This window comes from Perca flavescens, chromosome 12 (genome assembly GCF_004354835.1).
Source record: "Perca flavescens isolate YP-PL-M2 chromosome 12, PFLA_1.0, whole genome shotgun sequence".
Classification (NCBI taxonomy): domain Eukaryota; kingdom Metazoa; phylum Chordata; class Actinopteri; order Perciformes; family Percidae; genus Perca; species Perca flavescens.
The window spans coordinates 18,061,505-18,122,825 of NC_041342.1; the positions used below are offsets into that span (position 1 = coordinate 18,061,505).

General features: G+C 38.4%; 4 protein-coding genes across 6 annotated transcripts in view; 2 read left to right on the forward strand and 2 right to left on the reverse strand.

Annotated features, from left to right (window-relative positions):
• LOC114565957 (oxygen-regulated protein 1) overlaps window positions 1-3,009 on the reverse strand; it is a 9,997-nt gene extending 6,988 nt beyond the window's left edge. The window contains exon 1 of the mRNA XM_028594298.1: window positions 2,335-3,009. Coding sequence (XP_028450099.1) covers window positions 2,335-3,009 — 675 coding nt within the window. The remainder of the gene's footprint in view (window positions 1-2,334) is intronic.
• A 4,182-nt stretch (window positions 3,010-7,191) lies between these two features.
• Window positions 7,192-15,631, forward strand: tcea1 (transcription elongation factor A (SII), 1). 2 transcript variants are annotated; one of them, XM_028593148.1, is made up of 10 exons: window positions 7,192-7,409; window positions 8,519-8,581; window positions 8,658-8,763; window positions 9,802-9,901; window positions 10,031-10,179; window positions 10,299-10,355; window positions 10,841-10,995; window positions 11,173-11,319; window positions 12,550-12,621; window positions 15,226-15,631. In XM_028593148.1, exons 1-10 carry the CDS (start codon window positions 7,335-7,337, stop codon window positions 15,232-15,234), a joined length of 933 nt encoding a protein of 310 aa, XP_028448949.1. In that variant the 5' UTR covers window positions 7,192-7,334; the 3' UTR covers window positions 15,235-15,631. The 2 variants fall into 2 exon arrangements, with proteins under 2 accessions (XP_028448949.1, XP_028448950.1); XM_028593149.1 differs by having other exon boundaries at window positions 10,034-10,179.
• Window positions 15,632-17,662: 2,031 nt separating this feature from the next.
• On the reverse strand, window positions 17,663-31,107 carry rgs20 (regulator of G protein signaling 20). Of its 2 annotated transcripts, none has more exons than XM_028593922.1 (5): window positions 31,051-31,107; window positions 21,604-21,770; window positions 20,505-20,579; window positions 20,174-20,408; window positions 17,663-19,165 (listed from the first exon to the last, which is right to left on the reverse strand). In XM_028593922.1, exons 1-5 carry the CDS (start codon window positions 31,099-31,101, stop codon window positions 18,977-18,979), a joined length of 717 nt encoding a protein of 238 aa, XP_028449723.1. In that variant the 5' UTR covers window positions 31,102-31,107; the 3' UTR covers window positions 17,663-18,976. The 2 variants fall into 2 exon arrangements, with proteins under 2 accessions (XP_028449723.1, XP_028449724.1); XM_028593923.1 differs by lacking the exon at window positions 31,051-31,107 and adding an exon at window positions 23,375-23,510.
• A 2,390-nt stretch (window positions 31,108-33,497) lies between these two features.
• On the forward strand, window positions 33,498-58,369 carry atp6v1h (ATPase H+ transporting V1 subunit H). Its single transcript, XM_028593655.1, has 14 exons — window positions 33,498-33,598; window positions 34,755-34,911; window positions 35,890-35,989; window positions 36,413-36,502; window positions 37,516-37,629; window positions 38,858-38,962; window positions 40,288-40,347; window positions 41,298-41,395; window positions 42,455-42,647; window positions 45,081-45,259; window positions 46,807-46,932; window positions 48,051-48,152; window positions 48,920-49,033; window positions 57,966-58,369. The coding sequence occupies exons 2-14, from the start codon at window positions 34,808-34,810 to the stop codon at window positions 58,033-58,035; spliced, it is 1,455 nt and encodes a 484-aa protein (XP_028449456.1). The 5' UTR covers window positions 33,498-33,598; window positions 34,755-34,807; the 3' UTR covers window positions 58,036-58,369.
• Window positions 58,370-61,321: the final 2,952 nt, after the last annotated feature.

Sequence of the window (61,321 nt, forward strand, 5' to 3'; positions counted from 1 at the left end):
AAATCTTGATGCTTCCTTAGACTTTGAAAACAAAAGTGAAAACTCTGGGACAAGCGAGTTATTGGACCTTGAATTGAGACTGTTTTGTTAAGAACTGATAAACTCAATGACATGTTTTTGTGTGCGTTTGTTTGTGTCTGTCTGCCCACAGCTTTCTTAAAGGAACACACCGACTTATTGGGACTTTAGCTTATTCACAGTAACCCCCAGAGTAAGACAAGTCGATACATACCCTTCTCATCTCCGTGCGTGCTGTAACGCTGTCTGACGGCTCCAGTATTAGCTTAGCCTAGCACAGATCCTGCAGGTGAATGGTTCCAGTAATCCTACTGCTCCAAATTGTGACCAAAGTGACAAAATAATGCCAACATGTTCCTATTTACATGTTGTGATTTGTAGAGTCACAGCGTGTACAAAAAACAACGTAACATGAGACACAGCCATCTTCTAACCGTAAACAAGCCGGGAACTATATTCTCAGACAGGCTTGCTGCGAGCATATCACTCCGCCAAAGTACTATATTCTTCCGCCTAAGAATATAGTTCCTGGTTTGTTTAGGGATAGAAGGTGGCTGTGTCTCATGTTACGTTGTTTTTTGTACACGCTGTCACTCTACAAATCACAACATGTAAATAGGAACATGTTGGCGTTATTTTGTCACTTATTCGGAGCAATAGGATTGTTGGAACCATTCACCTGCATGTTCTGTGCTGGCCTGATGCTGCTGGAGCCGTCAGACAGCATTATAGCATGCACGGAGATGAGAAGGATATGTATCGACTTATCTAACTCTGGGGGTTACGGTGAATAAGCTAAATTCCCAATAAGTCGGCGTGTTCCTTTAAGCCTTATGGACTATATATATAAGACTATCCTATTTGTGTAATACAGACATACATTTGCTTAAAATAGCCTTAAGATCCTTACATAGAAAGTATATTCAAGGACAACTGTTACAGCAGAGGTACCATGGATTCACATGGCATGGTGCTAATTGGAAAGTTATTTTTGAGTATTTCTTTGTATCAAAATTCACTTTGTTTCTCTTCTTGTAAATTGTAGGAATATTGTTAAGGGGGGCAGTAACATAAATATATCCACTCAAAAAAAATCACTATAAGCACTGTAACTGTAGCTAGTGGGCAGCTAGCAGAGCAAAATCATAGTAGAACAGTTGTATTTGGATTTCAGCTGGCAAAAACTTTGTTCACATTTTCAAAAGTAGGGGTTAAGGTCTAATATATGTAGGATATATTTTGTGGAAAATATATGTAGAGATCATGAATGGCTTTGTTCTCTGATCTTCCTGACTATCTGTGAGAGAACCATCTGACCTGATAAATATGAAAGGGGGCACCGGACCAGGAAAATAATTAAGCTGATTAAAAAGACTCTCAGATCCGGAGGTTCAGACAACAAGGCAACTGTGTAAGATGTATTTTGCAATAACTGAAAGGTAAGATACAGGTTGTGGAATGGCCTCGACTCTCATCACTCCTAAGTCTGCAGAAAAGATAAGACACACAGATGTTTCAGTAATATAAACATCATAAAACATTTTGTATATCCAATTTGTAGATCCAAGACAGTAACAAACTGTTTGGCCTTGGAGTGGGGAGAGTCTGTGTATTTTATGCATGGTGGAAGGGGCCAAAAGAAGAGGACTGGACAGCAGAGCCAAGATGACTTGGACTACATCCAACTGATAACAACACCTCCAAGGATGGGCAAGGAGGATGGGCAAAATGTATAAAAGTGTGAGGGTTTGAGATAGCGGGCATCAGATGCTTGGCGGGACTATGTCTGTTTGCTAGGAGAGAGGAATAGACTTGCCTTGAAGATATCTGATTCATCCACACGCTTTCTAATTGCAAAATCATTTTCACTAAAGCTTGTTATATTTTAACTGAGCGAATCTTGAGTTTTATTTTTGATCTACCAGTTAACGAGCACTTATAAATTAAAGGAGCAGGGTGTAGTGACTTTAGAATTGGAGTCAGATTACGTCTGTCCTTTTTGGGCCAGACCAGTCATCGGTCAAAACACCATTTAAACTCTACATATGCTATTATTCCTTTCTCACTCATCCTCCTCCCTATTTAACAAAGTGGGTGAGGGAGGTAAACACTCATTGCTGAACAGTGTTTTGTCAAGCATTGATTTATTTAATTTTTTTACTATTTAAAATGGTGAAAATCATATTAATTGCAGAGCTGTGTACAGCACATTGATTCCCTCCGCCCCTCAAGCTGCTTAAAATATTTTCAGGAGTTGCCATAAATCAGCATTGATCCACAATCATTCTCCAGTTTCTTTATTTGCTAATTACTTACTCTTCTGCCATCTGTAGAGAAGATTTTCAGCACTGGGAACTGCAGAATTTGGGAAAGGTAATCCATTAAAGCATCAAATGTTGGTGCTGTTCTTCTTTGCAACACAATTGTGCGTTTAACCTTGGGATCCCTATTCTTGATGACCACAAGCCTCTTTGGTGTCCGTACTGCCACCTTATCAGTGACCTTTGCTGGTCTGTTGGTGGCGACTTCATTCCTTCTGCCAAACTTGGGTCCTTGACGTTTTCGTCGCCCTGCGCTGAAGGGTCTGGTAGTATTCCACGGTACCTGCCGCCGGTTCACTTCATCCAGGTTAAATGGCTTCACCCGTTTCTGATCAGAACACACATACGATCCCCCATCATGCAAGCCATCTAAAGCCTTAACCAGGTGGGTCCCGCGAGGTGTGGTGATGGTCCTCACTCCAAATGGCAGTGGCACTTTTTTGGACAGAGCATCTAGCAGAGCATCAAATGTCTTGAAAGTGCGGGCATTGATGACCATGTGATGCCCACTGAATTTATAGTCACCACTTTTGTAGAAACATACTCTTTTAGAAGATGAGGGCTCAGAGGTTGGCTGTAAGGGTCGGGAGGGTAAAGTCTGCCCACTGCCGGAGGACAATTCCTGAGCAGGCAGCTCCTGGGCCTCCTCCTGGACGGGTGTGTTGCTCATTTTGTGCAGAGGGGGCTGAAAAGAAAGCAGAAAGAGAGACAGAAAGCTGATCATTTGTTACTGTTGAAATTCTGTAAGTTGTGCATTGAATGTGATGCTCCACTTTGTCTTTTGAGTGTCAAACAAATGAATAGGTAAGATTGTAGTTCTGATAACAATGTAGAAATGTTGTCTACCTTTCCCCCTGAGCCCTGTACAAAGACCATACAACCATGTTGGACTCAAAGTCAGTCCAGTTTCTCTCTGATTTGATGAAGCCAACATGTGTAAAGGGGTGCACTTTCTGCTTTTCCTTAAAATGCAGCACTCTAAACACTTATTAAACTAAATTAAATCTAAAAATTAACATTGCTAATAAACAGTGCAACAAAGGCACTCCTACAACCTCTTTGCTTTTCTTAAAGAAGTAAAATAATTTAATTTGAGGAGCCTTGAGGCAAAAGGGATCGCCTATTCTTCAGTTTCCCTATAGATTAGTGGTTCTATTATGAGTGTCAAAATATCAATTTACAAATGGATCCATCCTCACCCTCCCATAATCCTGAATGACAAACATTAAACAAATAATACGATCCCATTTAGAATCACATTGCTTCTTTTCAAAATAAAATGCACACCAGCTTCTGATAACAAATAGTTGTCTACTGGTGTGGGATGTGATGTTGTATCAAACAAAGGGGCCCTACCCAAATACAGCACTAAACTCTTAACAATAGTTCTTTTTTTTCAGAGGGAGTCATATCTCCTAATTGTCTTGTTGTGATTTAGATTTTTTACAATCACCACGAAAGATCCAGTTAAACAGTGATGAGACATATGTGTTAGATTTGTCCATCTTCATCTCAAAATGAAGAACACATGAGCACTCAAAACAACACTGTAAGCAGAATACTGTGTCATTTAAGAAATAAAGTGAACTAGAAACATGCATGCACAACATTAAATTTTTACTAAAGTAACGCCGACATACTGTGTATGGTCAGTGTAAATTACTTGATTAAAATGATTAAATGTACAGTAATATTCTTAAGCTTTTTCCTTAAGCATACCCATATCCCTATGTTTTTACATATTAATATCTTGCAGATTTATATTAATGCAATAAAAGATAATATGGGTGTTGTTGACGTTATAGTTACATAATAACCAAGTAGGTAGGTATAGGTATAAATACAGCACAGTAGAAGAAAGCATCATTTGTAGACTACATTAAGAGCACAGAGCCTCTGTTGTTTAACCTGTTCTAGCTGTTGCATAACGTATGTAATAATCTACCATAAGGGGAAAATAGTCTGTCTGAAGAACAATGTTTTATAATATAAAGATATATAATATAATGTTAAAACAATAACCCACATTGTTACTGTGAACAACACGTCTAACTAAACGTAGACAGACTTAGAAAGCGTTACAATACACAACCTGAAACAACAAGTAATCAGACAAATTACACCCTGTAGATACTTACAAAAAATAACTGACTTGTAAAACAAACGTGTCAAGAGAAATGCAATGAACAAGACTTACCGTATATCTCACATTTGACCTTAATTATAGCGGCTAAACAACAGAAAGTGTGCATCCGTTATTCCCCCGAGCGCTGGTCAAAGCCTCTCAGTAGCATTGGAGGGCTATTTTGGGACATGCAACATCAGGGCCAATTTGCTTAATCTTTGCTCACACCTAATTAGCATATCAAGATAACAAATGAAGGAAACAGAAGAACTGTATCGCTGCAGACGAAACTTTTAGTAGTATAAGATTCAATCACAAATGGATGGCAATAATGTAGGATTTAAATCTTATTTGGCCAACTGACAGTTTTACATTATGGCTAATGATATCCTGTAATTCTCTATAAAAAAAAATAATAATAATAATAATAATAATAATAATAAAATGTTACAAAAGCCTTCTCTGCCTCATCGGCCTTGAATTTCTCATTTTTAATTTGCACAAAAAGACGAAGTGAAAAAGTAACAGAGTGAATGAGTAAACAGTAAAAGGATTAGTGAGCACCAGAATAATCAAAGTAAAGAGGAAATGGTGAAAGTTCATGAAGGAAAATTAACTCTCCAGGTCAAACAATATTAGTACATTTTTACTGCTTCCAACAGATACCACAGGTGGCTAGGACTGTTTCTCATTTGCAAGCAGCCTGCATAATCAGATTTTAGAAGTCTTGGCCTAATAGGGATTAGGTTAAAGATTTTGCGCACTTGCTGACAGCATGAGGCAGAATAGGGTCTTAAGAGAGCACTTTTACCTCACAGCAGGTATTGGAAATCCACCACGAGAACACGCAATGCATCAGTTTTTGCACGTGTTGAATATCCTGGTGAATGTAATTAATAAGAAATGTGACCATAATTTGGGAAATACTGCATCTTTGTATCCAAACTTGGAAGGCCAACCCAGTATATTCAAACATGTGTACCATGTTGTACATTTTTGTTGAGTGGCTAATGATTTAATTGTATCCGGGGTTAGAGCTGTGTCACTATACTGCAGTTACAAGACACTGGGCCAATTACCAAGTGCCTCTGACAAAGTAAAAGCTGCTAATACCTCCCACGCACACATGCAGTGTCCTGGATAATGGAGGAAGGGCCTGCGTAGGTCAAATATATCCAATATATGGAACAGTTATATTACACCATGTATTCAAAGTGTGGATAAGCATAAAATAAAAGCTTCATTAATACTTTTGCTCTTGTATTACCATTAGTTCTTGCAAACTGATGAAACAATGTGAATTTTGGCACAGTATTGTGCTTTTTTGTACTGTATATTGTATATGTTCATGTACTGTAATTAGCAGCACATTGCATGTTTTGCTCAGTTTAATAATTCCAATACTACTGCAGTAATTGCCTAACATTCAATCACTAGGTGGTAATGTCACATGCTGATCTGTTTGGATTAGTAAGATCCAAATTAGCGAGTCAATCAGTGCTACATACATGCAGTAGATCAACATTGTGCCATCATCGTGGCATAGCTCCTGCTACTCAAAGGTCACAGGTTTAATCTGCACAACTTACTGTACATGCCTTCATCAAGAGCCATAAGTCCTACCAAAGGTCCAATAGCAAGACTAAAACTCTTTCACCGACTAGTGATTACAATTAATAAAACAGTGATAACTGTCAACTGCTGCCTGGAGAAAAATTACTATTTGTACACCCTATGTACCTGCAACTGTTTTTATCCAGGAGTGAACATGTCAACAGTGCCAAACAAGTACTGACACAATGTTTCAACAAAAACCTATATCAGTGTTTTTCAACTTTTTTGCCTTTGACCCTTAATGATATGACCTGGTCTAAGTTATTTGCATAACTTTTAGAGATCAAAGGAGTTAAATTAATATGGTAATTAACAAGAAATAACGATTAAATCCTGTTAATTGTTGTTGAATGTTAATTGTGATCCCTGTTTGTGACAATACTAGGGCTGCAACGAATTACTATTTTCATTATCGATCAATCTGGCAATTATTTTCTTGATAAAGTGGTTGGTGTATATAAAACTGTGTATATATCATTCAATAATCAGAAATAAAATGAAAACATCCCACCACACAGTCCCAAACCCAGTTGAATTATAATTTAATACCATAAAATATATAAAAAAATAAAAATAAAAATACACAAGAAAAAAAAGCACATTAACATATTTGCCATTTCTTTTGCCTACAAAATAGGTTAAATGTTTACTAAATTTGTTGCCATTTAATTTCCGGTCAATCGAAATCGTTTCAGCTCTAGACACTAACCATTTAAACGTTCCATCTGATTAACTATTAATGTGAAAAAAGGGAAGGCCCAGACATTCATTTGAGAAATTGAAAGGTTTCCAACTCCATTGTTGATCTGAGCAGAGATAAGTGGCACTTTGGCGCCATCTAACGACAGGTAGCGATATTGTCATAATACGGGTTTTGTTTTGGTAGCAGGAGGACGTGTAATAAAAATAATAATAGTAACAATATGTGTGTGCAGAACTCTAGAGGGACTATAGAGGTATATATTTGTATTCATAAGGAAGTGTCCCGTTGTCTGATAAATGCACTGAGTGGTAAATACTACTTAATGCTCTGACAGCTCCCATGCCCCCAGAGTATGGTGAGGAATCTTAAATTCCGTCTCGATTAACTTCCCCTGAACTCATCATGCATCAACTACTCAGGTCTGCTACACGGCGGTGTGCGGTTCCCGGTCCCTCAAGTAGACGCCGCCGCTTTCCCTTCAGTGTCGTGTTCTTTGTCGCGATTTTTCTTTTCCATTTGCTCCTGATTTTTGGATTTCATCAGATCAGTCAATATGGGTAAAAAGGAGGAAGAGGAGATCATCAGAATTGCAAAGAAGATGGATAAAATGGCGCAGAAGAAAAACGGGGTGAGATGTCTGTGGAGAATGGATGCTTACCTGCCTGCTGCTTAGCCGATCAGGCTGATGTTGATGTGCAGCTAACGTTTGGCGCTAATGGGCTGTTATGTGGTTAGCTGCCGACTTTCCAGCTAATTGATCATCCAGGCAGTTCAGTCGTTGTCAACACAATTCTGCACCAGTGTGTCATTTCACTAGAGTATTTTCCCCAACCCTGAACTACACCGTTAACCTGGAAAAGAAGTTCCACGGCTAGGGCTAGGTGTGACTTACTGGCTAGCTGCAAATAGCTAGCTTGCAAGTCTGTTTATCTGAACTGCTGTTCTATGGGTTGCTAGCAGCTAGCAACATAGCAGCTCACTAGCCCTTGTGCCTTGCAGCGCAATAACATGCTGGATTTGGTCATTTTAAGATTAAGTAGCTAGTTAAAAAACAAACTCTGAAATAAAATTATACAACTATCGTTAAGATTTCTGGTGTGTTTGGGGATTTTCCAAGCGACAAAGTAGATGTGCGTTGACTGTTATTGACGAGTTTAGCGTTAACAACTCTTAGCCGCATAGCTAAGTTACTGTTATTGTACAACATGTGACCTAACGTTAATGGGTCTACAACGATTATCGATTACTGTGCTATAACGTGACTATAATGCCATCACAATTTCACAGGACCCAAAGTGATATATTTGAATATCTTCTTACGTCCAGCCAAGAGTCCAGGACCAAAAGATGACGTTATTCAATTTACTATAATTTAAAACCAGAAAAACAGCAAAATACTCACATTTGAGAAACTAGTAATGTTGCAAGCTGATGTTTGTAATTATATCCTGAAAAGTCACTCAAACGATGAATCCCTTATCAAAACATTTGCAGTTTCATTTTTCTGTCAGTCGACTAACGTTTGTCACTTGTTTCACTTTCAAACGTTAATGTTCAATTTCCATCCGAAATATATAACTTTTTATACCAAGAAAATCAACTCGTTGACAATTTTCTTTACTTACTTACATCTGACATATTAGTGTTAATAAATAGCACTTAACGTTCGTGGAATAAGCCATCACTTGTGTGAAAATCTGACCAGGCTCACTCCATCCCCTCTTCTCTCTTCTGCAGGCCGGGGCTTTGGACTTATTGAAGGAGCTGCGAAGTATCCCCATGACTCTTGAGCTGCTTCAGGTACCTGGCTCATTTCTTCTTAACCCTCACTGTCAGTGCTCAAAACCTGAAGCACTGACACAATGTCTTTCCACAGTCTACCAGAATTGGGATGTCCGTTAACGCCATCCGCAAACAGAGCACAGACGACGAGGTGACATCCCTAGCCAAGTCCTTGATCAAATCATGGAAGAAGCTTTTAGGTAATTTTTGCTTTTCAATTCTACTCAAACGTGCAAACTTGTTTTATTTGTCATTTTTCTAAGGAGCTCTTTTGATGTCCCGAGCGGTTGTGCATGATTGTATTGGAGCCAATCATAGCTTTTGTTTTTATAACTGATTGGCTTTATGAAACCCAAGCCAATTTTGATCCTTTGCTTACTGTAACACATCACACTCTGGGTACACCAGCTGACAAACATGTCCTGTTTGAGTTTCTTAAATCACTTCCGTCTATTCTCAACCCACAGTGTTGTGAGTAAGTGAGGTGTTCAGCAGCACAAACAAATGGACAGCAGTTTCAGTGAAGACATCCACACTGACGGCAAGCGTCAGCCAGAGAAGATTTAAGATTTTTTTTTTTTTTAAAGGTTGTGAGGCATACTATCATAAATGATATTGTTCATATTTGATTTTTCCTGCTTAAATTAAATTTAAAACACATCTCAATGGGATGTGTTTTATTTCTGTAATGTCATGCCCAAGGGTTTACTCTAATATTGTCTATTAACATCATTACCACTAATGTTATTACTACGTCATTGTGTGATTTTACAAATGTGTGACTAAACAGACACATATTAGAGAAGATGATGTTTTAGAAAGGTAACAATCTCGCAAACCTACTACCTCACATGGTGATATATTCCCCAAGCCATTAAGGTCGCTTTGCTTCTACTTCAGTGACACAACGTACCTGGTTCCATTCCTACCAAGGACCATTGTTGCATGTCTCTTTCTATGTTTACAGTCTGCCTCAACTACTAACTGATTTTAAAATGCCAAAGAGTCGGGCACTCTTCTCCACACACGTTATGAAGAAACACCATACAACACTGCAAAACATGATAGGGAACCATTAAAGGAAACCTGTGAGGCTGGATTTTTGTTCTTAATGCAGAGCTATTCAGCTGTCAAGCACATGGAAGTATTGACTTTAGTCATTTTAATGTTGGCCTTCTCTTGTGTCACTTTCTTATGGTGTTTTCTTACTTGCTTGATTTCTGCCACTTGTGCTCCAGATGAGCCTAGTGGTGGAGAGAAACCTTCCGATGAAAAGAGGAAAGAGCCAACGACGCCGGTTTCTCCCTCGCAGGGAAGCCCAGAGGCAAAAGAAGAAAGGTAACAAGAAACACAATAGTATTTCTTTCGACGTTTACCATTAACGTTTAACATTACTGAGCATCAACACACATTTATTTTCGAAATGTTTGCTTCAGCTGAAGTTCTCTTCTCTCATTGCTCCCATAGCAGCTCCAGCAGTAACTCCAGCAGCAAGAGTGAGCCCGCTGAAGTTTCAACCAACACATTGATCAACACCTTTCCTCGCGCCCCCAGCACCTCCGACTCTATCAGGATCAAGTGCCGAGAGTTGCTGGCCAATGCTCTGCAGGCTGGAGGTAACATTTTCAACATAGTACATATGTTATTGTGGTTGGTTACTATTGGCTTTATTTACATTATTTCTACATTATATTTATGCCCACCCTCTGACATTTTGTCTTTTTTATTTATTCAGATGATTATATTGCTATTGGTGCTGATTGTGATGAACTTGGAGCACAGATCGAGGAAGATATCCTTTTACATTGAATTGAAATTGTGTTTAAGTTTGTGTCTTTTGTGTCTTGGTTTTGAGATGCCACTGATATAAATAAGCACATTAGAGCTGTGACTCATTTATTAATCTTCTAATCGTAATTTAGTTTTCTTCAATAATTCATTTGATAGTCTATATTATTTCCAAAACTGGTGAAATAGCCATTAACAACAATTTCCTGTGCCCAAGGTAATGTCTTTGGACTTTAAATAGTTTGTTTTGTCTGACCAACTAAAGTAGTAGAAAACCAAAAAGAAATCTTCACTTTTGAGAACTTAAAAACGGACAATAGTATGCATTTTAATCAGCAAAATTTTGCTCCTTTTTATTTTTAGCTAACCAGTTAATCCACTAAATGTTTCAACACAAATACACCTAAAGGTGTGTAGTTTTAGGCTCTACATTTTATAATGTAGGATGAAATATACATTGCCCAGTTGTATTCCTTTACCTGCTGTCACTTATCTTTCAAGAGTTTAAGAACACAGACATGAAATACAAGAATCGTGTGCGGAGCCGAATCTCGAACTTGAAGGATATGAAGAACCCTAATTTAAGGAGGACTGTGCTATGCGGGAGTGTAACCCCCGAGCGGATGGCTAGGATGACCGCAGAGGTGTGTTGGCTGTTGGTGGCTTAATCTTAAAGATCCTGGAATTGGCACACAGTCAGTAGTATAGTTATTCCAACACTGTTGTTGCAATTTCTTGATGTATATATCTTGTTACAGCAGTAAAAGATATACAGTAATGTACTTAAAGGTATCATAACTGACATTCTTGTGTTTCTGTAGGAAATGGCCAGTGATGAGCTGAAGGAAATGAGAAAGAATTTGACCAAAGAAGCTGTCAGGGACCACCAGATGGCCACCACTGGAGGCACTCAGACTGATCTATTCACCTGTGGCAAGTGCAAGGGGAAGTGCTGCACCTACACACAGGTACAGATTGTCATTTGTGCTTTTTTGTTTTACAAGCAATTTGCTGTGACGGGCTACATCCCCTATTCCAGGCGTATGAGGTGCTGCCATCAGGCAGAAGATATAGGGTGCTGTCCTTACAAACCAACTGGGCTCGCAAATCATTTATTCCTACCAGCATTACACTACTGAATAAGTTAGGGAAAATAACTTGATCCTTTCTGTGTGATAATACTGCACTTTGGTATAATATTAAAATGTCACTGATGATGTTGCACCTTACTATTGATAGCCCACTGGTGCTAATGATACTACTACTTTCTATACTATATTATAATGTAGAGATACTTGGTGTTGTGTATTGTATTGTAGTGGTCCTGTTGTTGTCTGTGGTCTGTTGTCTATTTGATGAGCTGTATGGTGCAAGATGAATTTCCGAAAGGATCAATAAATGTCTATCTATATATACTTTATTTGCACTGTGGCAGTAAGAGAAGGATGTTATGGTTGATGGTAAAATTGGTTTAACAAGAGATTACATCTCCTTTGGAAAGTATGTGCAAAGTTATTGGTGTGGATTAGAGATGCACTGATAGACCGGCCGGGGACCGGAATTGGCCGGTTTTCACGTGCTCGGCCACGATCGGCAGGTCATTCTGACATTTGCCTATTGCATGCCGGTCAATGCTACAATTAATTGACAACATAAGTTATATGAGTTACAGTTCTCAAGGACGCAAGCACACACCGACGCGACAGCACAGTCTCTTTTTCCTTTCTCTCAACTTTTCCGCTGTGTGTCGCGCATACACGCTTGCGGTGTGACGTGCGTGTCCGTCTGTCACATGTAGGGAACCTCGTGAATTAACCTGCAACATGTCAGCTGTTTGGAAACGCTTCAGAAAAATGAAATCGGAATAGGCTAAAATTGGTATCGGCTGGTCTAACTCAATGAAAATTGGAAATCGGAATCGGCCTAGAAAGTTGTAATCGGTGCATCTCTAGTGTGGATATAATTCATTTCAGCACTGTTGTAGACATCACGATTTAGCTCCTCTGTTGAAAAAGTTGATATAAATGAATTGCGTGGTCCATTGTAACATTGATGTGACCGCATGCTCATCAGGTAACCTAAGTGCAAATTGGTGACTTGTGACTTTTCCATGATTTAGAGTCAGTTTTTGACAGCAGCCCTGCTTGTTCAATACGATATTGTAATGAATGGTTTGTGCATGTTTTTGTCATTCCCAGGTTCAAACTCGCAGTGCTGATGAGCCAATGACCACGTTTGTCTTCTGCAATGAATGTGGAAATAGATGGAAGGTATGTTGGTTAAAGTGGGCTTTGTTGACTCAGTCTTGGAACGAGTCAGTTAACTTTGCATCAAGTCTTTGTATTTTGTCGTTAAAGTTGTATATCAGACATGAAAATCACTCACCTTTCGGCCGATGAGAAAATGTTTAAGGGGGTGTGTGTGTGTGTGTGTGTGTGTGTGTGTGTGTGTGTGTGTGTGTGTGTGTGTGTGTTAGGGTTGTTCTCGATTGAAGAAATTCTTAGTCGACTAACACTCATTCAATTGGATCGACTAATCGATTAGTTGATTTAATCGACAGATCTGTAAATCTGAGTTTCTCTGCAAAGAGTCGTGCAAAAGCACCACTTTAATTCTTGTGTTTACCAGAGATGTGCTTGTACGTTTCTTGGAAATAAGTCATTCAGGATGAAAAAAAAGCTTCAAACATGACTAATCGACTAAAGAAATCTAAGTTGACTAAGACCAAAACGACCAATTAGTTGACTAATCGATTAAGAGGGAGCAGCCCTGGTGTGTGTAAGTACTCAGTCCTGGTGCCCGATTTCTGGCGTATGACTATTTTAGAAAAATAAAAAAATTAAAAAGTCCACATAGGATTTGTTTTGATGCGCTGGATTTAACCATACTGTCTATGGATTTAACCAATCATCGAACTTCCACTAACCAATGAAACGAGTTCTAGCCAATTAGATGCAAACTTTGCTGAAATGTCAGAGTGCGGTGCCGGTGTGGTAATGCGGCTAAAAAAAAAAATGGAGGCAAAGTTTATCAAATTTGGAGCATGTAGATACGAGTACGTTACTGGCAACGACCGCTACCACTAAGACTGTGACTGCGCCTTTACTGACCGACCGTGATACAAACAATACGTGTGTGCACGTTCATAGCGGAACATGATTTGTAAAAGCTATCTGAAGCCCAAACTGCCTTGACAAAGCTGTCTGTTTGGAATCGGCATGGCAGGTATTTAAACATAACGGCCTTGTCCCAGAGTTTAGACGTCTACCTATATGAAAAGATAAACAATGCAACGTTTTTAATAAATGTAAATAAAGCAGCTAATATCAACATGGACAAAATCTTGAATGTACTAATTTGCTTTTTTGATGATGACCTGGCCAAAGTAGTACATTTTAGTTTTCACAATGATTCATTGTAGAATTATGATATTATTGCAATATGTAAAAACACATTGACTCTTTCTTTAACATATGGTTGGAAGAAGTAAAAATGTATCCAAAACTTTTTAGTCTTTAAAAATTATGACTTTTATTATTGTGTAATGTCAGAAGGACTTTAACTGTTTTGCCAGTCAAATTAACTTTAAGGAGTGCATATTGAAATATTACACTGTTGGTTGGCAAAAAATTCATCTCAAAATGCATCAGATTGATGCTTTAAAATATGGAATATTTAAAATGTTCTGCCCCCGAACCCCTTAGAGGGGTAATATCCTTCTTACCTTTTTCACCCCTGACCCATTTTCATGCCTGGTATATGCAAGCATCAATATTTTTTGCAGATGTGTTGGTTCCAAAAGACTTTAGGCCAATTTGGTCCTTGTCCACTCTCCATACCTCCACACCTTATAAATTAAAGCTGAAACAATTAGTTAAGATAATTAGTTAATTCATTAGTTAGATTCATCAATTAGTCAATCAGCAGAATATCTGCAACAACACTGATAATTGATTTACCTTTTTTTATTTCATTTATCAAGCAAACATCAAAACATTCACTTTTTCCGCTCAGTGTGCCAACTCCAGTGCCAACTCTTTTTCCATTGAAAGTAGCTAGCACTAGATCCAAAGGTCGCTAAAAGTCGCCAGAAGACATCAAACGCTCATTTGCATATTCGTGGCGTCATTGCTTGTCATTTGCGTAAAGCTTAGTGGCTGTGTCAGCTGACTGCCTGCTGCTTACTGTGCGAGGGGAGAGAAAGAGAGAGAGCCCATGGGGTTTTCAGAAGAGCCATGGCCTGTGATTACTCTGAGCAGCTTGTATGGGAATGAACTACAATATAATATATCTCACATTACCCATGATGATCTGAAGTCGCTAAATTTGTCACTAGTCGCTTTTTAGAAATAAAGTCGCTTAGAGGGTCTGACAAGTCGCTAAATTTGGCGAGAAAGTTGCCAAGTTGGCAACACTGATTCTGGGGTTTAAAATCGGAAGATTTGCTGCCTTTGATTGTTTTATATTATTGTGAATTGAATATCTTTGGGACTGTTGGTCACTCCTTTGTTTTTGTTTTTTTACATTTAATAGACCAAACAATTTTTTTATTTAATAATTTATTTTTTAAATGTTGATATTAATAGAGGTTGACATAACGCATCGATCAAGGGTAAATACTGTGCTTTTTGCATTAATTTACACCATAAATGTAACCAATGCAATATCATTAGGAACCCCTAGTAATGTTTGAGAAGGCAAACAAATAAAGAAAAGAAGTTAAAGCCTACATAGGACTGGGTCAGATAAATGTCAGTGTTTGTTGACAGAATTTGATTCCCAGCTATTTTTTATTCATTATATTATTTATAATCATCAGTGTTCATCGTTAATATTCCAGTATCTGGGTATTAATTTGTGTTTTTGTGTCCTAGTTCTGCTGAATCTACACGGAACTTCGAAAAGTAGCAACATTTCTGGACCAGGTTGTGTCTCTCTGCAACAGACTGGAGCTTTGTATTTTGTTGTACATAGTACACAACATGCCATACAAAGATGCCACAGGTTACCGTTTGAATAAATATCCTGTTCATAGATTGAGCTTATTCAGTCCCCCAATGCCCTTCCCCCCAAATCTTTTACTATTGTTATTAGTTGTTTTGTCACTGTCAGATATATGCGATCAATCTTGTCTCATTCTCTTTTATCTGCATTTTTTATATGTAGTTTTAACACTTTGGACAATGTTGATTTGCTTTTCCCTTACAACATTGCATTGTTTTATTTAATTTCCCAAATAAAAGTGTAATCCATTTGATTAAAAAGAAGTGTTTTTCATTAGTCTTCGGTCTCCTCTGGTTATTGTGTGTGAATCTTGAGCATTATACTAATGCAATTGGATCTGAGGTGTGTGTGTGTGTGTGTGTGTGTGTGTGTGTGTGTGTGTGTGTGTGTGTGTGTGTGTGTGTGTGTGTGTGTGTGTGTGTGTGTGTGTGTGTGTGTGTGTGTGTGTGTGTGTGTGTGTGTGTGTGTGTGTGTGTGTGTGTGTGTGTGTGTGTGTGTGTGTGTGTGTGTGTGTGTGTGTGTGTGTGTGTGTGTGTGTGTGTGTGTGTGTGTGTGTGTGTGTGTGTGTGTGTGTGTGTGTGTGTGATTGGTGGAATATTCATCACATCAAAGCGAATGCTGATGTATGCATATTAATCTATCTACAGACAGGATAATGTCGTTGGCAGAACCAGACACAATTGTTTCCCTTTCCTCTAGATTTTCTCTTTTTTTAATTGCCAGGTGCAACCACTCATGTTGACAAGCAGTTGTGCTGCCTTAGCCTCCACAAACTGAACCCAGACCAGTCAGTCACACAAGAGTAAGTCAGTTTGATCTTATAACTTGAGGAATGCTTTTCTGGCAAGAATGTATTCTACTAGTACAATATTAAGCTGTGTGCGACATGTTTTTTATTCACCGCTATAGGCAATTCTCAAAAAATAAAAAGTCATGAATTCTCAATGTGATAAAATGTGTATTTTTGTCATTTAATGAGTGTCTTTTGTCTCCAGAACCCCAAACTGAACAGAGTTAGGAGAGTTAGGTAGATATCATTTAATAACTACTATAATAAGAATACATATATATGCTCAAGTGTCCAAAGTATGTTTCACTGTACTTCTTGTGTATCATTTAATAATGGCACTTAGCTTCTGAAGTGACTTGACTCAGAACAGTATTTTAGATGTATTGTTTTTTTTCCCCCAGGAAAGTATTAGTACTAGATGGTTGCGGCATGTGGTTTTGTGATCAAATCATTCCAAAGTCAGTAAAATGATTGTGCTTTATTTTATCTCAATCAAAATGCCCACAAGTCATTATTTTCTTGGAGAGTAGCAGAAAAAAAACTAAACCATATACTGTAAACATTCACATTATTTGTTTTTTTTAAAAAATCTATTCTTCAGTAAACTCAGCGCAAAATAACACATTTCATATAGTAAACCGAAGAAGAAAGAACAAGTATAGGCATCAATCCAAACCATTGGCTTAGATTGTGTTTTGAGGTTGATCTGCGTGGTGTATCCATCAGCTCAAATTGCACATAGTAAGTTAAAGTTAACTCTAAGACAAGTAGAAGTGCCACCATGAAGCACACAGGTTGGCAAAAAGTTCAGACCAAACAGCCCTATCCAATGATCTTGTCTTGAGCAAATAAAAATGTGTTGCCATCACGCTCCGCCATACTGTTTGGTAGCGCTACCAAAATGGACCGATGTAGTCATGACTAAGAAATCAAGACAAAATATATGCGATAATTTGGCCAAGGAGAGGGACAATTTCCAGTAAACTGGCCTCGTGCTCCAGTAACCACCCTTATGGCAAGACATCTGTTGCCCATGAGAAAGATGTCATAAAATTGAATGTGAAGGCACTTCCCCATGTGAGGATCTTGTCTTTGAGTGACATGTTTGTGAGGCAACAAAGTAATTCAACTAAAACTATCAGAATATATAAAAGTTTTTAATACTTGGCAACTCCAATTTTAGTCAATGGAAACACTCTCGTCAAACGTATAAACACAGTTTACATGGTAGCTTTGGTGCTGCTGTTGACCTGGCCGGACCCCAGCTTCAATTTCAATCAGAAGTCAATTTCATATTGCAGGTAAGATTTAAGTCAAAATCTCGCAAAGTTCAATGAGACATTATTTTATGAATAATAATATCCTTATGCGCTTTTGTTAGATAAGAAAATCAATTCCACTTTCATTACTGTACGATAAATATAAAGCTACAGCCAGCAGCCAGTTAGCTTAGCTTAGCATAAAGACTAGAAATGGGGAAACAGCTAGCTAGGATAAAACAAATGAGATATTGTGTTAATTATCAAGCTTTAGAGCTGCTGATAGGTAGATGTTGTTACCTTTATACAGAGCCAGACTAGCTCTTTCCCCGTTTTAAGTCTTTGTGCTAAGCTAACCAGCCTCTGGCTGTAGCTTTACATTTAGTGAACAGATATCAGAAAGGTATAAATCCTCCCATCTAACTCTAGCAAGCGAATAAGCATATTTCCCAAAATGTCGTTTCTTTCAAGGAAATTCTTATTTCCACCCAAAATCAGTAGCAAATTACTTTCGAAACTCCAGAAATTATTAGGAAATTACAGACCCATAAAATAAACCCATATTTCTACATTTTCTAACAGTGACTTAACAGTATAGTTTATTCCACCATAGGAATATCATTTGTACTTGATGTATTTTCTGTATTGGCAATAGATATTACAAAAATACTTTATGTGGTAAATTTAATAACTTAGGTTCTTATGTCCCACTGGTAAACTATATTAAACCTATGAGGTGTGCATTGAGTAACACTTGAATAAAATAATGCTGTCTTGAATAGGTAATCTTCTGTGGTTAAGATTTAATAAAGAAAGTTCAAATACCCTTCCATCATTGACTTCAGTTGCTTACGGAAACAAACTGCACACTGTGACAAGAGCTACCGTCACTTCCTGTTACTTCACTGATAACCACGCTTACAGCAGTTTCACTCACGCACAGTTTCTACACTAACTGGAGTTGCCAAGTCATGGTCAAAGGTACCAAAGTGTGAGGCTAGGTAACAAAACAGGGTGAAACCAAGGTAAAATCATACAATACCCCACAAAGCTGCCTGCAAGTAGAGCTAACACGTAGCCTTTGACTTGAGCTTTGATTTTCATACGCAGTAAATCGAACCAGGCGTTTTTTCTACATAAAATACCCACAATTCAATTTTTACTATTTACAAACTCATAAATATATATGTCTACAGTAGGAATCATTTCCCCCCCCCAAACAATCATACAAAAAACAACAGACCATAAAAAACTGAACACAAATAAAATAGATTATTTCTATCAAAAGAAAAAAAAAAGCAGAAACAAAATGTAGTCATAATCCTTTGGACTGTTTTGCTATGTTGATCTGTAGCAGTACTTGTGATGTCGAGCCCTCGGGAGATTTTGAGACCTGAGTGTCTTCAGTCAGGTGCAGATCACAATAGCGCTGAGATCCCTGGGAGGGGCTGGGCCAGAGGCCCGGTTTATGTAATCCTACACTGAACATATAAAGAAAAGTGAAAAAAGGGAATTAGGATGGGGAGGAAGGGGGGGATAAAGAGAGTTAAAATATGACAGGTCATCACCACCCTATGATTCAGGGGACTGCTCTGACAGAGTGTTGAGCAGGTTTTTGTAGGCTGCGGAGTTCATGTAGCGGGGATACGAGTCTCTTTGCATTAACGTGTAGATCTGCAGCTGGGCATCTTCAAATGTGTGCAAGTTGGGTTCCTGCATGTTCCTGTTGATCGTCTCACGCACACGGGAGTCAAGGCTCACCTGAGAGTCAAGAACAGGGTTAAAATTAAGAACAGGATGGGCATATTCTCAATAACAAACTGTCTTTTAAAGGAAAAGTTTGACATTTTGAGAAATAAGCTTATTTGTTTTCTTACAGAGAGTTAGATTACAAAAATGTATACCACTCTCATGTGCGTACCTTAAAGATGATGCTACAGTCGGTTAGCTTAGCTTAGCACAGAGACTGTAAATGGAGGAAGTGGCTAGCCTAGCTCTGTCTGAAAGTAACACAATCCACCTACCAGCACGTCCAAAGCTCATTCATTAACAATTTATATTTCATTTGGTTAATCCATTTAAAAACCAATGTGTAAAAACAACAATTTGCTGCTTTACGCTATGTGCTGAATTTCTTGGCAAGAACATGTGACTTCCAGTAGTTTCCGCTGGTTGCCTGACAACTGCTCAGAGCCCAGAAATAGTCCAACATACAGTATACCTAGCATAGCATAGCATACACTTAAGTTTTTGTACGAATTAGGATATAATGTGTTAAACCGACATTACACTGTGCGTGAGGGTCTGTATAACAGAAATGTCATCATCAGAGGGTATAAGCGTAGGCTTTGTGCAGACCTCCACGCAGCCACTCCGCTACAAGTGGTAGTGCAGCAATTTACTGTGCATGTGTGGAGCGCGTCCTCCAAGCATATAGTACAGTATAATCAGACCTTCTATGCGCCCATAGTTTCTGCACCTGTCCGTGTACGCGTCCGTTCTGGAGTATAATCAATCCCTTAGTAAGCTTTGAGGTGCTAGTTGGTGGATTTTGTTACCTTTGGACAGAGCCAGACTAGCTGTTTCCAGTCTTTATGCTAAGCTAACCAACTGTACATTCAGTGGTATCAATCTTCAAAATGTTCCTAAAATTTCAAACTACAGTATGTCATACTGTCAGGGAGCATGAGATTCGTCAGATGTGATGAAGTTTCACCCTTGAATGTAAAACCTTTTTTAATAACACAGGGAAATTAAGAGCTGCCAGACCTCTTTAGGCGAGAGAATGGAGATGTAGTCCTCATAGATGACCCGAGCCCTCTCCTCTACCGCACTCTTATTGGGGTCTTTGCTGAACTCCTCACAGGCTAACCAGAAGAGCATGTTCTCCTCGCTAAACTCGGTGCGAAGAAACTGTCGGAAGGAGTTCCTCCCCGCTGGGCAACACATTAGCTTGTCAAACGACTGCCCCCACAAGCGCACGTCCTCCAGCGTGGGCTTCGGGCTGCAGAGACAACATGGGGCTGAGTGATTTTACCATTTTTACTTCCACAAATATGTTTAGTAGATATGGCATTTATGTGCGGTGAAATCAGCTGACCAGTCTTCACAGTCTGCGTTCCCTTCCTTGACGTCATAAGAAGCCTTTCGGTTCCTTTCATCCCGGTCTTCATTCCTAATAGTGAGACAGACAAATTGATGATGAACTGCCCATCATAATTTTTCTGAAGGACTTATTTATTAATGTGTTATATATTAATCATCTTACTGTACATATCTAGCATTTATATAACAGTGTAACCACGGTTGGGAGGGTTACTTTAAAAATGTATTCAGATACAATGACTTATTACCTGTTAAAAAATGTAGTCAGTAACCTAATCCAAGTATCACGATATTTAAGTAACATAACTTATTTACTTTCCATTACTTTTGAAATACCTTCAAACCAAATATGCAAATACAGACAAGAGAAAAGAAATACAGTATCAATAAGATTACAGACATTACATGCACATAAAAACACCTCTGTAAATAGAATAATTAATATTTATCCTAGCAGTCTTTGTTATTCTTTGCCATGTATTCTCACCTGTAGAGATGAGAGTTCCGGACTATCAAATATAAATATTTGCTGGCTTTTAGCTTTCTTTGATAGTAAACTAAATATCCATGGGAGTTAGACAATTGGTCGGATAAAACCAGCAGGACGTCACCTTGGGTCTGGGAAATTGCGATAGACATCTTTCGTTCAACATTTTACAGACTAAATGATAAGTCAATTAATTGAGAAAATAATCTGCAGATTATTCAATAATGAATATGCTCATTATATATAGATATAGCAGATAGATATAATAAAATACTTAGATGATATTTATAAAAGCTATATGTTTGCTTATATTTGTTTAGCTTATTATCTTTGTTTAGCTGTACGTCTGAATCTGTGTTGTCTTACAGAATATGTCAAGAACTCACATTTCTCACATTCTCAACTAACTGATGTTTAGGCTTACAATGTAATAAGGCTGCTGCAGGACAAGTGTCAACAGATCACAAGCAAAAAACATCAAAACACAAAAGACACAAGCCAGGGTCTGCTGCTGAGAAAACAGTAGCTCAGGCTGTGCTGTTCTGCGTGCAGTAATGTCGGCCATGCTGCGCCACAACGAGCAAGTTCTCGGGTGGGGAAGACCTACCAGGAACAGCTACAGCAGCAGCACCAGCAGAAGCAACATGCATTTGAGCCCCGTGGGTTGGCCTGGACCGGCTGGCCCTGCTGGGCCGGTGCAGTTCCCCCCGCTGCCGACTCCTGCTGCACCGACATCTGCCTCTTTCGCATCTCCATCCGCTCTGATCCCATGGGCTATACACAGAGGAGAGGCACTGAGTTTAGTGTTTTAGATGTCAGGAATAGTGAGGTTTTATCCTGGGTTAAGACAATCTCTTGATCGCAATGGATTTGTATAATACAAATCAGTGCCAGTGCAATACAGATGGTAATGACAGAGCTGGGTGTACTGTAATAAGACTAAAGACCAGTGTGAAATCCTGAGTGCATCCATTTTACCAGCACTTTTACCAAATTAATTAGATTTATTAAATTTACAACTCACCAGTTGACGCCTATGTATTTGTTATGTGTGCAGGAAGTGAACTGCTGCTGATGTTTTCTGACTGGAGCATGTGCTGGCATGGCCAGAGGTCACACTGCAGGAATGCTGTTTGCTCTATTAAGGGGGGAAAGTATGGAAGAATAATTTGCTGATTTTGTTTTTTCCTACTGCCAAATATGCACCCACTAAGCACATTTCAGTCTCTTTAATCTCAAACTGGCTGTATGTTACCTTATCCACTCCAACTACATGTGTAAAAGGGATGGATTGTTGACCATTGGCTCAATGGTTATAATCCAAAATTTGAAACATCCCATTTGTGAAAGCCTGAGTGTAAAAGCAATGCATTAAAGGATTTGCCACGCTCACTGGGCCCAAGTGGAGCAATACATTAAATACACATAATAATAATGTAAATATTTGTAATTTTTGTTGTTGAATTTTTACTTCACTTTGTGTGCACTTCAGGCTACATTTATCATGTCCATGGGAAATTACTGTTATACTTGTGATCAACAGAATCCCCAGTTTGTAGGCCTATAGATACAGACAGACTATGCTTCCAGAATGACTTCTTGTCTGATTTTAACAAGTGTGTCATCGCCAGGTCAGACGCTGCCAAATCAGATCAGTCAGATCATTTATGTAACAAAGCTGTCGTTTGCAACACACGGCATCAAAAATCAAGTTACTATCTGACACAAGAAACGATGTTATAAAAAAAATGTCAGGAGATTTGGTACATGGGAGGGGGGCCCGAAGGCGCAGCTTGCAAATCTATAACCGCAGCATTGCTCTATCACAGACACTGTAAGTGAATAGAATACCATATGGTCATTTCTAAGATGGATCCGCGCGCGGTTTTACTCAGATGCAGAGCCGGCTTCAGCTGCAGATTTCGTGCGTCTTGCCGAATGGCATATTTTACGCGTTAGATGTCGGGTACGTCAAACACGCTATGGTTTGACTATAGACGATGAAATGCGGGGTGGAGGTTCTCGCATTCATTCAAAGGATAAATCATGATAACGCCAAATAAACCTTTTCTTTTCCTTCAACATTACCGAAGCAGAAATGTGATCGACACTGGGATGTAATGGTTCCTGAACTATTTTAACAGAAAGAAACCATTGCATTAGCAACTCGCACAACACATCAATGGAACGTGCCACCATGAAGAACCATAGAGCTTCTTCGCCCTGGACAGCCACGGAAAAGACACTGCCGATCTGTTAAAAAAGCCCACTGTAAAAAAAGATAGTGACATGCCATTTAAAACACCGGGAAACGGCCTCAAATGCTCCGCTCACGAAATGTCCGTGCAATGATACATCGATTTGCTACCAATACTTACAAATTCACCATGTATGCACAGCGAGAAGAGGTAATTCTTTGCCTTGATTACATCCGATGGCACATAAGGCTTTTTTCTCCCCCGACTGGATGCTTCAATTCAGTACGCATGCGTCTTCTCTCCAGCTCGTAGTAGCCTAGTAAAGAGCGTAAACCCCGACAGTATGGCACAGATTTGTATAGTGCAGGTCCTTTACCCTGCCTTGTATGCGAGAGACTATAAACAGACTATTCAACCAACGAAGGCTTCATGTCGGCTTGTAATAAAAAAGAGGGACTAAAATGAAGCCTACAAACTAACGCACCAGGCAGAAAAAACACCCAAAAACTTAACTTATAGCTACATTACAGCTATTTACTAAACCCAAAACATCCAATAATATTACCAAAAAAGCCATAATTTCGTTGGCATATGCTCCGTGAGCTTTTGCCTGAAGTCGCTGTCTATGGTGCTGAAACAGCCGGAAGCTGGTTTAAGCATATACACATGCATTTTTTTTTAATCTGTTGTTTTTATCCTGAATCTGTGTTGTGTTAACCTGAATTGAATTGACTGAATTTGCATCTGTTACATTGCTTCTCCCTATGCAACAATGTTTATCTGTATTTATTCTTATTTATATTTATTTATCCTTTATTAATTGATTAAATCATAGATCGAGAATGTTATACACAGTATGTTGCATTTTAAAGATGATTGCCTGGCTCCTGTGTGCCTTGTAATCTACAGTGCAGGCCTGCAACCAATAATGATAGAAGACAACACTGCCATCTGAAGGTAGCTAGAACTGCAGCACTGACATTATGTTCTCCATGCACATGATAGTAAAGCACTGACTGACTCATCGAGCTTTGATAGTCATGTGAATTTGTGAAAGGCACGGCTATGTTTGCAAGATATGATCTCTTGAATATGATCCCTAATATTTTACATGCTTGTATGAATATTATATTGTGGCTGTTCAATTTCTATTTGATGCAAAATCATGCTAGAGGTAGTGGGCCGTCTTTCAATGCAATCTGCTATAAGCCTTTATTAATATTAACTTTGCTTTTAGGTGCCCATCATATTTTGCTTTCTACGAACACCAGATGGCACCCTGCCTATTCTTCAAACATGTCATACAACATATTGTATTTCATCTAATTTTTTACTTAATTTGAACCATCACATTTGTGCTGTCTGGGTCGCATTATAAGTCAAGATGTTCTTTGATGCCATGGAAATTAACATCGCCCATCCCACATCGTATTAAGAAGTGCTGCAAAATGTGACCGCCTGTAATACAAAACTGAGTGTTCTTACAGTGTCCGCACAGACCTGGTACTGCTCTATTATGCTGCCCATTGAACCACTTAAATATTAGGCATTCATCTCTTCGGTTATCTTGTTAAAAATAAGGGGAAAGAAGATTAGTTTTTTTCTGTCCAGTTTAATTACTGTGCTGAACTGGGGTGGGCCCTGATCATCCACACATCTTTTTTCCCCTCTAGAGATAGAACATGTGATTTTCTCCACAACACTTCATTTAACACCTTCCCCTGTGTTCATGTTATGCAACACAAACCCACAAATAGCCCTGAAAGATTGATATATACACACGCAAGCAACGAATGATACTTCATGCTGTTGTGATTTTGACGACTTTTCCCTCTGAGGGCACAATGCCAAGTAAAGGAGGGAGTCTGAACACACAAGGTCACAAGGAAGAGTGGGATGTCAGAGCTGGGGGACAGGATAAATAAAGTATTTTCAGTGTGTGAGTAAGGGGATTCAAATCATTGTGAAGCTTTGAAATTGTAAGGAAGATAAAATTAACTATAGATTTGATCACTGGAACTCAACATGCAGAGAGGCACTACTCGAGAGGAAGTGTGGTTACCAACTTCAAGAGATCATGCACGGCATCTGTGAGCATGCTAAAGGTGAAAATGAGTCGTCCAGTCACAGCAACAAAGATGGCAACAGAATACATAATTTCTCTCCATTAAATTTTTATTTCCTGCTGACATTATTCCTCTAATGAATTTCCCCCAGGTGTGTTTATCAAGTGGCTCTTTGCACTGTAAATGTCAGGCTCAATTTAATAAAACACAATCAGGGTCTTAATCCTTGTAACCAAGTTACACAGTCATCTGTTTCTAACTCTAAGCACTACGTCTCCATGCAAACTGATTGTCCAAATTACCACCCTCAGTTCGGGGTAAACACAATTCTATTGGACTCATTTAAGGACATTTTAGAGCCTTGCAGGAGAAAGATTTTTGTAACTTTGCACACATAGTATCTTGCTGTGATTCTTTCTGACCTTTTTCTTGAAAGTCATCATTATAAATGTTGCAGGAAGTGATTGTTATTGTAATGCTATTTGATATAACATGTATTTCTTTATTGGCCCTCAAGAGGAAATTCAGTTTGCAGCCAGAGAATGAAACAAATACACTGAAGGGATAGTTTGTATTTTTTTTAAGTTGGATTGTATGAAGTACTTATCCATAGTCAGTGTATTACCTACAGTAGATGGCGGTCGGCAAGCCCCCATGCATGGAAGCTACGCAATGTACCGCTGTGGACGGGGACAGCAGCTAAACATATTTTAGCCAACAACAAAAAAAAGCCGACATAAAAAAATCAGTTTCAGTGTACGCTATGTTTAGAATGTTTTCACTGCTTTACTATCAGACAACGCTTTCGAGTGGGAACTGAAGTCACCGTTTTATCTTTCTATGCTCTCCACATCCACAAACTCCTTTGACAAAAACAATAATTTTACCTGCAGAACACAAGAGTTGCTGGTCTACCGTAGTTTTTGGTGTTATTGTGTGAATTTGGTGAATCCGAACTATCCCTTTAAACACAAATGACAACACCCACCAACAAATACTTAATGGATATACAATAGTGCAAATAGCTGAGTCCAAAATGCCATCACTGATCTCTCTCCTGATTCAAGATAGTATTACTCATACAACATATGAGGTGCAGGGTGGCTTGAGGATGTGCTTAAAAGATACTAATTAGAATCATATCCCCTTGTATAATTTCAATTATCTGACCGCACTGATAATACAGCCCTTTAATTTAAATATCAAGGAGCATTTGAGAGCTTCAAAAGTCACTAAGTGGAGGGAAACCGCTCTTTGCTCTACTAACAAGGATTCTGAAATGAAAGTTAAGAGGGATGGTCTTTATCAGGACATGCTATTTATCATTTATGTGATTGTTTGGACTCTATAATAACAAATGAACTGCATCATAAAGGTTATAAAACTACAATTGGAACATAATTAAGCAATGGCTTGTGAATGGGTGTCATTTACTGCACAGTTCACTTTCATTACTGCTATGAAATGCTATCTAAATATAAATCTTTACAAAGATAAAGTACGGATACATGTATATCTATGGCATGACACAATAGGCCTAATAGGGCAAGTAGGTACATTTGTGAACTGGCTGCATGGCCAATCGCATTATCACTTCAAAGAAAACTGATGAACACTTTTTGTAACATTGTGTATATTCTTTATGTATGGTAATCAATAAAATATGTGATTTAGTGTAAACAACCAGGATCCCTGAAATCAACTGAGATACATTGAATGCAGACATCATAAAAGTTATTAATTACACCTGTGCTTTTCCGTGACAAGTCAAAATGTCTGCTGTAAAAAAAGGTCTGTTGCAATGTCCCTGGTTTGAGTCTTACTGAGGACAATGGACTTTTTTCACAGCAGACATTTTGACTTGTCCTAGTAGATTCAGATTCAGATAACTTTATGAATCCCCAAAGGGGCAATTCAGTTTTACAGCCAACCCATCCATTATGGGGCAAGTAACCATATTTAGTCACTTCCGCACACACTCAAAATGCCCTCCCCCTGCCTCCATTTGGAGTTGTGGAGTCATGTGGTTTTCTCTCAGCCAATCAGGGGAGATCAAGCTATCTGACAGATATTGACATTATGGCATCTGAACAATCAGCAGTGGCCTGGAACTCAAACTCAGCCATCTTGCAGAAATCATAAATATTGCTTTTTTTTGAACCTGGCTTCTCCCGCAGCTATGGTAATAACATCATAACTAAACATGGTAAGTCGATGTAACTCACAAATTATTTGGTTGAATAGTTGTGTTAAAGATTGAGATCGTTCACCTAAGACTAGCATGAGTGGCACAAGTGTCCATTTTTAGACATATGTCTATGAATGTATGTGTTTTATTATAGTTAAATGGCATACATAGGTGCTTATTGTTAGTGTGAGGCCTAGTACTGTGTGAATTCATTTTAATTACTCAATATTGGTTTGTGATAAAACACAACTATGAGTAAATATAAGTGGTGCTACCAGTAATTATAATTGATTTTTCTGTTTTTATATTTTCTATGTCAATACTCTTTTTTTCCAGTAGATCTAAATTACACTGTTACTGTTTTCCTTTTGCTTAATATTGACTTAAAAGCATATTCCTTTTGCAGCTGTCTGCTCTGCTCTTTTATGGGGAGAGGGATACCGTTGTTGTTCCCGTAAACCCTGCTAGCGATGATGATAGCTCAGAGGAAGAAGACAACAATGTGGCAGATCTTGACTTCCTTCCACGCACCCACAACCTGCACATTGATGGCCCTTCTGCCAAAAGGAAGTGCATGGGGCCTGCATTGGAGGTGCTTGTAGATGAGGACCTGGGCGAAAATGATGACACTCAAGAGCCGGCACCAACAGCAAAAGGAAGCCAGAATCCCAGCAAACCCTCTAGAAGAAGGTTGATCTTCTTGACTTCATGCAAAGTCCATTTGATTATTTCAGCAGGTACTTCAGTCGTAATAAGTAATCTCGCACATAACATATCAAACCAACTTATATGCAACCCAGATGAACATCAACACCACCTTTGCCACCACTGAGTTAGAAATTATGAGCAACAAAGTTCATAATTTCATCATCAGTGGTGGCAAAGGTGGTGTTGATGTTCATCTGGGTTGCATATAAGTTGGTTTGATATGTTAGGTGCGAGATTACTTCACGACTTAGGATGAAGTCAGGGGTGGGTTGTCCAGGTCAACCTTCTTCTAGAGGGTTTCCGGGGTTCTGGCTTCCTTTTGTTGGTGGGCCTTTTTGCTGTTGGTGCCAGCTCTTGATTACCATAATTTTCGCCCAGAGCCTCATCTACAAGCACCTCCACTGCAGGCCGCACACACTTCCTTTTGGCAGAAGGGCCATCAATGTCCAGGTTGTGGGTGCGTGGAAGGAAGTTGGGATCTGCCACATCGTTGTCTTCTTCCTCTGAGCTATCATTATCTCTGGCGGGGTTTACAGGAACAACAACGGTATCTCTCTCCCCATAAAAGAGCCGGGAAGACAGCTGCAAAAGGTATATGCTTTTAGTCAATATTAGGCCAATTCAGATTTTTAGAAATGCTATGCAAATAACAACAATCTCAAATTTTTAACACAACTTTTCAACCAAATAATTTGTGAGTTAAATAAATGTTCCTTGCAGGTTGTGTGTGTTTTTCACATAATTTTTAAAATTCACTCTGGGTAATTTTTGTTCACCCTGGATGGGCAAGTGCTCATATATGGTAACTTCATTAACCTTGATTTGCAATGCAAACATGAAAAATATTGATAACTTTTTGTTTTAAATGTCCTATACCATCCCCCATTACCTTTTTGAGGTTACAATTTAGAATTTCCAAAGATTTCAATGAGTGCCCAATAAACTAACTTAAAAAGGTGCATTAGCAATCTATATAATGTAAATGTTATAAAATAATAAATTAAAATCAAAAATAAACAATAGACAATAAATAGTACTGCAGCTGTCATACATCCCCCTGTATACAGAAGCTTCTCTCTTTCTCCCGTAACATCCACACGTTTACACATGACCCAATCATTACACCCACCCACCCACACACCTACACACACACGCCCAAGACCAGTGAGTCAGCATGCACAATACCAGGGCCTCTCCTAAGTGGAATGCAGCCATCACTAATGGTTTGGAATACACCTGTGCTTTTCCTACTATGAAACATCAACATGTCTGCCATGAAAAAGGTCTATAGTTGCACAACACTGTCCCTTCTCCTGTAGCTCTATATTGAGTACTATCTAATAAGTTAAAATAGCTAAAATACTTAAATGAAATGAAATGAAATGAAATATAATAAAATGGGTAATAAAATGAAGATGGGTGCATATGACTCAACACGTGACTGCCAAACCCTCTGTTGAAAACACTACCATACAGGTTTTGATTATTACCCTAAATGTGTGGCATGGAGATGTCATAGCAGGAAAAGCACAGGTGTAGATAATAATAATAATAATAACGATGGCCAGTGTGTATGCTGTCTCACTTGAATAGCTTACTGGGACATTTAATGGAACTTTTTCTGCCATGATGAGTCAAAAAGTCTGCTGTGGAAAATGTCTATGTGAGTTTAAACCTCAAATTGATTAACAAATGTTTTTCAGCGATAAAAGAAAGGATACAGTAAGACAGTCTGAATTGAAGGTCTTGATATCAACATCCACAAGTGTATGTTTTTTTTTTTTTCAGTTAAAGGGAAATTTCACTGATTTTACACATCAATCTGTTTACAGGTCTTGGGGAGTACTGCGAAAATGTGAAAATAAATTGCATAAAGCATTTTGTGGGTCCAGAGAGAGCTGCGTAAAATCTGATAAATCACTTCAAATGATGTCATAGTCATAGTCACGATGAAAAGTATTTTGACTGTAATTCAACAAGTTCCAGTTCTGCTCTCAGATATGTGGCCAATAAACACATTTGTGTAATGTGTATGTAATGATCTAAACTGACTCCTCTGTTCTCCTGTCCTCCCACTCAATTCTGGGAGCAGCTCCTGTGGCTCTCTTACAATCCCTTCCCCTCTGTAAATATAAATAGTATATATAGTATATACATAGTTCTCCTTACTCCAGATAGCTATCGGAAATCTTTATCTATCCATTTACCAAGCAAAATCACATTTTCAAACTATTGTTAGAAAACGACTGAATGTATTCACAACTCCCTAACTAATGCATTTTGTTTGGTTGTGTGTGTGTGTGTGTGTGTGTGTGTGTGTGTGTGTGTGTGTGTGTGTGTGTGTGCGTGTGCAACTTAATTTAGATTTCCAATGACCGGTGTCACACTATTTCAAGACACACTATCTTCTTTTAATCTTCTTAGGCCTCGTTTAGACAGGAAGTACTTCCCTAAATAGAATTTTGGCAAGAAGCAAAAAGTGCTGCTGATGCTAAGACAAGAGCAATCTAGTTACAATAACAACAACAAACAAACAACAGTATGAAGGATGTTTAAGTTACTGCAGGTGATTAATAATAAGAAACAAATATCATTTGATAGATGTGTGGAGATATAGTGCTACTCTGGACCTCACAAGTTTATGAGGCTCTCAAAATTAATAATTTTGCCAAATACTTTCAGCGACTGACTGATGTTATTTTGTGCCTGCTTATTAGTTTCTGAAATATGTCCTCAAAGAGCAAAAGAAAATCAACTGTAATTTTTTGACTTTTTACTGTATTTTCTCCATGAAAATTAGCTCCAAAGTAATAATCAGTGGTAGGTTTATGATAATGAGGCTATTATCCAAAAAAGTAATGCCTATTGGGGGGGGGACTACAACATGCTCATACCTCAAGGCACACCATCTCCTGTTCCTCTGCGACCGGGTCATTGTAGTTCATTGAGTATCCCACACTATGCCGGCAGGTCCGGACCACTCCCCGTAGCCGCTGCCACATCAGGGCCCTGGTGCGTCTGATCCCCCACAGAGCAGACGTGGGCCTGATCTCCCACTGCCTTACCGCTCTAACACATGGCATGCTCCAATCATGAGACCTCATTCGCCACATGAGGCTTGAGTCTTTTTGAGATCACAAGAAATCCACACTGCTTGCTTCTTTCCTCTATGTTTTCCCCACGTCTGTTCTGAAGCACATTGTGACAGAGAGAGTGGGGGGGGGGGGAGGAAGTATCAGTGACACTGACGAAGAGGAGAGTGTTTACAAAGGAGAGGACAGAAGGGGATTAGGAAAATGTCCCCACTGGATGCAATCCTGAATCCTCTATGCTTTACGTCTCACCAGCTTAGGCCAGATTAAGCCAAGAGGTTTTAGTGTCTGAGTGAGATAGACAGAGAGGAAGACATGTGACAAACGTGGATTCATTTGTGATTGTATATGCTTCTTGGTGAACTACCATGTAATAGAATGGATTAAAAGACATTGATCAATGGGCTATAGAGGAAACATTTGGCCACAATGTACATGCAGCGCTATCAATATAAATATACACTCTGTGGTGCCATGTGTGTTTTACTGAGGAGCCTCTAATGTGTTTTATGGTTGTGTCGCTTATTACAAACTTACAAGGATAAACACTGATCAAAGCTTTTTGGTGTGAGCGATCAACTGACTTCAGCTCTCTGTCATGCTCACAAAGCCACAAAGTTGATTGTCTGGAGTCACGTGTTGGAAATCTTATTTTCTCACCACATCAGGATGTTGCATGTTGTCTGACGGACAGAAATTCACAGTATTAATTTTGTCTGCTCTGCTGCTTCTCTTTCTCTCTTTCCCGTTTGTTTTCGTTTTAAGGGATATTTGCAGTCATGTTCGTGTTTTGGCAGCAGTGGCACACAGCCAGCCCCTTTGGTTGTATCAATTTCATCACTGCAGCAGCCCTCACATTTCTCCTATTTTGGGTTTTTGGGCAAAGCCTAGTAAATTATTAAAAAAACAAGGGTGTAGTTTCTGAATGATTCACACAGACTTCCACATGGTAATTTAAACCTAAAAACTGGTTCAAAAAATTCCAGAAATATATTGGTATAAAAGTAATTAGACTCAAATGTTCAGTTTCTACATGAACTTTAACTAGAGCCACAGACTATAGTGTGACTGATCCTTTCCAGTCTAGACTCCTCAGCTTTGAAACTCTCTGCTTGAACATCTCAGGCAAACCATATCAGTAGCAAGTTACAACTTTTAAATAACTTCTTTAAACTTATTTTTACCGGAACGTGTTCTAATTTTACCAGAATAACGTATTCTAATTTAACCAGTCCTTTTCATAATACCAAACACTGCTGTGCTATTGTTGTGTTTTTATTTATACTTGTTATTTAGGACTTATTATTCATTTATTCATATTATATATCTTGTGTTTCTATCTTTAAAAAGAAAGTTTTTCTTACTGTTTCTCTTTGGCAAGTGCTGCATAAGTAAAGTTTCTCAAAAGTTGCTGTAGCCTTTAGTGTACTGCAGGAAATTAACTGCATTTTTAAGCCTAGGAAATGCAATTGAATTGGCTTAGTGACATCAAACAATAGCATTGTATTTCGGGGCTCTAGCTCACCCAGTAAGAGCGTGCGCCCCATGTAGGCTGAGTCCTTTGCAGTGGCCCGGGTTCGAGTACGACCTGTGGCCCTTTGCTGCGTGTCATCTCCCATCTCTCTCCCACCTTTCCTGTCTATCCACTATCACTTTCTAATAAAGGGAGAAAAAAAAAGCATTGCATTTCCACCATGTTTACATATATTGATTCTAGGAGGGAAAAAAAGAATAATGTAAGATTCCTAAATGTAATAATATGCCTGGTTATGGCCAATGTTGCAGCACTGTTAGTAAAACAGTTTAGAAAATAACACACTCATACAGTACATCTCTCTTCTCTTACAGGCAGTAGTGAAAAGTAACATTTACTCAAGTAACGTTACTGTACAATTATGAGGTACTTGCACTTTACTTGAGTATTTCCATTACTTTTTACATGTCCATTTCTTGAGACTTTACTTGAGTATTTCCATTTTCTGCTACTTCATACTTCTTCTCCACTTAAATTCAGAGGCAAACAACTGTACTTTTTATTTGACATGAGCTGCTTTGCAGATTCAGATTTATAACACAGGATAAAATCAACTAATACATTATGATTATGTATCATTATAGGTAAGGATAAGATACGTATTACGTATACCTTTACCAGCTGCAGCATTAAAGTGTTGTTTGCACATTAATACATCAATACTGTGGCAATGATACTTGTTGGTTTCCATTCAAAAGTAAAAACATCTCCGTCTTCTCCTGCAGGGCCAACTGCGTCATGTGACAGTCATATGATAGATCGTGACGCCGTGTTGTAGTCAGTCAGCTGTGTTAGCTAGCACAGGACAGTAACGGGGTGAGTAACTCAAGCGAGATTTTTCTCCATTATTCGTTATCAGATAGGTTAAAATTCCCCAATTATATGACTTGTCTGATTCGGTGATTGTAAATGTTATTACCTGTGTAACGGTGAAAGAATGGATGCGAAGCAATGTCAGCACAGCTTAGGTTAGCATCCTCATCTTATTTTGCTAGTTTAGCTACGTTGTTCCTGTGTCGCTGCTAACGTCATAATTTGACAATTTTAAACGTATGCGTTATGTTTGTTATATAGCCTTAATATCGTGTAATGTCAAATAATATGCACTGCGTTGATTTATCTCGGATAGACCTGTGACATTCATCATGGGTTAAGCTAGTTATCTAAAATGACCTGCTGCTAGCGAATTTGCATTTCCTAGGATGGCGAAGGAATATCCCGCCCTACTCTGCCTCTGATTGGCTTATTTTGGTATTCTTCCCCTAACCTTAACCAATCCCACGTTTTATGCCTAAACCTAACTAGCTAATCCAACCAACGAAGGCAACGAGTACTAGCCAATCAGAGGCATAGTAGGGCGGGTCACGCCTTCACGATCCTAGAAAACGCAAATTTGCCTGTTGCTAAACTAACTGCTCTCTCTGCTTTAGTTCAGCTGTTGGGCTTTTTGTTAGATAGCTTGTTGACTAATGTCAGAATTAGTAGTAGTACATGAAATGTAATGAAAGTAGTTCTGACACACTTTGAAATATTCACGGTATAAATGGCAAATTATGTAGCTCAATGCTACCTGTAGGCTATAACGTTAATATCTTTTAAGCTCTGTAACAGCTAGCTAACTAAACTATGTAACTGTTAAATGCCATCTTTAATTGATTATCAGCATCAGGTGTTGTATTGTTGGCTATATGCACTATTGTCTTACGTGCAGTTTAGTGTCACAAATTATTTTCCAAAAACTGAGTGTCCCAAATGATGAGGGTCTTATTTGAGACCGGTTAGGGTAGCACAGTTGGTTTAGCAGGTTCATAATTAATTAAGGACATTGTATGGGGAATTTGTGACACTAAACTGCACGTATACCTGCACTATTTACATTTTGTAGCTTGTACACACAAATAGGCCCAAACCTGTAATATTGCCTCTGATGTTGAGTCACTCTGCTGATGTTCATTCTGATGTTTCTATCCAGGTGGCGCAGGATTTTTATTCATACATATACTGTGGTGGATATATTATCACAGGATGGATATCCGCGGGGCAGTGGACGCTGCAGTCCCCACCAACATCATTGCTGCAAAGGCAGCTGAGGTGCGGGCCAATCTGGTCAACTGGCAGTCCTACCTGCAGTAAGCACACATTACAACAGTACATCATGTTAATATACTAATTATTACGTACACCTTTACTAATGCAGTTCAACACAAGAGCTCTGTCATTAATTCTACTTCAGCAAAGTTTTTGTTTGCTGTCCAAAACTTTTTTATTCTACTTTATGTTAACTACTTGAATAATTAATAGTAAGATGTTTTATTGTGTCCACCTCATTTACATACATTTCTCTTCTGCTTCAGAAAGTTTACTTTTAATGAAATTAACAGATTTCAACACTGTACTTGGCATAAATTAGAAAATAAGGTGCATATTTTGCGGAATAATTTGCATATTTAGTTGTGATATTGTTATTTAATATAATATGTTAATATATAAGTCAGTATGTCAAACTGTCCTTCGACAAGTTAAGCTCTCATTACATCAATCTTCTAAATCCATCAGTGTAATAATTGCAGACTGAGTTCAGTGTGTCAATCTAAAAGCTCTAGTTCCTGTGTTGTGATTCATTGTCTTGGGTGCTACTTCCTCTTTGAGCCTGCTTTTTTACAATACAGCAGATCTGACCTGTGACTCACATTATCATTTCCAAAAGGATCATCTGATGACTTGATTTCTTGTTTCATTTAGTGTGGATATGCTATAAGCATGTTTGACTATAACTAGCTACCTCCATGGACCATCCATAGTGTGTTTTGCCTTAACTAGAACATATGGTATTTCCAGGTTAATTAACATTATTGTGCAAGCTGCTCTTGCAATTAGAAGCAGCATGCTCATGACCAGGTATAGCCCAATCCTCCAGTGTTGTATGTCTTGCTCTGATGGTAAAGGACATGTTTTGAATGCCTCATGATTAAGCATTAGAAATAATCACTCTTTATTTGCACACCCACTGTTGGCCTTGCTGTTGTTGGTCAAAAATGTATATAGTTAATTGCATACTGTAGTTGCATTGTGCTAAAATGGCAGTGTCTTGATGAATTCTCTTGTAGGAGTCAGATGATCTCAGTAGAGGACTGTGAATTCATCAAGAAATTTGAGGTGGCCAACTCTGAGGAGAAACAGGTCATTCTGACCAATGAAGGACATCAGGTATTGAGTACTCATCCAAAACATGTTAGAAGTTCTCCTTTATATTTCTTTGGGCATTGTGCTGATGTTCAATTTACCATATAAGCATTGAGATAAATGAAAATCTGTTCAATCAATCAATCAATCAGTTCTGTCAACGCTTTTCAAACACATATAACATAGACTTCCTGGTTCATTTTCTACCTGTATCCAGTACTAACATGCCTACCCCAATAGCCTATTGCATTGTTTTGCTGTAGTGCTGTTGTGGATCTTAAAGGACCCTTATGCTGTAACATAAGTAGTTTGCTGACCTGAGTCTTTTGACTGTTTTTTTGAAGTGTCAGGCAGAATAAAAGCAAAGGCAGTTTGTTCAAATAGTGAATTGGTACATGGGTGCTGTGTCTTTCTGACATTGTATGTATCTATTTTGTTTTTGCTCAGTGTGCAAAGACCTTTCTGAACCTGATGGCACACATCTCCAAGGAGCAGACAGTCCAGTACATCCTGACTCTGATTGATGACACTCTGCAGGTATACAAACTGTGGACAAATGACTGTGGACAAATAGGACATGCATGTGCATATATGTATATGAGGATCGCATCATATTACCCCCACCAACCAAGAGGTTTGCTTTAGGCTTTGTGTGCATTTAAAGACTTCTTTGTGGTTTTAAATAAATTAAAGAGGAAATAGGACATTATTGATAACTAGCAGTGGCAACAGAATATTTCCCCGTGATGGCCGTGGGAGATTGTTGTTTTCATGATCTTGTATAAAATGATCTAAAATAAAAACCATAACTGCAAGAGAATGATTCTTTTGGCAGAAGAAAGCTAAGGCTTCTGTCTTTAGCTTCATTACGTTGTACGCTTGTGATGACGCTATCACGTTACGTGATGTCTGGTGCAAAACCGCGTGACGCTATTCTATTGCCGATAAAACTATCAAAACGCCTTTACACTCTGCTCATAAAAATGAGCATATCTAAAACAAAAAAATTTACTTAGTTCAAATAACTAATGGAGTATTAAGAAATATTTTGTTCATGTTTCTACATTTAGAAATCTTTTGGATTAATTAATGTTTATTTAGTATAATTTGATTAAAAAAAAAACCTGTCCAACTTTTGTATTTCTTTTATTTATGACACAATATCAATACTTTAATTGATTATTATGGTTTATTGACTTGCATAACCTTTTAGCTTAGATTTTAGGGATATGAGCATTTGAAGATACGCCAAGAAATGACATCACAATAAGCAAAAATACCAATGTAGGCACTGGTCAACAATTTCTATTTCAGAGTTCAAAGGGTTAAACAATTAACAGTAGTTACAGTTTAAAAAAGTAAAGAATTGAATTGGTGAATATGCAGTTAAAACCAAAGTAATCTGTTATACAGAGTTGGACTTCCCTTCTTCCTCTCTTCTAAAGCATGTGTTTAATTACGACAGTTAGTTTTGCTTTAATTTTGTGCAGAAAATAATACATAATACAATCCAGGAGCTTATCTACAACCTTAATTCATGTGTGACTCAGGAGAACCATCAGCGGGTCAACATCTTCTTTGACTACGCCAAAAAGACAAAGAACACCGCCTGGTCCTACTTCCTTCCCATGCTGAACCGTCAGGACCTTTTTACTGTCCACATGGTGAGTTAAGAGTTGTTGATACTAAGTGGTTGTCAGAGTCATATCACAATTCAAGCTGTCCCTGCAACATTAGACTAGTTGGCCATCATGAGGAACTATGTCAGTCTTTACATTAAACAGGGACAACATATGTTCACAGTGGGCTGTGAACTAGGTGGGGAAACATCTCTAGTCCATGCTTAAAACCTAAGCACATTGTAGTATTTTTAGTTGCTGACATGCATAATCTATCAAACATCATAGGTTATTAAATAGAATATCAGATATTATATTCCACAGTTAAAATGATAGATTACATAACATTTTTCACAGACATTAATTTTTCAGAGAATTGACTCTGCTTCTAATCATAGGAAGGCATCAATAATTCCTCACAAAGCTACCTTCTCCTTTTCCCACGAAAACAGGCAATTAATGTAATGATTTCTACCTGCCACCCTTTTCAAAGACAAAGGATGACCACCCAACGACAAACTATGAAAGGGCACACACAGCTTAATTATAAATACCAGCCAGATGGCATCCAGCAGGTGGGCGTCATGTGACCCAAAGTCTGCAACACAGCACTTTAACTCAGTTCAACTATCATGCTGACTCTGACTCTTGCTTTTAAAATGGAGCCTCGCTATTTCTACATATCAATTCTTAGCAAAGGAGGAAATTGGAAAACAGAATATGTTACTGTCTCATCACAGGGCACAGGAAGCACTTTACAAGGTATTATGAGGTAGTTGATGTGGCTTCAGCCATTTTCACACTTGGATGAGGTTGTAGATCATGTTTTGTGTTCAGTCAGTATTTTGGTGCAGTTTCAAGACACTAGATGTGTCTAGTCTTCATCCTTTTCTCTCTTTTTTTTATTTCTTTCTCTCTCTGGAATTTAAAATGAATGAAGCTCTAATGCACTGTAGAAGATCTGATAAAAAAAGTTGTAGCTTTTTTGAATAGCTCCTCCTTACCTTAGGACTAAAACAAAGCAACAAAATTAATCTGTTTCATCAATGTTGGTGAAAATACACATTTATTGCTTGTATATTTTACATCAAAAAGGAAAATTTCTCAAAGAAATGCTACATGATTGCCATTGCTGCCATTTTAGTAATAAGTAACAAATGCTATACCGTGATCTCTCAGTGCAATTTATGATGGCCTTCCTGTAAATTTATACTGTTGAAAGACTGTTCTTGCACAACAATATGAATTTAAAATGTTCTCCTTCCTTTATTAGGCGGCGAGGATCATCGCTAAGCTGGCTGCCTGGGGCCGTGATCTGATGGAGGGAAGTGATCTGAACTACTACTTCAACTGGATCAAAAGCCAACTCAGTTCACAGGTATTTAAATCTGAATGTTGTTGCTAAAATATCTTGTGATATATAAAAGTCTGTGTATCTAAATATCTGGATTACTGAGGTGGTTTTGGCTTTTTTGGCTTTTGTCATTGATTTTAAGAACTACAAAAAAACTAACCTGTTATATATTTTGTCATTTTACAGTAACATTTTTTACTGTAAAATTGTGTGTTCTGTCTGTTTTATGTGACTAACAACATACTACTACAGTACGGTGCAGTTAATAGTAGCCGTATAAGGTGATGGGAAACATGTTGCCTGATAGTAGCAGTTTAAGAAAGGTGATAGCAGGTGTCACCAGAATCAGTGAATTTATTTTTGTCAAGTAAGTAAGTGGAGTATATGCTCATTTGAAAATTAAAAGTTAAGTATGATGGTTGTGTTGTTTGAAAGGTGTGCGCACTGTATACTGCATGATATGAGTTTTAAAATAAATTTAACTAATCAGATTTATCATGTCATGGGTTATTCATTTCTTAGGGATTAGGACATCAATCTCAGATACACTCATATCTGAGATTGATGTACTCCAGATACATTGGCTTTGTCTTTCTCATGTGGAGTATAATTATTTAACCCTTGTGTTGTCTTCCCGTCGACCGTGCAACTTTTTGAAATTTAAATTGCTTGACACTTTTGTCAGGTTTTTTATTGTCACTTTTGTTTTTGTTTTTGAAGCTTTTTCCAACATTTTTGTCAGAGCGTTGCATGGAACCATCCACGTTATGTTTTTTTTTTTTTTGACAATTTGGTTGAAAGAAATAATAAAGAAACTTTTTGAAAATTTGTCAAATTAGCCAGAGGACAACCGGAGGGTTAAACAGCAAAAAGACTTTTGCCTGTCCGACCTTGAGTCTGATGAAAACTGTGATGTGATGATGTAGCTTTGCCTTGGCAGATGAATGCACCTAAGAATGGGCTGATAACACACCTGACTATTAATTCCCAGTTTCTTTTGTGCTTGTACATTGCACCCTAGTATTTCTAAAATATACAGAGGTGTTTGTCAATTCAGATATAGTGAGCTTTTCCAAAAGCATAATTTTTATCAATTTCTCTTTTTATTAAACATTCTGTGTCTTTGCAAAATATGTTCTTAAACTATAACTGCTTCTTGAAATTGCATTTTATTATTATTTTCTCTTCTCAACAGCCAATCAACAAATCAGTCACCATCTGATGTCACTGATGGCATTTGTGGTCAAGCTTACAGTACATACGGTGTAGTCCAGCAGGACTGTAACTTCGCTCAAAGCTATGGATTTTGAAAAATTGTGCACCTGTTTGTTTTGTTTATCTCTCATTAGAACCTACATGGTACAGGTCCAGAAACAGGCTCAGGAGCAGGAACTATTTCCCCCAGTGAAGTGAGTATCAGTGAAGTGCATCTTCAGTCAATCTGGCGCTTCCAAAAAAAACCCCCAAAAAAACGACAATGGCAGGGTTTGTGCAAGGTGGCATCTGCCAGGTATCACTGGACTTTCACATCTTTTCTTTCCCCTCTTTATCTCTCCCATCCTGTTCTTGCACTCCAGTTATTCAAATTGCAGATTGTTATAGTCCTGAGTCTGTTAGTACAAGTTTAGAGGAATTCTCCATTTGGTCAGCATGGTGTTTACTGCAACTGATTGGTTTTAACTGTAGGAATTGCATGCAGTAAGCCACTTCTCCTTAATGCTGAAAGTGCATGACAAACAGCTTTACCTGTTTTAGGATAACAAGGGGAAATTGTTATAGCATTTGCACAGCAGCAGCATCCTACCATTTTATACCCCATACAAGCATAGCGTGATTATTCTGAGAAGTGTGCTCAGAAATCTATTAACATGAGCACTAACTAATAATTGAACGTCATCTTTTTCTCAGCATTTTCAACCAGGTTACCTCCACTCTTATGTCCTCACTGCTGCCTGTTCTTCTTGCTGGACTTCTTTGCTTTTCTTCAACCGCTGTTAACAGATTAATGTCATCTATTTTCTCCTCTCAGCTTCCTCCTCTCTAATCTCAATTTACATTATTCTGCTCAGGTGTAATGGGACACTTTCCCTGCTACTGCTCTGTATTGTACTATTGGGTCTGTGATCTAGCATGTGTTCATGTATATTACTACTGACCGCATTTGCAATGCCTCAGGTTTGATCGGTGGTGGTAAAGCAAGTTTTGGACTGGCCTTCTATGTGCTGTATCTGCTTGTCAACTACTACGTGTTTCAGAACTACACTAATTGTACTTGACCTTCTAACATGTTTGTTTTCCTGATTACACAGCTAAGGCTTCCGCTTCGGTTTGAGTAAATGTTTGCCTCTGTCCTTTGCAGAGCTCTCAGTACGTCCAGTGTGTGGCTGGGTGCCTGCAGCTGATGCTGAGGGTGAATGAGTATAGGTTTGCCTGGGTGGAGGCTGATGGAGTCAACTGGTGAGTGATAACTCCTTATTAACAGAGTTCCTACAGTTTTTTACAGTCTAGAATTTTTTTTAAAGACAGTAGAGAGAGGAGAGCTGGAAATTGGGGAGAGATAGGGTTGTGCATGGCTTATAGACAGACAACAATTTAGAATAAAGTACACAAAAGGACAGCAATGAGTAAAAACAATAATTAATACAAAAAGTACTCAAGAACACAGGGTTAACACCAACACCACTTTTGTGATCATTGCTCTTCACCTTACCCATCTAGAGAAAGCAGCAAGAAGAAGAAGCCAGAAACCTAGAGGACCACCCTGTCAGATCCATAGCTAGTAACAATTCAAATTACATTTTATTACTGATGGAATAAAAGACCTCATGTAACTGTTAGTAACCTCTTCAGAGAGGGAACATCCTTCCTGGTGGAAGCAAATTAAACTTACTTTATGAAGGGTGCTGGGTGCCCCCCTGATTTCCGTGAAGTTTTCCCGTAGAGCTGGCTACATAGCCCCTGCACCCCACCTCAACTGGGCACACCTTCAGCCTCAGCCCTCTGCTTCAGCTGCTAGGTTGGAGTACTGCAGCTTCTTACACTCATAGGCTTCATTGACCGCATCCTCCCAAGGACTGCCAGCTCGATGATGTAGCCATGTTGGCAGAAGTTGGACCACATGTTCACATCTTTAGCTTGTCGCACACATTTTTTCTAAATACAGCATTGTAAAAAACAGTCTTACTGCTTGATTTGGATTTGATAATTAGTGCACATCTATGAGCACCACATCTCTGCACTTACCAGCTATTTATCAAATGTATGACTTGCTGTCTAGCTGTAGTCATTAGTACTCTGTAGTTTGAGCGCCTCTTCTGTTATCTAAAGACTGTCTGAACATTTCATTCTCAGCCATCATCAGAGATAATGGATGAGCAGCATGCAGGCAGCTGTGAAAGCTATTCCATTAGTTAACAGATGGTAGATATAGATGGTCCTTTTCCCTACACTCGTTTATTTTTTTTTTCCATTTTTAGTTTTTATTAATTTATATACTATGTATTTTTATGTTTTAAGCATCACAGCGGTGCTGAGCAACAAGTGTGGCTTCCAGCTCCAGTACCAGATGATCTTCTGTGTTTGGCTCCTGGCCTTCAGTCCTCAGCTCTGTGAGCAGTTGAGACGCTACAACGTAGTGCCAGCCCTGTCGGACATCCTTCAGGAGTCTGTCAAGGAGAAGGTCACTCGAATCATTCTGGCTGCCTTCAGGGTATGTGGAGAATTTCTCATTTGGTTTGAATTTCTCGTTTCTGTGTGTCTCTAAAATTCCACTTTTCACTGATAATGTTTTGACCACACTGACTGAATTTCTGTCCCACATCTTGGCCAAGGGGGTGTTACAAGATTATTTTCCTTTTTTTTTTCTTTTTTTTAATGTACTTTTGTAGTAACATTTTACCACATAAAGTTTTTTTTCTGTTTAGCAAAAATTGGAGCTATTAAATATTTTGAAAATTGCTTGCAAATGTTTGCAGGTCATCATTTTGTGCCAGCACTTATATACTGTTATACTGATATAGGACAGTCTGCATTTTTTAACAGAGCACTTTGCATTTAATAAGGATATATACTTTATCACAACAAGAGCAACCTGAAATGACACATATAAATAAGGCAGCCCATAAAAGACACATAAATACAATTTATGATTATGCTGCCCTTTAATCTACCTGCTGTGATTGCTAAAACATCCACTGAATATTTAATGTAGTCCTAAGAGCTGCGTTCTGGACTTTCTCTGTTGTTTCACGTAATGAATTCCCCATGCTATACCCTGACAAAATTAGGCCCCATTTATCTTCCCATTCTGTTGTGCTTTTTACTAGAGGAAATTAGTGTGTCTAACAGGGCACTAACACAGGTCTGAAACATCTGAGAAATACATTGATGTGATAACTTCCAGGTCTTTAGAGGAGTAGGTATTGTTTTGGGAGAGTATAAAAATGATTGCTTGGTTCCTAAAATTATGCATTTTATGCAGACAATTAGAGGAGTAGGTATTGTTTTGGAAGAGTATAAAAATGATTGCTTGGTTCCTAAAATTATGCATTTCATGCAGACAAACACACTTCTCTTAGTCAACATACAGTATACATAGTATTTCTTGCTAGCAGTAATAATCATCTGCTATAACACAGATACGCTGTACCTGCCCACCCTCAGCACATATCACATTGAATGCTAAGCAGATTCATGTTGAGTCAGAATTTTGCCGTAGAAAAAATATAGATTTTTAATTTCATTTAAAATCAATATTTTTTTCTAGCCTTAATGATTCTAGGTTTGTCCAACCCGGCAACACCAGACAGTCTCCAATACCTTGGTCACAGTTACAATGGTGTGGTAAATGCCATTGATTACATGATTGAAACATCAGCTCCTTCACTAGTGGAAGAAAATGTGTAGCTGAGGTAGGGCTGGGCAATATATCGATATTATATCGACATCGATATATGAGGCTAGATATTGTATTTTGGATATCGTAGTATCGTGATATGACACACGTGTTGTCTTTTCCTGGTTTTTAAAGGCTGCATTACAGTGAAGTGATGTAATGTTCTGGACTTACCGGACTTACTGTTTTATAATTTGCCATGGTATCCACATTATTGGTGATTTTTTTTAATCAAAACTCTCATTGTTTTTGTGAAAGCACCAATAGTGAACCCATCAATATCGCCACAGTATCGACATTGATGTATTTGGTCAAAAATATCATGATATTTGATTTTCTCCATATCGCCCAGCTCTAAGCTGAGGAAGGTATTTTAAGTTGCTTTTATTTCTCTTTCAGCCATTTACCATCAGTATTTGACTGTCATTTTAACCTCAGTAAATAGGCATTTGTGTTCCTGATGGACTACCATTCCATGTCTTTTGTTTACTGAAAGAAATTGGTTTGAGACAAAATTTTAGAGTTGTATTGTTGTACTTTATTATGTTTGCCTCAGTGGATTGCATCTGTTCTTGCTTTGAATTTTCCCCAATGCTCATTCATCACCTCTCACATCAGCAGAGCTGTCACATCAAACGTTTGGGAATGTTCCCGCAAGAGAAATAGGCTTGATTTTTAATTGGTGAGAGTTGCAATCATTTTGCAAACATATGCTCACCACATGGGACTTGCAATGTGACATAAATTATCCGGACCATCTAAGAGTTGATAAAAAAAAAACATATTTAATTAGGCTGCAGAAAACATGAAATTTCTTTTAGCCATAAGCCTTTAAAGGCAAACAGGCTATAAACATTATCTGTGAGCTGGCCTATTTGCTCTATTTGAGAGGGATGTTGTGCACACATCACAGGTTATTGCAAGAAAGAAATTGCCAGATATGTGTAGTTAGCTGTAGATATACCCTCAACGGGCTTAGGGGTTCAAGGTAAATATGGATTGGGTTTCCTAAACTGCTTGGTTTCATTGTGGTAAATGTTGATTCAATTTTCCTCAACTAGTCGATTAATCGACTGGTTGTTGTAGCACTGAGTTTCTTATGCGCTCATTCATTCATTGATTTGTTTGGTATGAGTAGGTGTATTTTTTTTCAGATGTTGAATATCTCATTTCTCAACCAAATTGGTTCACTTATAAGTGTAGTTATTAATATACAACATCTGTTCCTCACACTGTTCCCTCTTACAGAATCTTCTGGAGAAGTCAGCAGAGAAGGAGACTCGTCAGGAGTACGCCCTGGCCATGATTCAGTGCAAGGTGCTAAAGCAACTTGAGAACCTCGAGCAGCAGAAATATGACGACGAGGACATCACCGAGGACATTAAATTCCTGCTGGAGATGCTGGGAGAGAGCGTACAGGATCTCAGGTACCCAGTCGATTCCATTTCATAAACAACAAAACGTGAGTAGTCATGAGTAGTTCCACTACAGACAGCAGATTACGAAAACATTGTATGTTATATTGTGTAAAAAATAAGGAAGAGTATATTATAGTGCTGAACATGAATCTGATCAACCTTCCTGAAGCTAGTCTATTTTCTCATTTATTACATTTCTGTTTATTTTGAATGCTGCGTAATGCAGCTTTCAGAATAGATGTGTACATATAGAAAGTTAGATATTCTCTTTACTTAAAGTGTGTTCAACTAGACCATATGCTGTACCTCTCAGTACAACAGGTGCAGGGCTCTAGAGTGCGACCAATTTGGTGGACATCCGCTGCCTCTCCACGAACCAAGCGATCCCGTTTATATCGATATGGTTTAATGTTGCATTACATGACCCATTCCTTCTGTAAAGCTGTGCCTGTGTTTGGATCTCTCCTCCGTGCAGCCCCGCCCTCATTCACTCACGGTTCCCCTGCAACATGGAGAGACACAGCGTCGCCGGTCCAAACTGCTGACATTTGTCTACAGTTTTAATTGTTATTAACACAGCTGTATATTGTTAAGTATGAGAAGGAAACCGGTATTGGTACCAGTGTTTCCGCTGGTAGCCTTATTGCGGCCGCCACGGCAAAAAACACATTAGAAGTTATTAAATGCAACTAACTTCAGTTCGTTGAGTAATAGTGTGTAAGACGAAGCCTGCTGGACCTCGGCGAGAGATGTGACCCATGGCCAGAATATCATAAATGTTATTCATAAAAATGCGGCGCAGTGACGATACACAAGACGTGTGTAACGCCGCTGAACCGCCAAAGCGCATTCGACCCATGCTGGACACATTCATAATGAGTCAGCTGTCACTCTGTGAGTAGCATACGCTTCAGTCCATCGCACTCTCCCTCTGTCTCCCTATGTCTTTCTGTTTTTTTTGTTTTTTTTTAAGATTTCGGCCTTTAGTTTGATAGGAAAGCTGAAGACATGAAAGGTGCGAGAGAGGGTGGAATGAAATGCAGGAAAGGGCCGCAGGTCGGAGTCAAACCTCTATACAACCGAGCCATGTTATTGTTGTTGAAAACAAGTGAAGGAGCTTTCTCAGATAGATAGATATAGATATATATTTATTATTATTATTATTATTATTATTATTAATATTTTTTTTTATATATATCCCAGGCTATTTATTTCAGATAACTTTCATTTACATGTGTTGCAGCTGTATATTTTCGAACTGGTAAAGGAAACACTGTCTTTGCATTTTGTTTTAATAAAAGAGATTGTGAAAAGTGGCTTTGACTTAAATCTGAACATTTAGCCCACTTCTTAAAAAACATACAGAGCTATATGTCGTGTATCACCATTCAGCGTTAACGGTGATGCAAGGAAAAATTTGTGTGCTAAATTTTGTGCTGGTGCACCTAAATAAAAAAGTTAGGCGCAACAGTGCAACCAAGGCAAAATGTTAGTCTGGAACTAAAATAAGATCTTTGGAAAATCATTTTAATGTTGTGTGTATTTTTTATCAACAGCTCATTTGATGAGTACAGCTCTGAACTTAAGTCTGGCCGCCTGGAATGGAGTCCTGTGCACAAGTCTGAGAAGTTCTGGCGTGAGAACGCCGTCCGCCTGAACGAAAAGAACTACGAGCTCCTCAAGTAGGATGAAGCATTTATTGTAGTGACACACAAGGGCACAGTGATATTGGATATGCTTTATCATACACTCAGATGTTGCCACTAGAGAAGTGAATTAATATGTATTCTAAATTTGAATGTGAGAACGGAAATTAAAAGATGTGATTTAATTCTAAAGGGTTGAATTGAATTTGAATGTGATGTTTTATTTTTCTGTAGGCTGCATATTAAAATCAGGCTTTTGCTAGCATGCAAACATGCCAAACTAAGATGGTTAACATGGTAAACATTGTACCTGCTAAACATTAGCATCAACATGAGCACATTCGCATGATGACATTAGCATTTAGGTCAAAGCACTGCTGTGGTACTGTAGACTCTTCACTTTCTGTGAGCTTTTTGTGAGTGGCATATACAAATTTGAAATATTTGGTACAGTTTCCCAAATTTATATATATATATATATATATATATATATATATATATATATATATATATATATATATATATATATATATATATATATATTACATGTATTAATGTTCAAAAAACACTTTTCCTGCATTCCACTACCCATACTACCATACATACACACACGTACATGTAAACCTACTAGGAACTAAAAATATAAGTATGAACTGGAAAGTGAGCATAATAGGTCCCCTTTCATGGAACTAAAACCTAATGTTGAAAATCTTTGAGTAAAAAAATACATTGATTCTTGTGTTTAGATTATAGGTATATTGGTATTAAACGTCCATGGTCACATTTGTTCAAACACTCTCATTGAGTTCTGTGGTAACATTCTGTCTCAGATTGTACTGAAAAAGCCACACTCACCATCATCTTGTCTGATGATTGCACAGCCCTTCAACGTGTGTGTGTGTGTGTGTGTGTGTGTGTGTGTGTGTGTGTGTGTGTGTGTGTGTGTGTGTGTGTGTGTGTGTGTGTGTCTGTGTGTCTGTGTGTGTGTGTGTGTGTGTGTGTGTGTGTGTCTAAAATTTATTTTACGAAGCTTTCTCTGAAAGCATCTGAGAAATATGTGATTTTTCAGAGTGAAAAGGGTGTGAAAATAATCTGCCTTTGATGCAGACGGACCTCTCCACTTAAATGCATCCTATTTTTTCTGCCTTCAATAGGATCTTGACAAGGCTTTTGGAAGTGTCTGATGATCCTCAAGTCATAGCAGTGGCAGCTCACGACATCGGAGAGTATGTGCGGCATTACCCACGTGGCAAACGGTAAGGCATATTTCTGTGAAAACCAATTTCTATCAAAGCTTAATGCCACTATGTGTAGAATTTCTGACCCTGGAACCCCGTTTTGGTAGTACAGCCTCACCAACATCACATTTAAAAGGAAAAATACTTACTGAACCCACTGATTGGCCTGTACACATGAAGCTTATGCCCTCTCCTCACAACCCCAAGGAAATGAGGGAGATTGTTGTCTTGTTTGTGTCAGATAATGCTGAAGTTCAGGGTGTCTGTCGCTTCTGTCTTCCTTAATTCTCTGATGCTGCTAGTTCTTGTCTGGACACCTTATCCTCTCCCCATATTTTAGGTTTTCCTCAACGTTTGTTATCCTAAAGACACTATGTGATTGACATATTAATCATATTACCCTGTGATCAGGTCTCAGGGTTGATATGCCCCATTTCTAGCCTTACATTTCTAATTTCTAATTTCTAATTCCCCACTAGTTTTAATGCACCCAGTTTGTATGTAACAGTACAAGTGTTCCTGTGCTTTCACCTACTTTTCTTTTCTCTAGTCACACCATTTACTGTGTTATCACATGCATTATGCTGGCCTGTTTTCCTCTTCAAAGCATTATATCCTTTTACAAGGCCAGAGACCCTTCATAAGACACATTGAAAAATTCAGTCAGGCTGGATTAAATTACCTGGTGCTGGACCACTGAATGACCTAAAACATGAAAATAGTACCTGTTGTCTGTGTAGATAAAGGCTTCCTCCCATTATTCCTTTATATTCCTCCCATTTCAGGGTGATTGAGCAGCTGGGTGGAAAACAGCTAGTGATGAATCATATGCACCACGAGGACCAGCTCGTCCGTTACAACGCCCTGTTGGCTGTGCAGAAGCTCATGGTCCACAACTGGTATGAACACATTCGTAGCGTCATTGATGTTGTGCATTCAGATGTTGTCATGAGGAAAATTAGCCCTTACAGTTTTAGTTGAACCAGGCTTTCTGACATTAAATAACAACCACTACATGTGCATACAAATGATTCCCTGCAGTCCCTGCTCACCCTCACAGATATTTTCAGTTATTTTTGGCTGATTAGACGTCTGCTTAATTTGAAGTTGGGCGGAGATATGCTGGGAATTATGCGAGGTTAATGGACTGTGTACTGATAAGATTGATGAAATTATATTTTGCTCCAACAAAGCCACAGCTTCACAGAGATGTCACTAACGTTCAGTCTGTACACATCCACAGTCCTAAACAAAAAGGTCTAATCAAGCAAAATAAGTTAAATCCCGTGTGGGTTGACTGTGTCATGGCATTTAAAGATGATCTGAACTTAAATATGTGTTTATTACATCAGCATTCAACTTTTAAAGTCAGTATTTGTTGCTTCATTTTGTGATGTCCAACAGGTCACGTCTTACCAACTAGCTAACTTTTACTGTGTGTTTTATGTTATTCATGGAGAATACAAAGAGAAAAATATAGAAGGCAGACATTAGCATTCTTTTCGGCCTAGCAAACTTTGTAGTTTTTTTCACATGCTGTTGCAACAACTAGTAACATTAGAAAAACTACACCACCACACCGGATCTAGCTAGACCGGAAACAAAACGGGCACGCCGCACACACTTGTTGGGGCTTGCTTGTGTGTAACGTTACGTTTTGAGTGGATGGCGAGCGCAAGACGCCGAAATGGATGCCAATAAGATTCTGAATGTAAAGTTGATTTTTAAAAAGTTGCCAAATGGTTCCATTGACAAGACCAAAGTGATCTGTGTGTTTTGTTGTTGTGAACTGAGCTATCATCGCAGCACATCCAGTCTGAAATACCACTTGATGGCCAAGCACACAGCTGATGCGAATTCTCCGCCCCCTCGTCAAAGCCAGGCGACAAAAGCACAAAGCAATATATATAAAAATACTGTGTATACTGTATATTGTTCTGTATCAGATTCTTAAACTCTCAAATATTGATCAGTATCCTTAAAACTCCTCTATTCAAATCTCTCACCAGCACCATTACAAACTATGTGCTTTGTTTACTGAAGTGGTGGTCAATACTTTAGCTTTAATGTTAAGGCACCACTCCCTTGCATTTTCACAGACCCTTACACTGAACCTGCCCATCATCTTTGTGTGTTTTTTCTGTAAGTGAAAATGTGTTTGTTTTGCTGCCACTATCTAAAACACACTCTGCTCCCTGAGCAACTGTGGATGGAGGTCTTGTGTTACTGTTTAATATCATAGAGTAGTGCTGTTTTCCCATCTAAGTGGCCTTAATGTTCTGTGTAAACTTTATGTTCACTGAAGTGTGGGTAGAAGTTTATTTATCCACTGTAGCACAAAAGGTTTTCGGTCTTGTTTCAGTGACTGTGAAGAATGAAAAGCAGATTCCCATTATCAGACCTACAATAGAAAGGAAGATGCATTTTCACCACCTCAACCTGAATACTGCAACTTCCAGTGTAAGATAGATGTGTTTTAATCTATAACATGATGTAATAACATCTTACAGGCTGAAAGGTCAGATAACTGCTGCAGAAAGAGAAAGGGCTGATGCAGGGTTAATTATGTGATTGATTTTTTTTTTTCTCTCCATATTGCCCAGCTCTACTTCATACTCCAGACAATGTTGATTTGATATGGAAGTGGATATTTCATCAAGGTGTCATTTAAAAGCCCGGCACACAAATCACATCTTAAAGACATTAATCTGTTCTTGTATTTTATTTTACTGCTACTCCTTTATAAGTCTTTATTTCGCCTACACCTTCATGTGGCGACATCCTATGGCGTCACGGTGTTGCAGTGGTTAGACACCTCACAGCAAGAGGGTTCTGGGTTTGGGCCCTTCTGTGTAGAGTTTGCATGTTCACCCCGTAGAGCTGGGCAATATGGAGAAAATCAAATATCACAATATATTTGACAGAACGCCTCGATATTGATATTGTAGCGATATTGAAAGGTTGACAAACAGTGCTTCTCAGAGGTGTATAAACTAGAGAGCCATACTTGGGTAAAAGTACAAGTGCTCCATCAAAAAAGTGACTTGAGTATAAGTGCTCTTTAAGCACCACACTTAAGTGGAAGTATTAAAGTATTCAACATTTGTTGTACTTAAGTATTGCAAGTAGTTTATTTTAAAATGTACTACTCAAGTACTGAAAGTAAAAGTACAAGTATTGTGTTATTTAGTTATTAAAGAAAGCAGTCAAAAGTTTAAATATCATATTGTTTATATTATGTCAAATGTTTAGCCAAGGCTGTAGCCAAAGGAATTAACAAATATTAAATATATTATATCAAAAATAACAAATATTAACAAATACTGAAATAAAATGTACAATTATTCATTCATTTTCAATGGAAGACGCCTTCTCTCAGCTGTAAGAAGCAGCAAATCCGTTGGCGTCGCGTTTTGAGCGACTAGAGCGTCAAGCAGAAAGTTGAAGTTTGGTCAACTTTATGGTAATGACCTATGGCACGGTTCAGCAGCAAAAAAAATAGCAAACAATCGGAATATAGACGTCCTTCGCGCTGGCTAATCCCAAAAAGCTCATCATCGCTGTTGCTGGGTTCCCTATAATTTATGATATGACTTTGTTTGTGTATAGGAACCAATTTTAAAAACAAAATGAGGCATGGGATAAAATAGCTGGGATAGTTGGTGTCTCCGGTGAAGTGGGTGATGATGATTTTTTTTTATTATTATTTTTAACTAGGAGGGAATAATTCATTGCACAAATGAGCAGTGTCCAAAGTTTGAAATCAGTTCTACACCAAACACAACAACTACCAAAACCAAAGACAAGATAATACGTAGTGGTGTCCACAATTTGATATAAAGAGCCGACTTGTTGGAAAACAGCTGATCTGTTGCGCACCATTTTCTCTCACTCTCTCTTCAAGGAGAAACAGCTGATCAACGATCTATTAGCATAAGTGTAACAGAGCTGTGTGATTATGGTAATCAAATATATAAATGAAAATAGGTTGAGTATAACTAATATTTACATATACAGTACATATAGGCCTATATACAGATGCATCCCCTCAGAGCGGCCAAAGCGTCAAAAGCTTCCCCGTACTTTTTGACAAGTGTCCTTGACAAGGTGGCTAGAGCTTTTTTTGCGCTCAATGGTGTTTTTTGCCCCCAACTGCTCCTTCCAGCCACGCTGCGACCGCTGCCTTAAAGGCACCTAACCTTAACCCTAACCATAACCAGTGCATCCCAACGGTGCCTTCCAGGCAGCGCTGCCTGGAAGGCACCGTTGGGGGCAGAAAACACCAATAAACTTCTTTTGCAGCTCAAGTCGGCGGCGGTGTGTACGTACAGTCAGACACACAGCGGACAGCGCCAGTGGAAAGCTGGAGTGCAGAAATTTTGTCTCACCCCTTTGGCAGTGAAAGTAATTACACAAACACTGTCGACGTGCTTAAGAAACGCAGTGGGATTCATAATAATGCCATGTAGTAGGGGTGGTACGGTTCACAAAACCCACGGTTCGGTTCGTATCACGGTTTTAGGGTCACAGTTTTCGGTTCTGTACAGTTATTTTTTCTTTAATCTTTAACACTCCAGAAATATACTTCAGCATATTTTATATATATATATATATATATATATATATATATATATATATATATATAGCTTAATTATCCACAATGTAGGATACAGTATTAAAACATAGTTCTATCTTGTAATCATGCACAAATGGAATTTGACTTTAAGCACATGGGACCATCTCTGAGGAAAGCTAGGTGAGATTTTGATACAGCAAGAGGGAAGACATTGATGATTTCAACAAGTTTTTCATTTATTTGGCAAAAAAATTAGTGTGTATCGCCATTTACAGGAACATATGTGCCCTTTTTAGCACATGAAGATTGAAATATTACAGAATAATAATTGAAATAGCTGAAAAACTAACAACTTCAGTGTAGCTCTTACAAAAATACAGGTGACGTGACCATGCAGCACTCCACACTCAGCCATTGAGGAGTGGTCGACTCGGCTCGCCGCCTCTCAAAATCTGACAAAAATCTTTTAAACTGACCTTTGTCGATCTGAAATGAAGACAGATTCAGCAACTGCATGGCCTATTTCTTGCTTAAAATGTTTTCAGAAACACGTTTCGGTGAACTATTTTTGTAAAATATGAGATCTTATTCACAACGAGACGCCATTAGAGTCTGTTTTGAAATTCGAGAGCAGCCAGCCCCACGTGACATGTTCGTCCAATCATCTGCCAAGTGTTGCGTTTGTCACGCTCCTCCCGCTCGTCATTTCCGGTAAGTGTTTTAACATAGGTGTTGAAAGAGGGCACATCGGCAGTAAGTGGTTTGTGCACATTAGAAGTGTATTGACGAACTGCGCTACGCACACACGCTACGAACTGAGACAAGTGAACCGTACGGTTCGGATGTTTTTTCATGAACCGTACCACCCCTACCTATGGTCTAGCTATGGTCTCTCCCCCTATGGTCTCTCCCCCTGTTCTTGCCTGTTAAGGTATTGGGTAATACAGGTAGGCTGACATACTGTGTAACCAATCAGAGAGTCAGAATGAGCAAATACGCTGTGAAGAACTGTAAGTGAGCAAGGTTGGTTGATGGCACTCTGTGTATTGCTTTTGTAACAGCGTTGTTGTGGAGTTAATAAACTATACGTTCTGAGCACAAATAAGCTGTATTGACATACTTCTGGTGTGCCAATGCCACCAGACGCCACAACTCTGGTACACTGAGAAATAAAGAGAGCTTTCCCTGGCAGCATTGAGTGAACTCGTTTGGCAAGGTCTTCAATGTAACAGACGTTCATTTATATGTAAAGGTTCCGCACTCTAGCTTTAAGATATGTTCCTTTACATCGGCAATAGTCAAAAGAGGTAGGATCATGTTTGAAGTGGAGTAGCCCTTTAATTTTGTAGTACCGTGATAGAATACTGTAACCACAAAATAAACTAAGTACTGTGATATAAATTTAAGGCCATATCACCTTCCCCTGTGTCAGCCCTGTGATTGTCTGACGATCTGTCCTGGGTGTACCCTGCCTCTCGCCAAACGTCCGCTTGTATTGGCTGTATCCCCAGTAGATAATAGATGAATGGATGGAGGGCAGCATGCTGTGTGATTGCTGCTTCAGAATGAGGAATACTGAGGCTGGTCCTAAAAAGAAGTTTATTTTTGAGAAGATGAGGTGTCATCCACCCACAAATCGAACATAGTTCCAAAGCAGCTCACCACACCCACTATCACCTTGAGTGGGTTTCCATGTAGGATCTTCTTGTCTTTACTTTCTAAAGGTTGCCATGGCAACAGCAAAGTTGCCAAGTTTTTTTTTTATCATTTTACCCTTCAGTCTGCTTTGAAAAGTTATTTTCCTAACACGTTTATGGAACATGAATAAGTTGTGATGGATTGTATTTTTTTTGCTGTTGAAGGTTTCAGCTATTGAGTTACTCTGTCCTTGTGCTGTACTGGCCTCTGTTGTGCTTCACTGAAGCACACCCCATTCTCCAGAAGTCCATAGTTGTCATGGACATTTCATGATATATCATTAAATTGCATTTCATTCACTAGCCTGGCTATTAGGGACAGCAAAATACCCTCATATCTGTTCCAGATTACTGAGTACTCCTTAAAAAACCAGATGAAGAAAGTGAGAAAATTGCAGGAGTGGGAAGTTGACTTTTTAGTGAGAATTTTGAGGGTTATTTCTCTCTTCAGTCCTCATTTAACTGAAATGATCACAGAATGTACTGTTAATTTCCAGTGATCAAATGTGCTTTATTTTGCCGTACCACTTTCTTTATTTGTATTTTGACATTATAGTTGATACAGCTTTTTAATTCTTAAGTTTTATAAGCCAAAAATAAAATTTAAAAAAAAACAGTATTCTGGTAATTTTTACAATAATCTGATAAATATGTAGATCTAATCACTGTTTTTTTTTCTCTCTTTTTCACAGCCTAAATTAGGCTCTTTCTTAAGGATATAGAGCACGTCATGAATAAACTTAGTGATCTTAGTGTTATTTAATGTAAACCTGGTAGACAGCTGCCTAGGGAAAGGAAATGAGTTTATTACAGATACACCATTTAGGTTATAGACCTTCGTCGGTTGTTTAATTTACAATATGAAACATCACATCTTTATACTAAAGGCACTGTTGTAACAACCAATAACAAAAGAGAACCAGATCTCAAACACCTAAGACATTTACCACATTACTGATTGATAAAATAATAGCCTTAATTTTATCTTTAAAAAAAGGTTGGGGGAGGGGTGGTCCAAAAACTCATATCCATACATTTATCTTTTGATTGGCTCTCATTTCATTTTCATTTTATTATTTATCTCGAACAATCAACAATGTTGCAAAACAAAACAAAAAAATGTAAACCACAAAAATAAAACACAATCAGAATTTATCAAAGACCAAAAAATAATAATAAAAAAGGATAAGTTTGAGAAGGAGCAGGTGTAAGCAAATAGCTTATTAGGTCCTGCCCCTACTTCACAATATCATATTATTACAAAACAAATAGATATGCAAATACAGCATACAATCTTTCAATAACTTACAACAACATACAACAATACCTTCACATTACATTTCCATTCCTATGTTTCAGTCTGTTTTCTGTATTGGTCAAGTATTGATTTCTTTAATCTATTTTTGAACTGAATGATATTATGGCTGTTTGATGTCATTGTTCAGTCCATTCCATAGGGTCACCCCACAAACTGAAACACACATGCTTTTAACAGCAGTTCGCACAAGAGGTTGTTTGAACATACAGTACATTGTCTTCTTAGATGATATCCCCCATATATTTAGCACATCATTGCTCCTTATATAGCCTTTGATTCAAGAAAAGGCAATATGACTCATTATGCTGTGCAAGTATTCATTCATACAGCAGCTGCAGATGCGTACATCAAAAAGGATGCGCAAGACTTAACAACTCTTGCTCATCCTTCCCATTCTTGCCATCTGCCTTTGTAAACTCCTTGGTCTTATTCTGAATCAATATATAGCTGCTATTTGCAGACCAGCTAAAGGTCATCACGAGAACTTCAGGGAAGTGTGGAGATTTTACATGTTGGATTATTTAGTTTCCTCTTAAAAGCTGAAATTCTCCATGTAAGCATACGTTCTTATAGGAAATGAGGGGTGGTTATGTGAAGCTCAGAGGCTTAAAACTTGTGTTCGATAGACTTGAATTATTCTCAAGCAGGTGTGAAGGACCATGTTCCTCGGAGAGTCTGCAGGTTTTCATTTCTAACCAGAAACAAATATAACTTCAGTCTAACTGCATTCTAATCAGTGAAATCCCCAGGTGTAGATGCAGACTTTTGCCCCTCAAAACACTTGATTTGACTGGAAATTACTGTGAATGTTCGTCAACAATGAGATGAAACATTAAAGTGCAGGAATTAAGGCTTTGACCGGAGATGAGAAGTATTTTGACCTGAGACAAAAATGGAAAACATGCCTGTGTTTCCTTTAGGATTTTTTTTTTAGCAGTGGGGGCAGGTCCGACAAAATATATCATATGAATGTAATAATGGCATTATATTTCAACATATTAATCATGTCAGGGTCAGAAGCTTGTATTCTGAGATTAAAACTACCACTTATGCTGACATTAAAGGACTTAATTCCACCCCAATAATCAGCCGGATGGGAATACAGCATACGGACATGAGAGTGGTATCATTTTCCATTTTACTCTCTGCATAGTCTCGCATTGCCAGACCTTCCTCCACAGCTCTGGGGAGGAGGGTCTGGCTAGTTCACACAGCATTCCTGGTTAGGAGAAAAAAGGTTGGTTTATTGGCATTTCTTTAAACCAACCGCCGGGCACAGCAACGGTGCCGCTGCAAAATAGCCTCGGGAAGGAACTTGTTTTGGTGGAACATGTGAACGTAGGGAGGCCAGCTCTGGAATTAAAATGGCTGTCGAGTGTGTTCTGAGAATTAACTTTAAAAAAAAAAAAAAAAAAAAAAAAAAAAAAAAAGGTAAATATAATTTGGTTGTCGGTTCTAGTTCAGAGGAGGTTTCCCGAATCGACCAGAGTTTAGAAAACGGAAGATGAGGGACATCTGGCCCAAATTGAGGGACATCCGGCGACACCTTCAGGCGGCATCGGAACTATCCTGTAAATTAAACGTCATCGATATAGACTACTCTCTGCAAGAAAGCAAATAAGTGTATTTCCCAACATATGCAACATTTTTCCAGTCTTCAACTGCCAATTTTGGTGTGCTTGTGCTATAGTCTCATTTTCCTACTTTTAATGGAGATGAGTGGTACCTGGTGGGGTCTTCTGCTGGTGTAGCCCATCCGCCTCAAGGTTGTGCGTGTTGTGGCTTCACAAATGCTTTACTGCATACCACTGTTGTAACGATCTTCTATCAGTTTGAATCACTCGGCCCATTCTCCTCTGACCTCTAGCATCAACAAGGAATTTTTGCCCCCCAGGACTGTAGCATACTGGATGTTTTTCCTTTTTCAGACCATTCTTTGTAAACCCTAGAAATAGTTGTGGGTAAAAATCCCAGTAACTGAGCGGATTGTGAAATACTCAAACCAGCCCGTCTGGCACCAACAACCATGCCACGCTCAAAGTTGCTTAGATCACCTTTCTTTCCCATTCTGACATTCAGTTTGGAATTCAGGAGATTGTCTAGACCTGGACCATACCCCTAAATGCATTGAAGCAGTTGCCATTTGATTGGTTGATTAGATAATTTCATTAACGTGAAATTTAACAGGGGTTCCTAATAATCCTTTAGGTGAGTGTAATGTATTGTACTTTCTTTCACAGGGAGTATCTGGGAAGACAACTCCAGTCCACTGATCAGCAGCAAGCTCCTGTCGTGGCAGCCCGAAGCTGAACTGTTCCTGTGCACGTGCGTTTGTGTATTACTGTGTGGATGAGTGTGTACTGTATGTACATTGTTCTTTGCCATTTTAATAATGGCTTGTTCATTTTGTGTAATGACTTGAAATCAAACGGTGTGGTTTCCTCCTTCAATCTGCACCCTCAATGATCCTCGATGTTCCTTGATTTGACTGTTGTGCTTTGTGTCGTGCCCTCTCTGCCAAGTGATGTGTGGGGATTGAAGTCACACTTTATGTCTGTGATAATGTACAAAAACTGCAACTTATTTAAGTCTTATGTGTAAAACATTGTATGTATCCCAATAAAGATGCTTATCTATGGTGTTACTGTGTTGCATTATTACACCTGCTGGATTTGGACTTTTACTGAGATTACCTTTTTATAAGATTTTTTTGTTTTCTTATCAGACCATATTCAGTTGGCTCTCACCTATTGAAAGCAGAGAAACAAGATTTCTTTTTTCTTTTCAAGTGTTTTTTGTTGTCATGTTTACTCTCATCTGCCTTCAGGCTCAAGTTGAACTTTCATCTTTTCATCCTTCAAACTGCCTGTAGTAGGGAGTCAAACATATCTTGTAAAAATGATAGGAAATGTATATTTTACATTTCAGTGCTCTGTTGTGAAGTGAAAGGTGGAGGTAATGCAAAGGTTATTGTCTTTTTATATGACTTGCAACCTGTTTTTAAAATACAACTCTAGAAATCAGAAAAAAGACAGTCTCTTTCCCACTGATGTAGAAAAGCATAACTCCTACATGGAAATCAATGTGCTTCCTTTCACTTTCACAGTTATAAAAGAAATATACTCACTACACGTTATTAGGTACACTGGTGCAATCTAATAGAAATCAGAACATCAGCTATGCCTTACAAAGTTATTGATTTTAGTTTTTGGTGACATTAAAATGTGTAATTTAAATGTCTTATTTAGGTCATACTTAAAGCTGGTGTTCTATTTGTCCCAATAATATACATGAGGGGCACCTAATATTCGGAACACCATCACTGACTCGGACCTCAATGCTAACACATTATTTAATTAAAGGTGCTCTAAGTGATGTGACGCGTTTTTTAGGCTACAACATATTTTATCACATACAGCAAACATCTCCTCACTATCCGCTAGCTGCCTGTCCCATGAACACACTGTAAAAAAACGCGGTCTCTGAAGACAGCCCAGGCTCCACAAACGGCAACAAAAGCAAACTGCGCCAACCTGCCCCACAAACCATAACAAACAGTGTTCCAGCCAATAACAGACAAGAAGGAGTTTGTTGAGTCATGAATACGCATTGTGGAAGTAGCCTACCTGCTAACGCTGCTGCAGTGATGGCTCGACCAACTCCTTTTTGTTGCCGTTTGTGGAGCCTGGGCTGTCTACAGAGACCGCGTTTTTTTACAGTGTGTTCAGGGGACAGGCAGCTAGTGGAAAAATGTTGTAGCCTAAAATACGTGTCACATCACTTAGAGCACCTTTAACACCTCTATGTAATATAAAACTGAACATTATGGGCATCATAAAAGTAGACGTTATGGCAGAATTGGTTGTATTGGATTGCATTAGATTGTACAGGTGCACCTAATAAGGATATTTTTCTGTTTTGTTGTACATCCTATGTGCCGTTCTTAGAGCTGCAACGATTAGTTGAGTCTAAAGAGAAAAAAATGAATCTGCAACAATTTAAATAATCGTTTTGAGTTGTTTTTTTTAAAGGTTCCAGCTTCTCAAATATCTCAACCTCAGGCTTTACGAAATTGTGTTGGCTATTTTTCACTATTTTATGGCATTTTAAAATGAAGATATTCATGCAGCAATTTTTCTAAACACTGTCACCCAGTCCTGGACACGAGGCTCTCCAGACTTCCTTCAGTTTTTGAGAATAATCTTCCGTCCAATCATTGTGCCCTCTTGGTCCAATCGCTCTATGATTGCAGAGAAGTCTCCTGAAGTGTAAAGTTTCTGACAAAAATACAAACATTAACATGAACAGTTGTCATGTTTCCTCCCTGACTCTTTGTGTGTGTGTTTTTCCTGTTCCTGTTTAGGAGGCAGTCAGACTGGCAGAGGTATGTCACACCTGAATCAACTCTCTCTCTCTCCTCCCAGCCAGCTCGGTTTTATTTGGTTGCGTTTTGGGTTTTATTAGATTTGCATTCCACCTTACTGCACTCAGTCCTGATAATACTGACGTACGTATTTTACCATAATTCTGTGTATAGTTCAATAAATTTGACTGGATCTTGAGCAGGTTCATGACAATGAATCTTCATCCAAAATTGACATATATGCAAAGGTTTATTTAATAATGTTGAGAAGATATAGATACCTTTTAGCACAAGGTTTTGGGATTATTGTCCAATAAACACACAAAAGCTTCCTGATGACCATAAAAGATGATAAAACCAATTATAAAATAAAGTTGTATGATATAGGAAATTCTGTCTCACTGCAGAGCTCGGTTCTCAAACCATCTCACAGAAAGGCCAAAACCTTGATTCTTTGAAACACTATCTATAATCTCCCCTAAAATTACAATAACCCATATGCTGTGGATGAGATATGCTCCTGAAAGAAAACAAATGTGTGACTGTCTTATGCCGTAAATTAGGTTTCAAATGCTGCTTTGAGTCGCAAGGTGTTCCCATCAGAATTTAAATTGAATCTGAGATGTTTGACCTCTTTTTGTCTGACCTTAACTGTGTTCTTCCTTTATTATTTAAGTTCATTCATATACATTCACATACACAGTAGTTGTAACAATCAGTTGTAAATCGTACATATAGACAGATTCTTCATAGGGGGAAGAGGCAGCTGTTTGAATGTGTTTTGACTTTTATAATAACAGGTGTTGATAAGGAATTAAATCTGACTCATTTTAATTCTCATGTTTTGTTTTCTCAAACACTCCAAATAATTCACTTTTAAACTAATTTACTTATATTGTACTGTGTGTTTTTAGAATTACTGAAGGGGAACTCCACTGAATTTACACATCCAAGTGTGTTTGCAGGTGTACAAAATGTATAAAGCCTTTTGTGGCTCTAGAGGGAGCTGAGCAAAATCTGATCAACTGCATCTAGTGATGTCACTTGAGCCAGCATCAGTTGGGGCTGAAGACTACAATCCTGAAAATGAAAAGAATATTTGGGGCCCAAATCAGTTCCTATCAGTTCCTAATCCAATATAATAGGAATATTATGTTAATGTATGCAAAAACACATGGGTAAGCTGGTGGCCCATGGAAGTCCTTCATTACCTGTCTACTCTTGAATAACTAA

What these genes read in the sequence shown, in the direction of transcription:
- rgs20 (XM_028593922.1), bottom strand. Translation starts at nt 31,101, where the DNA reads ATGAACTACAATGACCCGGTCGCAGAGGAACAGGAGATGGTGTGCCTT. An exon ending in AGGAGATGGTGTGCCTTGAG is followed by an intron (nt 21,771 to 31,050) that starts GTATGAGCATGT and finishes CTCTGTGTATAG; the next exon opens with CCCATGGGATCAGAGCGGAT. An exon ending in AACGCAGACTGTGAAGACTG is followed by an intron (nt 20,409 to 20,504) that starts GTCAGCTGATTT and finishes TTGTCTCTGCAG; the next exon opens with CCCGAAGCCCACGCTGGAGG.
- atp6v1h (XM_028593655.1), top strand. Translation starts at nt 34,808, where the DNA reads ATGGATATCCGCGGGGCAGTGGACGCTGCAGTCCCCACCAACATCATT. An exon ending in TCATTCTGGCTGCCTTCAGG is followed by an intron (nt 42,648 to 45,080) that starts GTATGTGGAGAA and finishes TCCCTCTTACAG; the next exon opens with AATCTTCTGGAGAAGTCAGC. An exon ending in AAGCTCATGGTCCACAACTG is followed by an intron (nt 49,034 to 57,965) that starts GTATGAACACAT and finishes TTTCTTTCACAG; the next exon opens with GGAGTATCTGGGAAGACAAC.
- tcea1 (XM_028593148.1), top strand. Translation starts at nt 7,335, where the DNA reads ATGGGTAAAAAGGAGGAAGAGGAGATCATCAGAATTGCAAAGAAGATG. An exon ending in CCAGAGGCAAAAGAAGAAAG is followed by an intron (nt 9,902 to 10,030) that starts GTAACAAGAAAC and finishes TTGCTCCCATAG; the next exon opens with CAGCTCCAGCAGTAACTCCA. An exon ending in CAATGCTCTGCAGGCTGGAG is followed by an intron (nt 10,180 to 10,298) that starts GTAACATTTTCA and finishes TTATTTATTCAG; the next exon opens with ATGATTATATTGCTATTGGT.